The following is a 71256-nucleotide window of genomic DNA, read 5'->3' as shown; positions in this document are numbered from 1 at the left end:
GTTTTTCAGTTTTTTGGTTGTGAATATATCCTAAATGTTCCATTTCACGATTGTGTCCCAGATGTTGAATATTTTCATTTTTTAGCTCCGAGTTTGAAGCCTGAAACGTGGCAATATGACAAAAAGTTATGGGGGGGGCGAGACTTTCGCTACACTGTATATGTCAGCGAGCTGCCATCCTTCCTCCCTCTCCCTCTTTCTTCATTCTCTCTGCATGAGAAAGCCGAGAAAAAAGGCAGCGAGCGGCATTAAAAGGTAGAAAGCGAGGACGCAAATAGGCCTTCAGCTTTAGCGTTATTAATGACCCCCTCCAAAAATGGCCGACTTTTCCAATCTCCGGGAGAAGCGCATGAGGGAGTCGACGGATGACGCTGACCTTCACCATCTTCTCTGCTCTTTAGTTAAGAAATTCGGCGGCCATTACTCCGTCATTAAGGAAACAAGGATAAAATTACTCCATGCTTAATGGCCTAAAGGATCCTCCGGCAAAATTTGCTTCGGATCTCATAAAACGGAAACCGGGAAAAAGTCGGACCGGAACATTTCAGTGAATGATGAGCGGCACGTTAAAAACGCCGGGACGACTCAACTTTTTACTCGCCGGGAATTTACGGCAAGATTTTCTTGTCGTGGGGATTCTGTCATGAAACGGAACAGGATCAGGACCCAAATGCGTGACGTTTCTCACACAAGCCTTTTATTTTACGGGAAATGGGAAGAAATGCACGTTAGGCACCGGTCTGGCATGGAATGATAGGAAACCAGAGACAGACGAGATCGATACCAATTGCCCGAGGAGATATCGGACCGATGGGGTCGATACCGGACAGGAAGGGACAGACAGGATTGATATCAAAACAGTATATCAAAAATAAACAGGACAAACTAGACGGGAATGAAACTGGAAACTAATATTAAACAACAGGACTGACCAGAATGATATCTGAACAGGATATCAAAAATAAACAGGACAAACTAAACAAGAATGAAACTGGAAACCGATATTAAACAGCGGAACAGACAGGTTTGATAACAAAACAGGATATCGAAATCAAACATGACAAATTAGACAGGAACGAAACTGGAAACTGATATTAAACAACAGGACGGACAGGGTTGATATCAAAACAGGATATTGAAATTAAACAGGACAAACCAGACGGGAACGAAACTGGAAACCGATATTAAACAACGAGACAGACAGAATTGATATCTAAATAGGACATCGAAATTAAACAGGAAAAACTAGACGGAACGAAACTGGAAACCGATATTAAACAACAGGAGAGACAGGATTGATATCAAAACAGGGTATTGAAATTAAACAGGACAAACCAGACGGGAACGAAACTGGAAACTGATATTAAACAGGACAAAATAAACGGGAACAATACCGGACAGGAAATACCAACAGGAAACAGGACCGAGTCAAAACCCACATCTTGCGGGGCATAGGTTCGTTGACGAACTGACAAGGGAAGAGTGAGAGCACTGAGCTTAAATAGACGGAAAGCCAATCTATCAACAAGCTGCAGCTGGTGCCACACGGGCGGGTCCAATTGGGCGCCATGGCAACCGTTACAGATTCCACGCATCACCGTTATTTGGTCCGAATTTGGGAGAAATCTTCGTTCCTTTCCACTCGCGAGTTGGGCCACCTTTGGTAGTCAAATGTTTACAATAGTTGGATAGTCTTTTACAACGTTGTGGCCCACTCTCCTTTGCAACATGGTTTCAAATCTGCCATATTGGAGGATTTTCCCCATTCAGAGGTGGACTTGCTGGGCCACCAACAGATGGACCCGACCTTCTCCTTCAGGATCTTCCGGTAAACACCAGAATTCATGATTCCTTCAACCACACCAAGTTGTCCTGGTCCTGAGGCAGCAAATCAGCCCCAGACCGTGACATTGCCACCACCATGCTTTACAGTTAGCATCATGTTCTTTTGCCATTTTTAGGATAAATGTAACGGGCTGCACACCTTCCAAAAAGTTCCGTTTTTAAGTCAACACTCCACAGAATGTTTCTCCAAAAGTTTTGAGGATAATCAAGATCCTTTTATGGTGTTCTTTTGTGACAGCAGTGGTTTTCGTCTGGGAACTCTCCCAAGGATGCCGTTTTTGGTCAGAAACGCTAACCTTAAGTAAAGCTGCTTAATCAGCCGGCAACTGTTATCATCTGTTGGAAAAGTCGGGCCTGTTTGGGTACATTTTTGCTAGATTTGCTTTAGTAAGATAATGGATGACAGAAATACTACAAGAGACTAAATTTTAGATCATGAAAAACAATATTGTGGAGAGAAAAAAAAACACAAAATTATATTACAATAAAATGTTACATTCCTAAATCACAGTTTCATTGTGAGCCCCCAAAAAGACACCAGCCCCCCATATTGGGCACACGTTTCATCCATTAATGAACTATTTGATGCCCCTGTTTTACACGGTGCACACTGCAATTCGTTTTTTTTATTCACTTACTAGGGGGCGCTGTAAAAAATACCACCCTTCTTTACTTTTTCGTGCTTCGGTTTAATTGGATTGTGTTCATTGTCATTTATATGTAAATATCGTGTCAGGTCCAGAACGGAGACAGGACCCACTTGCGTTATGCTTCTCTCAGTTTTATTGGAAGAAAGGAAAGGATTGGACCCAGGATCCGGTGATCGCTGGTCGCGGGAAGCAGGTCGCTCTAAACGCGGAAGTGGGACTTCCGTGGCGAGCAATGGCGGGGTCGGGAACGGAAAAAGCGGGTCAATTAACCTACCGTGCATGTTTTTCGAATGTGGGAGAAACCCACGCAAGCACGAGTAGAACATGCAAACTCCACACAGGAGGTTCGATCTCATGACCTCAGAACTGCGTCGCACACGCGCTAACCACTGTGTCGCCGTGCTGCTCAAACATTCGAGACAGTTCTATTTTATTTAACACTGAGACCCGGGTCAATCCGAGGATACCCGATGCTAGCATGCAGCTAGGCAGCTGCTCTCTAAATCGCTTTCTTACAATAAAAGCAGAAGCCCTCTACTTTTATTGTACTTTTATATCACGACAATAAACTACCTGCATTTCTGTATTCTGTGTTTTTATTTGTAGATTTCTAGTTGCAGTAACTGAGGGAGGACTGTCATGCTCTTCGTATCACCGATCTAACTTTCCACGTGCAAACCAGGAAAAGCTGAATAAGGGCGGCAAAACAAACGTCACCAGGGGCTTTTTTTCAAGGCCATACTCGTTGCCCCCTCCTCAACTTATTAGCCGTTCTGCGCTAATGCAAAGATCCCGAATCCTAGTAAAGTAGGAGTGTCAAACTCATTTGAACTCGGGGGCCACACCATAGAACAAATATTCTGTCGGGGGCTGGACTAGTAGATGAGAGAGAAAGAAAAAGAGAGAGAAAGAGGGAGGGAAAAGGAGAGAGGGTGGGACAAAGAAAGAAAAAGAGAGAGAGGGAGAGAGCGTGAGGAAAAAAAAGATAAAAAGTCGTGAGAGAGGGGTGAAAGAAAGGGAGAGGAAGCAAGAAATCCAAAGAGAAATAGAAAGACAGAAAGACAGAAAGAGAGAAAAGAGAAAAGAAAGCGCAAAGGGTATGAAGAGAGAAAGAGAAAAGAGAGAAAAGGAAAAAAGGAAGTTAGAGCAAAAGAGGCTAAAAGACACAGAGAGAGAAAGAGAAAAAGAGGGACAGAGAGAGAGAGAGAGACAGGGAAAGAGACAGAGTGGGAGAAAAGAAGTGGGAGAGAGAGAGAGAGAGAGAGAGAGAGAGAGAGAGAGAGAGAGAGAGAGATGCAGAGTGACAGGGAAAGAGAGAGAGAGAGAGAGAGAGAGAGAGATGCAGAGTGACAGGGAAAGCGAGACAGACAGAGACAGGGAAAGAGAGATGCAGAGTGACAGGGAAAGAGAGACGGAAAGAGACAGGGAAAGAGAGATGCAGAGTGACAGGGAAAGAGAGACGGAAAGAGACAGAGAGACAGAGACGGAGACAGAGAAAATACATACAAGTGCGGTGTCTTTGTTGGAGGCACCTGGCTTTGGCAACATCAAGTGGACATATTACAACCTGCAGCTTGTTTTTCTCTTGCCCTTCTCTGAGTGTCGTCCCCTTAGCGGGCTGATCCGGCCCGCGAGCCGCCCGCTTGACACCCATGTCATAAAGAGTCTGGGGGACGGCGCGATGCCATCGCGCTCTAGCAAGCGCTAATGGCATTTGCTCTCTTTAAACTTTAATCTCGGCTATTAATTCGTCGCAACTGGAGAATGCAGGAGAGTTAATGCGGCGTGAACGTGTTTCTGACTCCGCAATCTCTTGGAGCTCATTACCTTCAGGTGCTAAATGCTAGCGAATGGCTAGGAGGAAAAAATGGCAACCCTGCTCCCTCGCCAAACGTTTTTTCCCCCCTTTCCGGGCACATTCGGAAGAAAGAAGCGACGTAAACAACTCTCTTCCCGGTTTTGTTTTTCCGTTTTTTCGTTTCTTTCCGTTCGGCACGCCGGTCGTAGCGGAGGTCGGTCGGAGGTGGGCAGGTGCGCCCGGCGCCATAGAACAGATGTTTGATTGGCGTGAATCATTCCAACAAGCCATTAGGAAGTTATGATGTGAAAGGATGCCCGCCACACTTTTTTTATTCTTGCGAACGGCACGCTAGTTAAACTGGCAAACTTTTGAAAAAGAAAAACTTTGACTGTGTGAAAATTCGATCCCTATAAAAAATATTCCCTGTTAAACAGTGCAGTCTCCGTAGCATTTTCTATTCCTGTGTTTAACACTACAAAGGGCGCACCGTTGGATAGGGTACGGGTGCCTTCTGCTGTGGTAACCTTATCGCAACCAGGGTTGGGTAGGGTTACTTGAACTGGATTACTTTCAATGACTTTTGGATGACTCCAATACCAAATATGCTCATAAAAGACAAAAGAAACTAAATAGGAATCAAATGACTGTATTTTGTGCAGGCTCGGGGAGTAACGGAATACACGGAACGGCAAAAATGATGTCGGCAAGCGGTTTGGATTTATTTTCATTTTGTTTCTGTGGCATTTGATGTTCGTTTTGCCGGAGATCAAAGAGATCAAAGCCAGGAGAGAAAACTTACCACGTGTTGTGAGTCATCATTTGATTCCTATTTAGTTTCTTTTGTCTTTTATGAGCATATTTGGTATTGGAGTCATCCAAAAGTCATTGAAAGTCATCACGTTAAAGTAACCCTACCCAACCCTGCATACAAATGTGCATATTTGAAAATAGAACGGAAGAAAAACTGAGTATTAAAACACACGGAAAAACTTGTCAGAGTGTCGCGAACCAGAACAAGATCAGGACCCAAACGCGTGAAAGCATATACACAATATGCCTAGGTTTTTGAATGTAAAATGGCCATTAAAAGAAAGCCGATGCTGCGATTAGCACAGATACCAATACCTGATATTGAAACTTGCCGGTGTGTATTATTCAGGGAATCCTAATGATAAAAAAAAACATAATTAAAAAAAAGTGTCACGAACCGGAATAGGAGGAGAACCCAATTGCGTGACATTTCTCACACAAGCCTTTTATTTTACAGGAAATGGGGAGTCATGCACGTTAGGCAGCGGTCTGGCGTGAAATGATAGGAAGCCGGAGGCTGACAAGATTGATACCAATTGCCTGAGTTGATATCGGATAGAAAGGGTCGATACCAAACAGGGCGGAACAGACGGGATAAATAATGAAACCGGATATTGATAATAAACGGGACAAACTAGACAGGAACGAAAACTGGAGAGGATAATAAACAGGACAGAAATAGACAGGAACAAAACTTGAAAACTGGAAACTCATTGGATCGTTGGTACAACCCTTTCTCTTTCTTCCAATAAAACTTGTCCTGTCTCCGTTCTGGTCCTGACATAGAAAATGATTATGGAAACTATTGTTCGATAGTGGAAGTATTGAAAATTTTGTATAACCAAGTAAAAGTTCATTTTACAAAAAGCTGAAGAAGTTTTCTTGGAGAGGAGTATTTTCAAGAAAAAATGAGCAATTTTCAATGATTGTTTTTGCCCTGCGATTGGCTGGCAACCAGTTCAGGGTGTCCCCTGCCCACTGCCTGATGATTGCTGGGATGGGCTCCAGCACCCCCGCGACCCTACTGAGGATAAGCGGTGCAGCTAATGAGATGAGATGAGATGATTGTTTACTAAACAATAGTAAAAACAAGTAACAATCCAAGATGGCAGTTCTAGCTTTCTCCATAGCTCCATACAATGGCAAAATGTCTCTTTCCCCATTCGAGAGAAGCGGCCGCCATTGAATGAGTTTTCAAGTTTTGGAACCCCGACCCCGCCCCCGTCGCCGTTTTTTCGTACGAGGAATGATGCATCATGGGAGGAGAGTAAAAAGGCCAGCTGGGATGGGTGGGCCACGTTGTGATCACTCACCTTCATCCCTGATTTGTTCTCATTATGGCGAGCCGCGTTTGAAGATCAAAAACAAGGACGGGGAGAGAGAGAGAATGTTTGGGGTGCAAGGGGGAGGCAGGCTCCCCTCTTTGGGCGGTTGGGGTCGCTTCGGAGGGCGGATAAGCGCCCTAAAAGCAACCAAGCCGCAAAAGCAATGAATATTAAACGGGGGGTGGGCCTAAAGAGCCGGCGCGCCACCGTATTGTCATTTGGGATTTTGTCAACAGGGCGCGTCCCGGCCGTAAAGCCGTAATCCTGTCCTAAACGTCCCGCGGCAAAATTGGAGACGTGCAAATCAAAGACTAGTTTATTGTGATAAGAAGGGCCCCTGGAAAGCCCAGAGCCGATGGTTGCGGGCCCCGCTGGAAACCGTGGAGATTTGGCCAACGAAACGTCTCTCGGGGTGGCCGGTCTGGAGCCGGCTCCCCGCTCATCGGAAGCAGGCCCGCTTCGAAAATGGGATTTGGCGTTGGCGATCGAAACGGCTCTTTGGAGTGGGCAGCGGGAGCCGGCTCCCTGCTAATCGGAAGCCGGCTCCCTTCGAAATTGTGATTTTGTGTTGGCGATCAAACCGGCTCTTTAGAGTGGTGAGCGGGAGCCGGCCACCTTCAAAATAGTGATTTGGCGTTGGTGACTGATCCGGCTCTTTAGACTAGTTTATTGTGATAAGAAGGGCCTCTGGAAAGCCCAGAGCCAATGTTTGCGGGCCCCGCTGGAAACCGTGGCGATTTGGCCAACAAAACAGCTCTTTGAAGTGAACAGCGGGAGCCGGCTCCCTGCTAATCGGAGCAGGAATTGGGATTTGGCGTCAGCAATTAAAACGGCTCTTTAGAGAAGACAATGGGAGCCGGCTAATCGCTAATCAGAAGCCGGCCCCCCTCGAAATTGTGATTTGGCGTTGGCGATCGAAACAACTCCTTGGAGTGGACGGCAGGAGCCGGCTCCCTGCCGATCAGAAGCCGGTCCTCTTCGAAATTGTGACTTGGCGTTGGCGACCGAAACGACTTTTTAGAGTGGAAAGCGGGAGTCGGCTCCTTGCTAATCAGAAGCCGGCCCCCCTCAAAATTGTGATTTGGCGTTGGCGATCGAACCGGCTCTTTAGATGGAGAGTGGGAGCCAGCTCCCCGCTAGTCCGAATCCCCCCCCCCTTCGAAATTGTGATTTGTCGTTGACGATCGAAACAACTCCTTGGAGCGGACGGCAGGAGCAGACTCCCCGCCAATCGGAAGCCGGCCCTCTTCAAAATAGTGAATTGGCGTTGGGGATAGAACTGGCTCTTTAGAGTGGACAAGCGGGAGCCAGCTCCCTGCTAATCATAAGCCGGCCCCCTTGGATATGGTGATTTGACATTGGCAATCGAAACGACTCCTTGGAGTGGAAGGCAGGAGCCGGCTCCCTGCCAATCAGGAGCCGGCCCTTTTCAAAATAGTGATTTGGCGTTGGCGAACGAAACGGCTCTTTGGAGTGGACAGCAGGAGCCGGCTCCCCTCTAGTCAGAAGCCGCCCCCCTTCGAAATTGTGATTTTGTGTTGGCGATCCAAATGACTCTATGAGACAGCTCTTTGAAATGAACGACAGGACCCAGCCCCCGGCCAATCAAAAGCCGGCTCCCTTCAACATGTTTATCTGTCATTTACGAACAAAAAGGCTCTTTGCGGCGAACGACGGGATCCGGCTCCCTGCCGATCAAAAGTCGAGTCCCTTAGAAATAGTAATTAGTGGTTCTTAAAGGAAACGGCTCTTTGGAGTGATTGACAGGAGCCGGCTCCCCACCAATCAGGAGCCAGCTCCCTTTCTCTTGTGATTGGTCAATTTGTCATTAGACCGTGTTGGTGACTTCAAATTATTCAAATTAAGTGGAATGATATATTTTCATATACAGATATTTCATTTTTTTAATCTATTTTTGTTTTCCTTTGTTTCTCCCCCCCAAAAAACCGTTTGCTTCTTTTTTCCTGTTTTTTTTTTTCACTTGTCTCTTTATTTTCCTTTTTTTCATCTTTTTTTTATTTTGTCCCAGCGTTTTCCTTCTTTATTCTTGCTTTTTTTTCTTTTCCCCCCTTTTACTTTTTCATTTTCTTTATTCGTAGTGTATATCTTTTTTCCTTCTCCTCTTTCTTCTTTTATCCCAGAGTTTTCCTTCATTCTTATTGCTCATTTTCTTCTTTTTAACCTTTTTACTTTTTCATTTTTGTATTCTTATCTTTTTTTCTTCCCCTCTTTCTTCTTTTGTTTCTTCTATCCCAGCGTTTTGTTTCTTTCTTCTTGCTTATTTTTTTTTCTTTTTTTCCTTTTTTCTTTTTCATTTTTTTTAATCTCATCTTTTTTCCTACTCTTTTTGTTTCTCTCTTTTTCCCTTTATTTTCTTCTTTTGTTTTCCCCCTAGCTTTTTATTTATTTTTTCATCCTTTTTTCTTCTCGTTTACATTTTACATTCATTTTGTGTACCCTTTGTTTCTTTATGTTCTGTTTTTTTGCTAAATAGTACCCCCTTTTTCAGTTATTTCATGCAGAACGAAATCCACAAAAACAACTCGAAGAGCCGTTCGGGAGCCGAAAGAGTCGGCTCTTTTAAGCGAGCCGAGCCGAAAGAGCCTCTAATCTCATTCCGAGTAAAGGAAGCCGGGACTCTGGCAGGGCCCCAACCCCGACTGTTTGGCTCCCTTTTTGGGGCTCTTTTAATTATCTGTTGTTGTTCTTTTTATCTACCTTCTCGGATTGTCCTCAGTGGGGGGTTAAGGGAATGGGATGTGGAAATGCCTCAGGAGTTGGGGCGGGGGGTCGGGAACAAGTTTGTCACCGACGCCGCAGCGGGGGGCCCCGCTCCTAAATGAAGCTCTTTTTCTGTTTGTAAATAAAAAAATAAAAAAGGGGGGAAGGAAAGGAGAAGATTGGCCGCGTTCCAAACGAAGTGAAAGTCTTTAACGGCTCCGCCGGGGGGGATAGCGTCTCTTTAGTTCAGCTTAGTTGAGGTCGTTTTGCCTTCATTTAAACGCTCCTGTTTGACGCTTTCCCATAAAATCCTCATTCGGAAAACGCTTTGCGCTGATTCTTTTGAAGCACGAGGTTATTTGTGACGCCCTTAATCACCAGGAGTCCCAAAAACCTATGGAGACCGGATCCCCTGACCTAAAACCTACATGAGGGCGAGGGAAAACTCAAAGAGCTCAGCAAGAAGAGAAGAAACCTTAAGAAGGGGTCGGCCAAGCATGGACAAAAAAAGGTTCATATCTTGCTGAACTAAAGAGAAGCGGAGAGAGAGAGAGAGAGAGAGGGAGAGAGAGAGAGAGAGAGAGAGAGAGGGAGAGAGAGAGAGAGAGAGAGAGAGAGAGAAAAGCAGAAAGCGAGAGAGAGAGAGAGAGAGAGAAAAGCAGAAAGCGAGAGAGAGAGAGAGAGAGAGAAAAGCGGAAAGCGAGAGAGACAGAGAGAGAAGCGGAAAGCGAGAGAGAAAGAGTGAGACTCTGACTCCTGTCAGTCCTGCTTTTTGCACCTGTTTTTCACCCGTCCGTTCCTGATTTCCCCGTTTGTCTCCGGCTGTGACCTGTTTTTTGACCCTGACCACGTTTTGCTCTCCCGTCCCAGCTTAAGACCCGTTTTTGGTCCTGACCACGTTTACTCTTCCATCCCGGCTATCGACCTGTTTTTTTCTGTCTTCGACACCGTCTCTCGCTCCGGATGATCCACTTCCACATTCGGATCACGATCCGATTCTGTGAGCGGCTCGCTTCCCGTGTCCAGCGAGCCCCGGATCGCAGCTCTGCCCTTTCTCTTGTGGTTAACGTTACGCATTTGGGTCCTGACTCCGTTCTGGTTGTGACAATGCCTATTCTCTTTGAGTACAGTGTTTCACAACATTGATGTCAATGACAATTCAGACAATTCTATTGTCACGGTTGCCATGGCGCCCAATTGGCCCCGTCCGTGCGGCGCCAGCTGCGGCTCATTGACAGATTGGCTTTTCGTCTATTCAAGCTCAGTGCTCTCACTCATGTTTTGTCAGTCTGTCAACAAACCTCTGCCCCGCAAAACGTGAGTTTTGACTAGGTCCTGTTTCCTGTTGGCATTTCCTGTCCGGTATTGTTCCCGTTTATTTTTGTCCTGTTTACTATCGGTTTCCAGTTTCGTTCCCGTCTATTATTGTCCTATTCATTATTGTCTCCAAGTTTGTCCTGTTTATTTTCGATATCCTGTTTCATTATCAATCCTGTCTGTCCCGTCCAGTCCGGTATCGCCCCCATCCGTCCAATATCAACCTGGGCAATTGGTATCGACTTCGTCAATCCACTACAGCCCGGCTTCCTAACGTGCATGACTCCCCATTTCCCATCAAATAAAAGTCTTGTGTGAGAAACGTCACACGTTTGGGTCCTGATCCTGTTCTGGTTCTTGACATCTATTCTAATCTATTTGATTCTAATAGGGAATATTTAACCCATGGGTAAGATATTTGTCATCTACGCCAATGGGTGTCAAACGGGCGGCCCGCGGGCAGGATCAGGCCCGCTAAGGGATTGAATCTGGCCTACTAGACAATGCTGAGGGAAGCGCAAGAGGAAAACGAGCTGCGGGTTGGAATATGTCCAACCGGTGTTGTCAAAGCCAGGTGACTCTCACAAACGCTTTACTTGTATTTATTTCTCTCTCTCTCTCTTTTTCCCTTTTTCTCTCACTCTCTATCTCTCTCTCTTTCACTCTGTCTCTGTTCTCTTTCTTTGTTCCTCTTTGTCTATTTCTCTCTGTGTGTCTTTTTACCTTCTTTTTCCTCTCATCCTTTTTTCATCCTCTCTCTTTCTCTCTTGATTTCCCCTTCTCTTTCTCTCCTTCTCTTTTCTCTCCTTCTCCCTTTCTATTTCTCTTTTTATCTGTTTGGTTTCTCATGTTCTCTCTGTCTTTTTTTTCTCTCTCTTTCTCCATTTCTCTCTTTCCTTCTCCCACACTCTTTCTTTTTCACTCCCTCTCTTTCTCTTATTTCTTTCTCTCTCTTTTTCTTTCTCTCGAATCGACTCGTCCGGCCCCCGAGAGAATGTTCTTTCGATCTCGTGGCCCCCGAGTTCAAATGAGTTTGACACCCCTGGTCTAAGCTGACTGAATGTTTAGATCACGTGTGTCAAACGGGTGGCTCGTGGGCCGAATCGGGCCCGCCGAGGATTTCCATCCGGCCCGCTACACAACACTGAGCGAAGTGCAAGAGAAAAATGAGCTGTAGTTTAAATAGCAAAGCGTCTGTTTTTTTGTGGAGACAGGGGTTAAAATCACAAATCTTCTTGCGCTCATTAAAATAATTCGTCTCGTTTGATCATTTCGTTATATGATCGAATATTTTGACTCCGATGCAATTTTACTATGAGAATTGAGCGTCAAATGATCTTTTTTATTGGATTTTTTTCCCAACCGGGGTGCGGCGCCGAAACGTCCGATTCCAAAAGCGGAGTCGCGGAACGGCTAAAAGACGGCAGGCCGGGCACCGGCCAACGTGTCGGGAACGGCGATAACGGCGCCGGTAATTGCGTTTCCGGGAGAGCGCCGGCAGATGAAACACGAGGCGGGGCCGATACCGCTAAGGCGCCGCGCTCCCCTCTCTCGGAAAAATCTCCTTTTTCCACCGGGAAGCCGTCGACGCTCTGAATCCGAATCCTGTTTTTTTTTCTGTTTTCCTTCCTGCGGTTTATCAGCGTGCGACCCGGCGAGCGGGGAGATGGAGCTAATTCATTCAGCTGAGACTCAGCGGCCTAATCCAATTTGCAGCCTCCCCCAGTAAGAGATAATTACAAGTATTAAAGCTGTTAGGACCAGAGGGGGGGGGGCCTTCTCTGCAGGCCTAGAAAAAGTGAAAAAAGCGGGGGAGACGCCACGCTAAGGTATTGTTCAAAACTAAGAAAGTGTGTTAAACTAATGAGGCGAAAGGGAAGCCGAGGTATTAAAGGACATCCGGTGTCCTAACAACCGGCGGGGGGGGAGTTTTTATTTGAAATTGGCTGAGGACTAGCGCTCGTTTAACGCAGGAGAAGGAGAGCGGACTTTTCGCAACGGCTGCCTTCGACGCCGCACTCGTTGTGGCAAAATTCCTTTATCTCTTTGTTTTCCTTATCCTCGCTGTAAAATGTGGACCCGGAGTGCCACGTCCAATTTCGTTGTCACAATATATCCCATGTTGTAACGATGACAATAAAGGTCTATTCTATTCTATTCTATTCTAAAATGAAGCCTTGCGTGTTGTTGGGAATGAAATATCCAAATGTAGCGTTTACCAAATTGTTCAAATGACTCCATGAACCAAACACAACCTGCATTCACCTAACAATGCATGCTCATTTCTTGATGGAAAAGATGAACAAGACATGGCATTTCCACACTGGGGCAGATTTAATTCCCCTAACAGTTTAACTAAGTGTACTCCATCGAAAACGGCCGAATTCGTGACGTCGGAGTCTTCTGAAGTCCTTTAGCTCTCTCCTTATTGGCCCACATCTCCCCGCAAGATGCTGTGCCGGCTCCTCCCATGGGCGTGTCAATGAAGCCCCTTGGGCTTTGCCATCTCGGAAAAGAGCGTCGCGATGTCTGGAATAACCAAAACAACACCGAGCGTTTCTACGTCATCGGGGCCTTTCCGCGTCTGGATGTGCTGATTATCTTATCAGCCTTACGTCCCGTTCCCACCGTTCCTGTAAACAACATTTTCTAGTTGGGTGCCCTGCCCTCGCACCACAGCCCAGCCAGTGAATATCTTTTGCATTAATTGTAATTTGTATTCAATCATATAAAATCCTTTATAGTCAAATGTATAAAATCCTTCAGTGTCAGGACCAGAACAGAGACAGAATCCACATTTCTCTCAATTTTATTGGGAAGAAGGGAAAGGATATCGCGAAGCAGGATTGGAGAAGGGAACCAATTGCGTTGGTTTTACTCAGCTTTGTTTAGAATGAGGAAAGGACTTGCACCCACGATCCGCTGATCGTCGGTCACGGGTAGCAGATCGCTGGGAACGCGGAAGTAGGCAATGTCGAGAGCGAGGAAAAAACAGGTCGATAGCTGGGACGGTGGAGCAAAAACCTAAACGGGTTCAGAAAAAAGGTCGGCAACGGGAATCAGACGGAGAACAGGGCGGGATAGAGTCAGGAGTCACAAAAGTTTGCCTAGCGTGTCGCGTAGGTTCACAAACGATCCGACAAATGTTGACAGGAAAGCGGGGGTTTCAAAAAGAGGAAGCAGCCAATCGGTGTCCGTGGCTGTTGACGCCAATGGAGCAGACTCGGGTGCCCCGCATCAGTAATCATGACAAAGGACGCAGGGAGTAGGTCGCTCTAGCCTTAACGGGAGAGCAAAAAACGTGGTCGAGATCAGAAAACGGGTCGAAGTCGGGAAACAGACAGGAGCAAAAACAGGAGTCGGTCAGGGTCGAAAAAGCTAGTGAGAAAGAAGCCTGGCCCTGCCCGAACCCCAACTCATGATTGACATTTTGGGCCTGACTTGACCAAGATGTAACCTTTAAGTCAAAATTTGACATCGTCCAGCAGAAATCTATTGAAAATGTTCAAGTTCGGACCACATTTCGGGGTCCAGCGTTGTGATTCGTGGTACTTAAGTGGCACGCCTGCTCTTGTTTGTCTATTTTTGGGTGGGGGGACCCCAGGAACCCCGGGAACCCCGGGAACTTTGACATTTTTGGCCCGGACGCTTCCTCACATCAGGACAAAGAAAGCTCTTCTGATTCCTAATCTGTTATCTCTTTGATTTGAGTGAATCGAAGAAAATTGAGTGATTGAAGAAGAAGTAAATGCGGGGGACATTTTGAATATTCAAATATAGGGGCGTCCCCCAAAACCCCGGACCCACCCCCACCCCTTCTCTCCCCCCCTTGAAAATCTAGTGACCCCAAAATAGGCCTTCTTTTGACACTTGGGGGAAGCTTAGAAGTAAGAAAAACAATTCTGGATGTTTACTATGTCAATTGAAATAAAAACATTGTAAATTTAATATAATATTATTTCTTTTTTAGAAGTTTTTTTTTTATTTAAAGGAAATCAATGTCATTTTTTCTACGTATGATAATATAATAGTCTGAACTAGTCAAAACATAGTCCATTTTGATCATGTTTTATTTATTTATTTAAAGGAAATCAGCAAAAACAATTTCAAAATATTTTCTTTTATGTTTTCATATACAATAGATCAAAAATAGCCTTCATTGTTGACATTTGATTGATTTTTTTTGGTATCATTTTATCTCTCTTTTTTATTTTATTTTTTATTTATAGGAAATTCAAAATCTTCTTGGAGATATGGAGTTTTTCTGAGTGTATATTCAAATATGATAATATAATAAATAACCTTGACATCCATTTCTTTCGATATTTGATTAAAAAATACAAATACGCGCATTTTTGGGGTCGTACTTACAGCATATGTACTCTTCTTTCTTTGAGATATATTTCTTTTTTAGGTTTTCTGTACATGTTTTCATGAATACTATATAATAAATAGCCTTGACTAGTCATATTTGATTGATTTTTGTATCATTTTATCTCCCTTTTTTATAATTATTTTTCATTTATAGGAAATCATCCAAATAATTCAGAAAACTTCTCGGAGATATGGAGTTTTTCTATGTGTATTAAAATATGATCATAAAATAAATAACCTTGACATCCATTTCTATCGATATTTGATTAAAAAAATACAAATACGGCACATTTTGGGGGTCGTACCTACAGCATATGTACTCTTCTTATTTATTTTTTTATTTTAGGGAGATCAAAAAGAAAACTTCTTTGAGAAATAATTTTCTTTTTAATTTTCTGCACATGTTTTCATAAATACTATTTAATAAATAGCCCTGACGTCCATTTCTTTCGTTTTCGATATTTGATTAAAAAAGAATACAACTACGGCACATTTTTGGGGTCATACTTACAGCATATGTACTCCTTCTTATTTATTTTTTATTTTAAGGTGATCAAAAAAAAAGTAGAAACCTTTTTTGTTTTTCTTTTTCTTTTTTGCGTTTTCTTTATTTGTTTTTGTACAATACTGTCATAAATAACCTCAACCCTAAAATATTTGATTCATCATATTTTCGTTTCTCTTTTTATCATTTTTTTCATTTTAAGGAGATAAAAAATAGATTAAAAACGTGTGATTTTTTTAAAAAACTTTTTTGTAATACAATCAATAATTGTATCAATTTATAATTGATTTTAAAAACACAGGACATGTTTTATCATCTTTGTATATTCTGTTTTTGTGTATTTTTTTATTTGAAGGACATTTATTCTACATTAGTTTTAACATATCAAAATATATTTTTATTTCACTTGGTTATTGTAATAAAATATTTATTAGTGTAATTTGTCAGGCACCCGGTTCAAAGTCGAGGCCCGCGGGCCATATCCGGCCCATTAGAAAATGTCCTTTGGCCCTGGAATTAATTTTCATTCATTTCTGTATCATGCACCGGGGAATCAATGTGTATTTATTTTTTACCGTGCATTACTTGTATTTTCTTTATTGTATTTTGATGAATGATTTTTGATATTTGTTTTTTTGCTTTGAAATCCTTTTAGGCCACAACTGCTAAAAGATCAAATACAAGCTACTCATGATGCCTGAATAATACCGTCTTCTTTCGTTCATTTTCATGCAATTGGGATTTTTGCATCTCAGAAATTTGACTTTTGTGTCATTCAAACAATAAAAGAATATCGACAGAGCCATAAGAATACATCGCTATACTTATCTGCTAATATCGGAATTTATCTGTTCGCTTTTCTGAGGGTTCAATGAGATTGTGTATGTCATTTTTATATTATTCAACGTTGGATGAGTCTAGCCATTAGTTTGCAGTTTAATTTTGAATATGGCCTCCAGTCTGTTTGATTTTGACACTCTTGGATGAAAGGAAAATAGTTTGCATTCAAAATTGGTCAAGAAGGATGAAAAAAAATGACGATACCGATAGTAAACAAATACATGAGGAAATATATATATATACATATATATACTATTCATGACGCTCTGTTATGAAAATAAAGGCATTCTATTCTTTTCTATTCTGCCCTATCTCTATTTTCAGGCCTTTTTTTGCAGTTTTTGCGAATCCAGTCAAAAAGTATTTTGTCAAGTACTTCTCAGGCAGTGCATTGAAACTTAAAGTGCTGTCTAAAAACCTTAAGTGTACAATAAGACAATAAAACAATAAAATCCCCCCTTTATCCCCACCCAACAACCCAAAAGAAACCCAACCCAATGGCACTGGCTGGTTATTTTTAGATAGATAGAGATAGATAGATAGATAGATGGATAGATTATTCATCCCCATGGGGAAATTCACACTTGTGTTGAAAAAATAAATAAATAAATAAAAGATATAGAATACAAAAATACCCAATATAACGTTTTGCCATCGAGTATTCAAATAGTGCTACGGAAAATACACACTGTCATAAAAATAGGGTCATATGCAAATGTGGGGTGGGGTTTCATGAGGGGTTTGACTCCCCCGGGTGGAGTTAAAGAGCCTCATGCCATGAGGAAGAAATGATCTCCTCAGTCTGTCCGTGGAACATATTCATAACATATAACATATAACATATTTTACTCGTTTTAAGTATTATTTTTGTTGTTTTTCTAGAAAAACTAAGACAAAAAATACAATAAAACAAATTCCATTTTTTGGTTCCACTGGTAGATGATTTTTGCTCATTTCTAGTATTATTTTCTTATTTTCCTAGAGAAATCAAACAAATAAATGTAATAAAACTTCCTTTGTTCCACGGACAGATGTTTTTTTGCTCATTGTCCAGAAAAACAACATTAAAAAATATAATAATACTAGTTAAAAATAGTTGTTCCAGTGGCAGATGGTTGTTGCTGATCATGAATATTATTTTTGTTGTTTTCCTGGAAAAACAAGAGAAAAAAATCTCATAAAACTAATTTCTAATTTTATTTCTCTCAAAATCAAGATAAAAAAAAATGTACTAAAACGTGTTTAAAAATGTTTTGTTCCACTGGCATGATTTTTGCTCATTTTATGTATCATTTTTGTTGTTTTTCGGGAAAAACAAAATGAGAAATATAATAAAACTAATCCGATTTTTTCTTTCACTGTCATTTTTGGTATCATTTTGTTATTTTCTTACAAACACAAAATAAAAAATATGATAAGACTAGTACAACCTTTTGATGTTCTACCGGCAGAGAATTTTTCAATTTTAATATTATTTTCTTACTATATTTAAAAAAAACGATAAAACTGGTTGAAATGATTGTTCCCTGGCAGATGATTTTTGCTCAATTTATGAATTATCTTTGTTATTTGTATCGTAAAACGAAATGAGAATATTTATAATAAAACTTGAAAAGGAGTATATAACTGATCACTGTTTTTTATTTTATTTTTTTATTGAATGCATTTATTTAGGGGGGGGATATTTTTGTGGGGGGAGGTCTACTAAGCCAAACTACATTATATAAATTAAATATAGGATTAATTTCTTGAATATTTGTATTATTATTTCCATCATTTTCGTGTAGAATAAATACACAATTGAGATGAAGATATATATTCTTTTAATCTCCGTGAGGTAAAATGTACTAGAACTCTACTTGTCCTTTGCTTCCCTCTAGCGGCCATAAAGGAGATTGCGAGGCCTACACTGGCCGGTGCCACGAAACCTTCTATGTCATTTTATTTTATTAATACTTTTTCAGAAAACAACGAATATATTTAATTATACAAATATTATACAAATATCATATGAAATATTCCAAGCTTAAAATAGTTTTAGGGGTCCCTTTGTTTGTTCTAATATTGCATTCAAATCATTCCCGAATATATCAAGTCAATCTTGTTGCCAGTATTCCACTTTCTACCAAAAAGTGTGATTAAATCCAGTTCTGTATTCTAAAATTGACTACATTAATTTTTGTGGAAAGGAATCACCCAGAAATAATGGTAACAGGTCGGGCAATCCCTCATTATGTCTGCCTCCCGCGTTTCCCACGCATTGTCAAAATTCGGCAAAAGCGGACGTCGTTGGATCAGTTTTTCAAGAAACTCCGGCTAAAAGGGGAAATGAATATTTGTATTATTTCCTTTATTGTTTGTTTTTTACATGATGTGACTCTCCTTTCGTCATTATTGTGCAGAAATCTAATGTTATCATGTATTTGTTTTATGTTCTAATAGTCTTATGATTTATTAAAAAAAATATATACTGTACTTTCCCCAGCCTTGGAATGGATTAGCATATTAACCTTCGAAATGTGTCTCTACTTACAAAGTGTCCAGGTAACGAAGCTACCGATTCAATTTGTAGGTAAAGGTAAAGGATATCTAACTCTATGATAGTCGCTAGTCTGAATGGTGACACGGGCCGAAAAGACGTGACGTAAACAACTCGGGGGAGGGCGGTAACGGCTTTATTTAAAGTAACGCACCGCTTCTAAACGTGAGTAACGATAAAGGCGGAAAAAGTAATGAGTTCGATGACGCCGTTATTCTCAAGACTGCCAAAAAAAGGTGAAAAATGAACTCGTGTTGCTGGAAACTCATCAAAGAGTAACATAGTGATTTTCGGGATCAATGATGCTCATTGATATCACAGACTTTTTGTGATTGCTCCAAATTGTGGGACATTGATCCCGCGGTGATCCAATGATGACGTAGGCTGGAAATATTGCAAGTCCGGTGTTTTTGACGTCTTTTGGACGTGTTTTGGACGTGAGGCCTCAAAGAGACGCGTGTCACCGCAGCGCTTGTCTCCATTTTGTACTTGCGGCGAAAAAGTAATTGCCTCATCTGCAACTGTCAACATGATAAATGCCCTCCGGAGTGGCCAACATTGACGGATAGAATGAGGGGAGGCTGTGGGGGAGTTAATGGGACAGTGTGTATTTGACCACTAGATGCCGCTGTGCTAGGTCGCGCAATGGAAAACAAAGGCCACAAAGCGCAAGTACAAACTACGGGGACTCAAAGTGTACAAACTGCATCATTTTTCTCTTATATTGCATGAAAGAGACAGTGTTTAATATATGACCATTAGATGCCACTGTGTTGTGTAGTGCAGATAAAAGAAAGTGTAAACAAGAAATGAAAAGGGAAAAACAAGAACAAGAAAGAAAGGAGAAAAAGAAAAAACACGCAAAATGTGGTAAGGAAAAGGAGGGAAATCGGGAAAAATGAATAAAAAATAGAAAAATGTAAAGGATAAATGGTAAAGAAAAAATGAAAAAAAGCAGGGGAAAATAAAATTATGAATTGATAGGAAAAAAAAATATAAAACAGGAAAGGGGAAAGAAATGAAAAAAAACATGGAAAGGGTGAGAGAAAGAACAAAGGGAAACGGAAAAAAGAAAGGGCAAAGAAAGGGAAAACGGAGGGAAAAACAAGAAAAAAGAAAATGTAAGAAAATGGTAAGAAAAGAAGAAAAAAGAGAAAATCAGGAGTAAAGGAGATAAAAGAGAAGAAGTAAGGAAAGAAAACAAATAAACGAATGAAGAAAAACAGAAAAGGGAAAGATATAAAAGAAAATGGGAATGGAAAGGAAAAAAGGGGATAAGATAAAAAAAAAGAAAAAGATCAAAGGAAGAAAAGTAAGGAAAATAAAGATGAAAGAAAAGAAAATGACCCCCAAAAAGCTGATTTGGTCACTCAGCAGCCTTCCAAGAAGGACATTCAACTCTCCTAGGACAGAACGACAAGGAACAGCAACATCATCTTTTACAGGCAGTTAAGGAGGTTACCCTAGATGTGAAAACTGCACAAAAAATAGCTGATTCACCATATTTCGATTTGCTGACTTTTCCATTAAGGCCTTCTACTCTACCAGTCCGGATCACAATTTTTCACAAGCAATCAGGCAGGTCACTCCGGAGGTGAAAACACACCCCCCCCCTCCCTGCTCCCTCAGCAGTTCTTCCAGAAAGACATTCCCCTCTTCCAGACCAGAACAACAATCCATTTCAACACGATCTTTTGCAGACAGTTAGAAAGGTTGAGCCATTCTAGTTATTCTCTCCTTTCAACACAGGAGGGCGCTAAATAGCCTTCCATCCTTTTACCCTCTTCAAACTCGTAAAATAGTTGAAAATATATCAATATATTTTTATAACAAAGCATTCAAATATGTATTTAGAATAAAACGAGAACATGCAAAAGCAATAAAGATAAATTGAAACTAAAACAAAAAAGAACCGTCTTCATTCTCATTCATAACAACGTAGTGAACATTGTTTACAAGGAGATTAGACATGGCACTCTCGGATACAAACCTCATAAAGACCTAACATATATATATATATATATATATATATATATATATTTGAATCAACTCCAAATGAGACACAATCGTCAAATGAAACTAAACGTATCCAAAATTTCGTATTGTGCTGACACACATAGATAAGAAAAAGTAGGCTTTGCAAAACGAATGCCCCCTTTGGAGGTCATACTCTGTAGAACCCCCTTTTGCTGCAATCTTTTTGGATATGTCATTAAGAGTTTTTTGCACATTTTAAAACAGGAATTTTGGCTCATTCTTCCTCATTTCACAGGCGTGGTCGCGTTTTTCTTTTATTCCTGGATGAAAATGGTGAAAGTCAGACAAGGACTGTTTGAAATACAATGCCAAACCAAAAATGATGAAAAAAGAAAAGTTTATTCGAGCGCATCTGAGACAGAACACAGAAACGGGTGCACAAAGGCTGCAATGATTATTTTAGCCAGAAGATGGCGCCAACGAGTAAAATAATCCCTTGTAGATTTTGGTCTATGTCTAGGGTCTTTGTCTTGATGGAAGGCGAACCTGCATCAAATTCCAACAGATTTTCTGCCTCTCCTCGTTGTGACTTAATCGTAAAATGTTGGAATCATTTGTCTCCACTTCACGGTGTTGTCATTATTTTGAGTTTTAAGATCGAAGCCTGAGATGTGGCAATATGACGAAAAGTTCTTAGGGAGGGGCCGATCATTTCGCTAGGCACTGTATGTCCTCTACTCCGGACACATGTGGCGATCCCTTTGAAGACTTTGGTCTCTTTAGCTTCTAATTGCGAACTGAGAAAAACAAGAGGGGACAGGGCGACAACCCCCCCCCCAAAAAATCATGGGTGTGCGTTCCTATAGCTTCCCAAATGAGGAAGGGCGAGGAAGGAGGCCTTCAAAGGCAGCCGGCGCTGCTAATCCTCATTTAATGGCCGGGACCGCAACCCGGCCCCACAAACTCATGTCCGCTGGGGGTCCCGACACCTACAAGCACACTCTTCCAATTATTTTTAGGGAGTTTGTCAGGCCTTTCATCTCCTCTCTATTCAGATGGGTATCATGCAGTGATGTGCAGCCAGGTGAGGCAAATGAAGCCAAGCCTCACTTGTCGCCTCGGAAATATACAATTAAGAATATATTTCTTCTTTCAAACGTTGATTCCATTTGAAAGGCACACCAAAACCGATCTGGCCCTATCTGAAAAATATCTTGCGATAATTGAGTCATTTACAATGTTGTGGAGGAATTTTGGCCCACTCTTCTTTGCAAAATGGTTTCAAATTTGTCATATCGGTGTCATGAAAAGGATATCTAACTCTATGATAGTCGCTAGTCAACAGCCCGGACAGCTGATTGGCTGTCACTCTCTTTTTAAACCCCCGGCCTCCTCTTGGAAGCTGTCAGATCGTTATGCGAACTGTTGCCTTCAGCTCAGTAAACCGTTTGTTGCTGACTTGTTTCCGGACCTGACTACGCCCCGTTCTGCCTGCCTGCTACCGACCTCGCTTACAAACTCGACACCGCCTTTGATCTCACGTCCCGGCCAACGACTCGCTATTCCCGCCTGTCTCCGATCCTCCTCGCCAGACACGGAAGTGCCACTTCCGCACCGCTCGCTCCTTTTGTCCGTCAGCCATCGGATCGTGGAAGTAAGCCTTACTCTCTCTCTTATTCAATAAAAACTGAGAAAACGAGCGCTATTGGGTCCTGTGTCCGTTTCTGGTCTGTGACAATTGGAGGGTTTAAGGTCACACCATATCATCTCAATTGGATTTAAATCCAGACTCTGATTGGCCACTCCAGAACCATCAATTTGTTTTTTTAGCCATTCAGAGTTCCCGGGTGAAAGTTACTGCTGTCACAAAAGAATACAAAGAGCCGTCTTACATTTGCCGAAAAGCATCTTGATTATCCTCACACCTATCGGAGAAACGTTCTGTGGACGGAGTCAAAAACAGAACCTTGGAAGGTGCACAGCCGTTACATTTACAGCATTTGCTGAAAACATCATGATGCCAATTGTAAAGCATGGTGGTGGTAGGGTATTGGTCTGGGGCTGCTTTGCTACCAGGACAACTTGCTGTGAATAATGGAATAATGCATTCTGGTTTATGGCAGCAGATCCTGAAGGACAATGTCTGGCCATCAGTTGGTGCCCTTGAATTTAAGCGTTCTTGTATCACGCAGGAGGACAACCGTCTGAAAACACAGTCCACCTCGGAATGGCTGGCAAGACCCCCAAAATGAAGGTTCTGTAGTGGCCAAGTCCAAATCCGGATTTCAATCCAATGGAGATGCTGTGGTGTGACCTAAAACTAGCATTTCATGTTAGAAAATCCTCCACTATGGCAGATTTGAAACCATTTTGCAAAGAAGAGTGGGCCTAAATTCCTCATTACCAATTATCGTAACCGTTTAATTTTGGTTATTGCTACCAAAGGAGGCCCAACTCACTGTTCTTGTGCCCTGATTAAATTAACATTTGAAAACTGCATTTTGTATTTTTGTCACGGTTGCCATGGCGCCCTCTTGGCCCCGCCCGTGTGGCACCAGCTGCGGCTCATGGACAGATTGGCTTTCTGTCTATTTAAGCTCAGTACTCTCATTTTTCCTGTGTCAGCCTGTCAACGAACTTCTGCCCCGCAAAACGTGGGTTTCGACACGGTTGGTATTTCCTGTACGGTATTGTTCGTGTTTATTTTGTCTTGGTTAATATCGGTTTCTAGTTTCGTTCACGTCTATTTTTATCCTGTTTATTATCGTCTCCAGTTTTTGTTCCCGTCTAGTTTCTCCTGTTATTTTCGATATCCTGATTCATTATCTATCCTGTCGGTCCCGTCCTGTCCGGTATCAACCCCATCTTTCTGATATCTACAGGAGGACACTTCCACATGTAACACGGAGGAGCCGGGATTCGAACTGCGATCTCTTGATCCCAAGACAAGCGCTCTACCTCCTGAGCTACTGCCGCTTAGTTTCCCTTTATTTTTATCCTGTTTATTATCGTCTCCAGTTTTCGTTCCCGTTTAGTTTCTCCTGTTATTTTCGATATCCTGATTTATTATCATTCCTGTCTGTCCCGTCCTGTCCGGTATCCACCCCATCTGTTAGATATCTACTGGAGGACACTTCCACATGTAACACGGAGGAGCCGGGATTCGAACTGCGATCCCTTGATCCCAAGACAAGCGCGCTCTACCTCCTGAGCTACTGCCGCTTAGTTTCCCTTTATTTTTATCCTGTTTATTATTGTCTCCAGTTTTTGTTCCCGTCTACTTTTTTTTCAACGTCCTGAATCATTATCTATCCAGTCGGTCCCGTCCCGTCCGGTATCCACCCCATCTGTCCGATATCAACTGGGGCAATTGGAATCGATCTCGTCGGTCTCTGGCTTCCTGTCATTCCACGCCAGACCGCTGCCTAACATGCATGGGCTTGTGTGAGATCATCACGCGTTTGGGTCCTGATCTTGTTCTGGTTCTTGACAATTTTCTCCGGTTGTCTCTCAATGACGATAAAAACCGGTTTGATGATCCGAAACGGTCCCGAGCGGTAAAACCACTGAAACGGGGACGGGAACGGAACGGTAACCCCATTTTTTTTCCCGGCTTCTTCTGGGAAGGCCGTAGAATACGTCTCCTGTACTCGGGAGCTAAGAACTGTAGCGCAGTGTGGACGTATGGACACACTGGAGCGACTCTTTGAGGCTTCTCCAGGAGAAGAAACGTTAGCTTGTGCGGGCGGGTCGGCCTTCTGCTAGCTTGCGCGGGCGGCACAGACGCGGCTTTGTGTCCCGCCGCCAAATATCAACACGTTGCGGACGGTGAACGCCGCACCTGTACGACCCCAAAATGAAGGGGACGAGTGTGAGCCAGTGAGGAAAGAGGAGAAAGACAGATTTACCGAAGGACGGGATGCTCCGGCTTCCTGGAAGTCCTTAAAGGGACGGTGTGTTTTATTTGACCACTAGATGGTGTCGTTTCTTTCTATTGTCCCCTTGTTTTCTCATCTCATCTCATCTCCTCTCATCAGCCATACCGCTTATCCTCATTAGGGTCGCGGGGGGGCTGGAGCCCATCCCAGCCATCTCCGGGCAGTGGGCAGGGGACACCCTGAACTGGTTGCCAGCCAATCGCAGGGCACACGGGGACAGACAACTCATTCACACCTAGGGACAATTTGGACCGGCCAATTCACCTGAATTGCATGTTTTTGGAACGTGGGAGGAAACCGGAGTGCCCGGAGGAAACCCACGCAAGCACGGGGAGAACATATAAACTCCGCACAGGAAGTCTGGAGCTGGATTTGAACCCACGCAGGAGGTTCCCATGACATGAACTGTGCCGCACTGCGCCGCCGTGCTGCCCCCCCTTGTTTTCTTTTTTATCTTATTGTTTTTTTTTATTTTTCCCCTTTTTCATCTTTTTTATTTTTCTCCGTTCTTTATTGTTTTCCTTTTTTCTTTTCATTTCTTGTTTATGTCAGGATCAGACTGGAGACAGGACCCATTTGCGTTGCGTTTCTCACAAATTTTTATTGGAAGAGAAGGGTTGCGCCCAAAATCCGGTGATCGCTGGACGCGGGAAGCAGGTCGCTCTGAACGATGGCGGTGTCGGGAACATAAAAACGGGTCAGTAGCCGGGACAGGAGAGTAAAAATGTGGTCGGGGTCAGAAGCGAGTCGTAAACCAGGAAAGGAGAGCAGACGTGGTCGAGGACAAAAGAGGTCGAAACCCGGGACAGGAGAGTAGACGTGGTCAGGATCCAAAAGGGGTCGAAGCCAGGGGACGGACGGCAGCAAAAACAGGTGGGAGTCAGGGTCGAAAAAGGCTTGGCTAGTGTTCACTGAGGTTCGCAGACGGACTGACAAAAGGGGACAGATAGAAGTGGGTTTAAATAGGGACAGGGAAATAAAAGACATGAAAGTACATGAAAAGAGGAGAAGGAAAAGGAGACTTGAAAGCACAGAAGCTTTGTATTTTGAATATTTCCGTTGTGTAGTTTTGGTCTCTAAAAATGACTCTTGCTATTTTCCGTGTGTTAGTCTAGCCCTGTGTCCCGACAAGGACCCACCACTAATACCATTTGTCCTGTACTCTAAATATAAAATCCTCTAAGTATACGTTTTCCATGTCCATCCGGTGACACGCTCGCAGTAACCTTTCATTAAAACTCCGTTCGAATAAACGCTGTCGCACCTCATTCGGAGGAGGGTGTGCACACTTCTGCAACACCGTGATCTCACTTGTTCACACTTTTTTTCCAGGAAGCTTTTTGACCCAAACAGCCGCAAAAGCAAAATATTGAGGGAACCGCACGATAAATTCTAGAAAACTGCTAAAAGCTTACTATCCACGTTACAGGTATGGAAAAACTTCAAAATACTTCTGCAGAAATACTGCAAAAGTACCACCACAGTCACAATACAAAATACTGCTATATAAATATTACAACAAAAATACTACAAAAATACTTCTGCAAAAAATACTATGCCTACAAAATACAACTACAGTAAAAATATTACAGATGTATTTCAAAAATATACTACGGAAATACTACAAAAATACAGCTGAAGAAATATCGCAACAGAAATATTTTAAAAATAAAACTACAGTACTCCCGTTTGTCTCCGGCTACGACCTGTTTTGATCCCGACCACGTCCGCTCTCACATCCCGCTTACGACCCATTTTGATGCTGACCACGTCTGATCTCCGCCCCGGCTTACGACCCGTTTCTGACCCTGACCACGTTTTTGCTCTCCTGTCCCGGCTATCGACCTGTTTTTCTGTCCCTGACACCGCGATCGCTCATGTAGGTTTTAGATCAGGGGATGCTGTCATAATAGTCTATAGTTTGCAATAGTCTGTGCAGCCCTTTGAGACTGTCCTTTCTCAAGGTTTCTTCATTTTCCTCATGTTGAGGTTTTTGAGTTTTTCCTTGCCCTCATGTCGGTTTTAGATCAGGGGGATGCTGTCATAATAGCCCTTCTTGCGATGAAGGGACAAACAAACAAGATTTGACTATCCATTGTCAAGATTCAAATAACATGAAATCCATTGCCCACTATATACATGCTTCAGATTGAACCTCCTGTGCAGAGTTTGCATGTTCTCCCCGTGCTTGCGTGGGTTTCCTCCAGGCACTCCGGTTTCCCATATCCCAAAAACATGCATGTCAGGTGAATTGGCCGGTCCAAATTGTCCTTGGTGAGTTGTCTGTCCCTGTGTGCCCTGCGACCAGTTGAGGGTGTCCCTTGCCCAATGTCCGAAGACAGCTGGGATGGGCTCCCGCACCCCCGCGGCCCTACTGAGGATAAGCGCTGCAGATCATGGATGGAATGGATGGATAAATGCTTCATTGAAAGGATCCAAGCACAATTCAGGAGAAATGTCCACGTTGATCCCGTCTCTAGAAGCAGAGTAGGCCCGCTATTGTCTTTTCGGGGGTCCCCCCAAGACCCCATTCGGATTGCGGCCAATAGGAGACGGCCATTCGTCGCCCCAAGTGTGTTTTTTGTTTTTTTTCCTAACTTCTTTTAGCAGCCTTCACAAAAGGACGTATTGATGCTAGCAAAGACGGAAGCTTTTTTGTCCGAGGGAAGACAAAAACGGGAGCAGGTTTTGTGGACTTATGAAGCCTCATGTGGAATTTGGATATTTGAAAGCGTTTACTCGGATTCAGAAACTTTCTTAAAGTCAGCGAAAATGAAATAAGCGAATCCCGCGGCATTCTTTTTTGGACTTGTTGCTAGGCAGAAACTCGGGGCATTGTGCCGTTTCCATGGTTACTCGGGCCTTTGCCGCCCCGCATGGCGGATAAAGGACCGGGACAACAAGTCCAACTTTAGGTCGTTTATTTTAAATCGTCCATTTTTAATCTTTTCGGAAGGAACTACTTCAAGAGGTTATTGTATTGTCTTTAGTGTCATTTATGTTAACGTAACTGTCAAGAACCAGAACAGGATCGGGACCCAAACGCGTGACGTTGTCACACAAGCCTTTCATTTTACAGGAAATGGGAAATCTTTTTGGGTTTTTTTCTTGCATTTTTCCATGTCTTCTTTCTTTTTCTATTCTCTCTTCTTTTTCTTTTTTTTCAGTTTTCTTACTGTTTTCTCTTTTTCACTTTTTCCTATTTTTTCCTTTCTGTATCTACCTTTTGATCTTATCCTTTGCTTTTCTTCTCCTTTTCCTGTATTTGCTCACGTCTTTTTACCTCCCTTTATATTCTTCCGTTTTTATCCTTTATTTTTTTCCCTTTTTCCTTCACGCTAACCCTTCAGGTTTGGGATAAGGTTAAGGGTAAGGGGGATTTTTCTTGGTGTCTTCTTTTTATTTTATTTATCTTTCTTTGCAAAGCCCCCAAAACAAGAAGAAAACGTTGTGATTGGTCACTTTGAGACTCTATTGTCTGCAATCTTCTTTGTGACATGAACCAGAAGAGGATCAGGACCCAAACGCATGACGTTTCTCACGCAAGCCTCTTATCTTACGGGAAATGGAGAGTCATGCACGTTAGGCAGCGGTCTGGCGTGAAGTAGATAGATAGATAGATACTTTATTCATTCCCCGCAGGATATTCACAATTCACAAAAGTAATAGGAAACCAGAGGCTGACAAAATCGATACCAATTGCCCGAGTAGATATCGGACAGATGGGGTCGATACCAGACAGGACAGGACCAACAGGATTGATAATGAAACAGAATATCGAAATAAAATTGGACAAACTAGACGGGAACGAAAACTGGAGAGAATAATAAACAGGACAAAACTAGACAGGAACGAAACTGGAACCTAAAATTAAATAGCACAAAAATAAACGGGAACAATACCAGATAGGAAATGCCAACCGGAAATAGGAGTCAAAACCCCCGTCTAGCGGGGCAGAAGTTTGTTGACGGACTGACAAAGGAAAAATGAGAGCGCTGAGCTTAAATAGACAAAAAAACAATCTGTTAATGAGCCATGGCAACCTGCGGTTCTCTCTCTGTGTCTTTTAACCTCTTTCGCTCTAACTTCCTTTTCTCTCTTTTCTCTTTCTCTCTTCCTACCCTTGGCGCTTTCTTTTCTCTTTTCTCTCCTTCTGTCTTTCGCTTTCTCTTTGGATTTCTTTCTTCCTCTCCCTTGCTTTTCTCCCCCTCTCTCACGACTTTTTATCTTTGGTTTCTCCCGCTCTCTCCCTCTCTCTCTTTTTCTTTCTTTGTCCCGCCCTCTCTCCTTTTCCCTCCCCCTTTCTCTTTCTCTTTATCTCTCTTTCTCTTAAATCTACTAGTCCGGCCCCTGACAGAGTGTTTGTTCTATGGTGTTGTCATGGTCGCCGTGGCGACCGGTCTGCCCCGCCCCCTGGTCACCGGCTGAAGCATGACAGGTAATTGCATGGCTGCTACTTAAGGTTGGGTTGTGGGTATTGCGGGTGTTGGCTCATTATACCTTTTCTGTTCTGTTATGCCTTGTCCTGTTTAGTTTAAGTCGGAGGAAACCTGTACCTGACCATTCTGAGTGTAAGAATGTTTTTGTTCTGTTTTGTCCCGGAGTTTTTGGACAACTTTTATTTTGGTAAATAAAAGTTTTGATCGTACGCAATTGAGTTCTTGCCTCCTGCCTCCGTTCTGGTCCGGTCACCCCTTCCGCCTCGTGACAGGTGTGGCCCCCGAGTTCAAATGACTTTGACATCCCTGACATACCTTTCCACCCTGATGACAAATTCCACTTCTCTCCTTTATGAAAGGATGGTGCCCTTTAAGGCAGAGATCGTAGACTCTTTTCAACTTATTTCCAAACACATGATCAGCAAACCAAAAATACTCGCATATAAGCCTAAACGGCACGTCATGTTTTTAAAATTGACACGCATTAAGAATTTTGGGGGAACCTAAACGTTAAAAAGATTTTTAAAAAACAATGAAAAATGCGTCATTGTGTAGATAATAAAGATGTATGCATACGAAAGGATAAGTAAAGCGTCTCGATATTATTTGGAAACAAAAGAGTTTTTCTTCAGTATCACATTGCGTTCCGTCCGGGTTGACAGAATATAACGACGACCGGATGATGAAGGTGCTGTATTTGAGTCAGCTTCGGTGTCACGGTTGCCATGGATCCCTACTGTCAGGGTACAACCGAAGGCCCCAACAGGGGTTTGAACTAGGCACAGGTACGTCAGACGATCCGGAACTCTTTCACTCGTTTCATTTCCACGACCAAGATGCCAGGTTTCTTTGTGGTTTCTTTGTTATTATTGTGTTTTTCAGTTCGAGTGTTGGGCTTTTTTTCGGTTTGGACATTTTCCTTTTCAGTGAACCCATGTTTTTTGCCATTTGTTTTTGGTACTTTGGTTCTGGTTTTGGTCATAAATACTGACCTTGTTTGGGCGGCATTAGCTCAGGAGGTAGAGCGCTCGTCTTGGGATCAAGAGGTCGCAGGTTCGATTCCCGGCTCCTCCATGTGATATGTGTGGAAGTGTCTTTGGGCAAGACACTGAATCCCTAATGCCACCAATAAGCAGGTCGGCGCCTTGCATGGCTGCATGACTGCCATTGGTGTGTGAGTGTGTATGTGAATGGGTAAGTGTGAAGCACATTGTAACACATTGTTGACTTGAAAAGCAGTCCATTTACCATTTAGCATCTTGATTATCCTCAAAACGTTTGGAGGCTGACTCCCTATCGGTGTGTGAGTGTGTGTGTGAATGGGTAAGTGTGAAGCACATTGTAACACATTGTTGACTTGAAAAGCAGTCCATTTACCATTTAGCATCTTGATTATCCTCAAAACGTTTGGAGGCTGACTCCCTGTTGGTGTGTGAGTGTGTGTGTGAATGGGTAAGCGTGAAGCACATTGTAAAGCGCTGTGGGAGCTCTTCATTGACTTGAAAAGCGCTATAGAAGTGCAGACAATTTACCATTGTTTTGAGCACTCCCGCCTCCCCCACATGGGTCCATTATCGAGAACCAAAACGTCACACCAACCCACCAGTTGAGAAACACCGCTTTACACGTGTAGCTCACCTCATTATGTTTAGTTTTTCGACTTTCTAGAAGAATAGCTTACTAGGAAGTAATAAGAAGTCAAACAATTCCTGGTTTGGGTCAAAAAATAGAAGCCTCATGTCCTGCACGGTTGTCATGGCGCCCAGCTGGCCCCGCCCCTTGACACCGGCTGACCTGCATTTCTTGATTACCCCTATGCCTTTTGGAACCGCCCTTTGCCAGATGGTTGTTTATTCTTGTTGTGCTTGTTGGACTTAGTTGCACTTGGGTGTAACATTCTGAGAGTTTCCTGCAAGTTTTGTTTAATCCCGTTAAATGCTTAGTCTGTAGTTTTGCCTGCATTTGAGCCAGCTTTGTTTTGTTTTCGGTCCGTCTGTGTGTCGGACAACTTTTCTTTCTCATTTAAAGTGACGGATGGTCTACGCAAACGAGTTCCGACTTCCTGCTTCCCGACCCGCTTCGTGACAAGATGAAGGATAAGGGAGGTAGGAAAAGCGCGCTTGCGACAGGGCGGGGTCAAAATGGCCGACACGCCCGACCGCACGATATGTAAAGTCGGGCTAATTGCAACCTTGAGGAACCGAAATAGCCGAGGCGGCGGCGCTAAACACACACCGGCCCTCCGCAGAGTTTCTTCCTTTTGCTCCCACAAAGCGGCCAGTGTGCAAAACCAGAGCCGCTTCCCTGCGACGGCCACGTTTTTTTGGGGGGGAAGGGTGAGGGGTTTCTGACCACCGTCCCCCCGCCCCCCACCCACACAGGATGCCATTTATTCCAAATGAGGCAGGGAGTTCTAATCAAACAGGACGCATTCCTGGAGAAAACGGGGATGAGGGCGTCACCCGTCCGTCCAACTTATTTCAGCTCGGAGAGAGCGAGAAAGAAAAACTAAAAAAAAGAGAGAGAGAGAGAGAGAAAGAGAGGAAAAAAGAGAAGAAGAGAGGGGGAAAGAGAATGAAATAGAGAAAAAAGAAAGGCGGAAGGAGAGAGCGAGAAAGAAAAACATAAAGAGAGAGAAAGAGAGGGGAAGAGAGAGCAAGAGTCAAAGGAAGAGATGATAAAAGAGAGAAAACAATCATAAAGAGAGACCAGAAGATAGAGATAGAAAGAGAGGGAGGGAGAGAGACACAGACAGAAGGAGAGGGTAAAAGAGAGAGCAAAATAGAGAAAAAGAGAGGAAGAAAGAGAATGAAATAGAGAAAAAGAAAGGCAGAAAGAGAGAGCGAGAAAGAGTTAAAGGAAGAGAGAGATGATAAGAGACAAAACAGTCACAAAGAGAGATCAGAAGAGAGAGATAGAAAGGGAGGGAGTGATAGAGACACAGACAGAAGGAGAGGGAGAAAGAGAGAGCAAAATAGAGAAAAGAGAGGAGGAAAGAGAGCGAGAAAGAAAAACAGAAAAAGAGAGTGAGAAATAGAGAGCAAGAGTTAAAGAGAGAGAAAACTGTTAGAAAGAGAGATAAAAAGAGAGATAGAAAGATAGGGAGGAAGAGAAACACAGACAGGAGAGGGAGAGACAGGGAGAGAAAGACAAAAAGCCAGAGAAAGACGTAAAGAGAGAGCGAGAAAGAAAAACATAAAAGAGAGAGAGAGAGAAAGAGAGAGCAAGAGTTAAAGAAAGAGGGAGATGGTAAGAGACAGAAAAAGGTCAGAAAGAGAGATCAAATTAGAGAGATAGAAAGAGAGGGAGGGAGAGAGAGAGACACAGACAGAAGGAGAGGGAGAGACAGAGAGAGAGAGACGAAAAGCCTGAGAAAGAGATAAAAAGATAAAGAAACAGAAAAAGATAGAGAAAGAAATAGAAAGAAATAGAAAGAAACAAAGTGAGAGACAGAAAAATAAAGTGAAAAAGACAGAAACAGAGAGAGATCATGTGACTAGGAGAGAAATAGAGAGAAAGAAAGAGAAAGTCAAAAAAAAGGAGACAAGGAGAGGAGAAGAAAAGAGAGAAAAAGAGAGTGAAAAAGGAAAAGACAGAAAAGTGAGAGCAAAAGACAAAGAGATGGAGGTAGGGGGAGACAGAGAAAGTAGGAAAGAAAGAGGGCAAGAAAGAGAGAGAAAGGCAGAAAAAGAAAGAGAGACATAACAAGAGAGGAGAAAAAGTGGGAGGGGTGGATGGAGACAAGAAACAGAGAATGAAAGAAAGAGTGAGATAAAAAGGGGGAGGAAGAAAGGCAGCAAAAGAAAGAGTGGGAGAAATGCAAATTGTAAGCATAGCACTTAGCATTTTAGGTTAGCATTTAGCTATTCTTTGTCTTTTTTGATGAATTATGCTTTTTTTTAACCCTTTTTTAAGCTTTATTGACATTTGCCTGATCGCCCCCTCTCTTCATCTGCTTCTCGGACCACCTTGACAAATTTCCTTTGACAGCAAACGAAAGGGGTCATAAAGCAAGGTAACGAGACGGCGCTAACCCGGCGCTCCCGACACAATAAAAGGACGCGCCGGTCGGTGTCAGAATAAGTTTATTGCGGCCCACCATAAAAGTTTCCTCAAGTTTCCCCATCTAGCGTTAAAAAAGACTGAGACTGGCAAACAAACGATCTGCAAACCAGCTGCAGGGTCCGGGATCTTTGTTTTCGGACGGAGACGTCAACATCTGAGTCCTTCCAGTCGCTCGCGAAGACTTCCGGCCATTAGCCACAAGCCGAGATGTGCAGGAACGACGTACGGAACGGCAAAATGTCTGGGAACTGATAAAAACGGCTGGTTTTTGTCCTTTGTTTTTATAAAGTGAAAGCCTGCTTTGGAGTTTCTTTGGTGGCCAACTCAGGAGCTAGTGGAGGTTCCCAGAGCTAGCTTGTTTATGTTTACTGCGCCCCATTAACTTTCAGAGAAACAAGCTCCTTCATTCATCCATTCATTGTCTTCCGCTTATCCGGAGTCAGGTCGCGGAGGCAGCAGCCTTAAAAGGGAAGCCCTGAACTCCCTACCCCAGCCACTTCATCTTGCTCGTCCGATGAGATCCCTTGGTGTGCCCAGCCCATCCCAGAGACATAGTCTCTCCGGCGTGTCCTGGGTCGCCCTCTGGGCTTCCTGCCGGTGGTACATGCCCGGAACACCTCCCGAGGGAGGCGTCCAGGAGGCATCTTTCAGATGCCTGAGCCACCTCAACTGGCTCCTCTCAATGCGGAGGAGCAGTGGCTCTTCACAGAGTCCCTCCCGGATGACTGAGCTTCTCACCTTATCTCTAAGGGAAAACCCAGACACCCTACAGAGGAAACTCATTTCGGCCACTTGTATCCGGGATCGTGTTCTTTCAGTCATAACCCAATGTTCATGACCATAGGTGAGGGTAGGAACGTAGATCGACCAGTAGATCGAGAGCTTTGCCTTTCGGCTCAGCTCCCTCTTCGCCACGACGGACCGGTACAGGGTCCGAGGACCGGTACATGGTCCGAAACAAGCTCCTCATGCTTCTAAATACAGAAGTCCAACAGGACTAAACCATCTTCCTCTGATCGTTTTAAATAAAGTAGAAGTTTAAATATCGGAATAGAAATCTGAAGCTAATAAATAGAACGTTGTGCCCATCGAGGTCTACAAAGAGTCTTCAATCAGGCTGATAGACTTGTCCGTTAGCATCTCTTCACTCGTGACGAACTTGTAGCCGAAGAGTTTCAGCGTGGGCCCGCAGACCTTCTGGACCACCTGGACTATCTTGAAGGGCAATCGAAAACGCCACTTCTCCACCTGTTCGGTGGAGTTCTTCTGCGTGGAGTAGATGCCGCCCGTCCCCTGGGAGGCCTGCGTGCTCTTTAAAATCCAGTCCTTGACCTGCGACGTGAAGGGGATCCCGGTGAACTTGTACATCTCGGCCGCTTTCTTCATGGGGAAGCGGGCCACGTCCTCGTAGCGCAGCAGCATGTAGCGGCCGCGCAGCCACGCCGGCTGCCCGAGACCCAACTCGGCCGAAATCCTGATGCTGTTGCAGTTGCTCCTCAACTTCTTCACCTCGTTGTCGTCCACGGGGACGTCCATGTTGGCGGCCCACTGCCTCCAGTTGATGTATTTGGTGGCGAAGGCAACGATGCGGGAGGCCAGCACCGCCCGGGGGTCCCGGACCAGCTGGATGAACTTCACATCCAGGCGCGGGTCTTCGGCCAGAGCGCGAAGGGTTTCCAGCTGCCGCACCCTCACCGTCTTGATGGCTCTGTGATCCTTCCCGAGACAGGACTCGGACGCCATAGTCAGGTTGAGGGGCCCGCAACGCCTGTTCTTGCAGTGGTAGCGCTCAAAGACCCCTTTGACGAAAGGGCTGCAGACCGCCTCCCCGCACAGGGAGCTGCTGGACTCCCTGCGAAAAAGCGAGGGGGTGACGTGGTCCACAGGGAGGGGGTCAATGAAACTCTCCAGCAAGGAGAAGTCGCACAAAAAGAGCTGCCGGAGCACGTCTCGGTACGCTTTGGCGGCGGTGGTGGCATTGGTGCCACCGGTCTCCAACGTCAGCATCTTTTCCACGTGCCACAGCGGCTCATAGAGGTAGAACATGTTGTCCCCCTGCTGGTTGAAAAACTCGCCCACAAAGGAAGAACCTGTTCTGGTGGTGGCCAAAAGGAGAATATATTTCCTGCGGCTGGCCGATGCCGACTGGTAGTCGCTGTAGTCCTCCAAGCGTCGGTTCATCAGCACGAAAGCTGAGCTGGAGGAGTCAGAAAGGTTTTGCTCCGACGGGGCCTCGGCAGGTTTGCTGGGCTGGATCGGAGTCTGGGGGGTCTGCTTCGAGGACAGTTTATCCGAGACCCTGAAACAATGACCGCAGAGTTTTTGTCTTAAAGATAAGTACTCTGTACTCTGTCATTTGACAGTCATTGGGCTGTTTCAGGACAGGTGACTCTGGTGTTTCCTGAACTCACCTGGAGATGATCTTGTTCTCCTTCTCGATGATAAAGAGCGCCACAAAGAAGGCAATGGGTATGCAGTATTTGATCCTCATTCTCATTGATGTAGCAGCACTCTGGTCTGCTTCCTTAGGGGTTCTTCCGACCTCCCAACCCCCCAGGGGTTGCCTTAAAGATCCTTGTTCTTGTTTGTTTTGCCCTGTCCCGCGGACTGGTTGTGAAGACGGTTCATCCTGTGAACAAAGACATTTTTGCATTTGCGTCAGAACATTGAAGAAGTTGTGGAGGCATGGTCAGAAGGTGTGATGTTGAAGGCATTAACATTTTTCCAACAGATAATCAGAGAGGAACAATCACGAGGTTTTAAGGTGCCTCTCGTGAAGTATAAACAGAAACATGAAGTGCTTCTAATTCCGACCCCTCGCTCCAGGAAGCGCCCGTTATCTCATGAACCCTGCCCATCGAAACCGTAAACACGAGTCCTCTGGCGAAGACCACGATCGGACACAAAACCCCTCTCGAGATCGTAATGGGACACCAGACGTTCCCTGGTCCAAGGTCACGGCCGTCCCGACATCCAGCTGCTGCTCCCTGTCAACACCGGCAAGAGATTGTTTCAAAACACCAGCTACTGATACTTATTTTCACCATCTGTTTGGGAGCCGATGACAAGTCTTGGTTCCGTTCAGAATCTCATCCTGGTCTTCAACAAGAAACAATGTACAAACACTTATGCGAAATACAAGGGCCACCCACGGATCTTCTGGTCTGTGACTTGTGTACTGGTTTCCTTCACCATCTGGAAGTTGAGTCCTCAAACACGGGTTTTAGTCGTTTTTTTGTTGTTGTTGTAAAATGACTGAACACAGTCTAAACTAAATTGAGCTGAGGGCCACATGCTTAAAACAAAAATCTCACGGGTGCCGGACTAGTAGGTTTAAGAAAAATAAAGAGAGAAAAGGAAAGAGAAAAGGAGGGGGAAAGAAGAGAGAAAGAGAGAGAGAGAGAACGTGGGAGACAGAAAGTGAGAAAAAAGGAGTGAGAAACACATAGAGAGAAAAAGAGAATAGAAAGAGACCGAAAAAGAAAATTAAAGAAAGAAAGTGAGAAAGAGATCAAAAGAACAAGTAAGAAAAAGAGAAAACAAGAGTGAGCATTAGAAAGAGAGTGAGGAAGAGTGAGACTAAGAGAGAAAAAAGAATGAAAGATCGAAAAAGAGAGAGAAATAGAAAAAAATGAGAAAAAGCAAGAGAGAGAGAGGGAGAGAAATACTACAACAGATGCTTTGCTATTTAAACTACAGCTCATTTTTCTCTTGCACTTCGCTCATTGTTATGTAGCGGGCCGGATTAAAATCCTCGGCAGGCCTGATTCGGCCCACGAGCCGCCTGTTTGAAACATTCAGTCAGCTTAGACCAGGGGTGTCCAACTCATTTTAACTCGGTGGCCACATGATAGAACAAACATTCTCTCAGGGGCTGGACGAGTAGATGAAAGAGAAAGAAAAAGAGAGAAATAAGAGAAAGAGGGAGGGACAAAGAAAGAAAAAGAGAGAGGGAGAGAGTGTGAGAAACAAAAGATAAAAAGTCGTGAGAGAGGGGGAAAAAGAAAGGGAGAGGAAGAAAGAAATCCAAACAGAAATAGAAAGACGGGAGGAGAGAAAAGAGAAAAGAAAGCGCGAAGCGTATGAAGAGAGAAAGAGAAAAGAGAGAAAAGAAAAAACGAAAGTTAGAGCAAAGGAAGTTAAAAAGACACTGAGAGAGAAAGAGACAAAGCAACAAAGGAAGACAAAAAGAGAGACACAGAGAGTGAAAGAGACAGGGATAGAGAGTGGGAGAAAAAGGGTGAAAAAAAAAGAGAGAGAGAGAGAGAGAGAGAGAAATACAGGTAGAGTGTCTTTGTTAGAGGCACCTGGCTTTGGCAACATCCAGTTGACATATTCCAACCTGCAGCCTGTCTTTCTCTTGCGCTTCTCTGAGTGTTGTCTGGCGGTCCGGATTCAATCCCTTAGCGGGCCTGATCTGGCCCGCGGGCCGCCCGTTTGACACCCGTGGCTTAGACACTGCTTGTGAAATTCTCTGGGAAGTTTGAAGTCATTGATGTGGAACAGTGTGTCAAACAAAATGGCCGCGCCTCTCATTTCCTTCGACACGAAACATCCTGAAAACGACAGGAACAAACAACGTAATCGTCCTGGCTGTCTGTATCCCTTGTTAGTCCAGATCTATGGCCAAAAACGGTCATTTTTGAGAAGAAGGAGAAACAGCAGTTGGAAGGGTTTGGGAGTCGGTGGGGTAAACATAGGGGGTGGGGGTGATTCTCAAGTCCACTTTGCACCCCTCTGCCGCATGCCGCCGCCACAAAAGGGTCCTTCAGGCAGGGGTGACCCCCACAAAACCAGAGACCCTGCAGGGTCATTCGCAGTCTTGGGTCACGTGACGTCCAAATGAAGGACGCTTCTTCCTTGTTTTTTAGTGAGCGTTTTGTGAAAATCCCAAATGTTTCTTCTTACGTTCATTTGGATCCTAATACATTCCCATGATTACTCCGAAACCAAGCATTTTGACTGGTCTTATTGGTGTGCTGTAAATGGGATCGGCTTGGAGCTTGCGGGTCACGCTGTAGTCATGCCGTGCTAATAAAGCAAGGGTGGGCAAACCGCGTCCCGTGGGCCACATGCAGCCCTACAGGCTTTTTCCACCGGCCCGCCAAAGGAAAATGGTCAAAATATAATGACTAGTTATATATATATATATATATATATATATAATATATATATATATATATATATATATATATATATATGAGAGAGAGAGAGACAAATAAAGATATGGAGACAGAGAGATATAGAGAGACATATATAGATATAGATATAGAGAGAGAAACATATATAGATAGAGAGAGAGAGAGAGACATATATAGATATAGAGACAGAGATAGACGGATATAAATATAGAGACAGAGAGAGAGATAGATATAGAGACAGAGAGAGAGATAGATATAGATATAGAGACAGATATAGATATAGAGATAGAGACAGATATAGATATAGAGATATAGATACAGATATCGATAGAGGGATATCGATATCAATAGAGAGATATAGATAGAAAGATAAATAGATATAGATTGAGAGATATAGATATCAATGGAGAAATATAGATATAGAGATATAGATAGATACATAGATCTTATATATGTATATATATATATATATATATATATATATATATATATATATATATATATATATGTGTATATATATACATATGTATATATGTATATATTGGGTGCCAACTTTGTCTAAAAACATACTACGATATAAATACTATAATACAAAATTACTAAAAAATGTCATATCAATTTAGTGCTATAAATAGGGACCTACATTATTTTGCTTTCGTTCCAAAAAGAAAAGAAAAATACAGTAGAAATACTACCACAGTAATTATATCATAAAAACACTACTATAGGAATATGAAAACACAATTACATGTACAAAAATACTGAAGAAATACTACAAAAATACCGCTGTTAAAATACTACAAAATCAACAGAAATATTCCAAAAATACTCTCCTAGAAATACTTAAAATATACATACTTATATATATCAAATGGACTACAGAACTACTAAAGCAAAAACCACTACAGAAATACTACAATACAAAAATAGTACTACAGAAATTTCACAACAGAAACACTTCAAAAAATATAAATACAATAAGATTACAAAAAAATACTAAAGAAATGCTACAAAAAAAATACTACAACGGAAATATGACCAAAAAATGCTACGAAAATACTACTTTGGAAATCCATCAAAACAGTTCTACAGAATTACTACGATGATATTGCAATACTGCAGTAATACTCTAATATAAAAATATAACATTGGAGAGATATTTCAACAAAATACTATTACAGATATATCATGATAGAAATACTGCAAAAAATACAACTCGAGTAATACTACAAAAATTATATTATGGAAATACTACAAAAACAATACAGAAATCCGACAAAAATACTACTTTGGAAATCAAAACAGTTCTAGAGAATTACTACAAGGATATTGCGATAGTGCAGTAATCCTATCATACAAAAATATAATATTATAGAAATATTATGACCGAAATACTACAGATATACTACCAAATTCTACTATAAAAATACTACACAAATACCACTGCAAAAATACTACAAAATAAAACTACTGTAATACGACAAAATGACAACTGAATTACTACAGAAATACAACTACAGCAATACTACAAATTAAATATGAAATTTAAGACTTAAAACGAGGTCCTATTATATTATTTTGCTTTCGTTGTGAGTGTTTCAAATCAATCCGGTGAAATTTGTCTATTTCAAATCACATATAACCAAATATAATATGTACTTAGAGAGAGCGAGAGAGAGAGAGATAGAGAGATAGAAAGATAGAGAGAGAGAGAAAGAGAGAGAGAGAGAGAAAGATAGAGAGAGATACCATAGATACAATTGATAGATAGATAGATTAGAGAGAGAGAGAGAGAGAGAGAGAGAGAGAGAGAGAGAGAGATACCATGGATACCATAGATACAATTGATAGATAGATAGATGCCATAGAAAGATTAGATAGGTAGAGAGAGAGTGAGAGAGAGAGCGAGAGAGAGAGAAAGAGAGAGAGAGAGAGAAAGATAGAGAGAGATACCATAGATACAATTGATAGATAGATAGATTAGAGAGAGAGAGAGAGAGAAAGATAGAGAGAGATACCATAGATACAATTGATAGATAGATAGATTAGAGAGAGAGAGAGAGAGAGAGAGAGATACCATGGATACCATAGATACAATTGATAGATAGATAGATGCCATAGAAAGATTAGATAGGTAGAGAGAGAGCGAGAGAGAGAGCGAGAGAGAGAGAGAGAGAGAGAGAAAGAGAGGGAGAGAGAGATAGAAAGAGAGAGAGAGAGAGAGAGAGAGAGAGAGAGAGAGAGAGAGATACCATAGATACAATTGATAGATAGATAGATTAGAGAGAGAGAGAGAGATACCGTAGATACAATTGATAGATAGATTAGAGAGAGATAGAGAGAGAGATACCATAGATGCCATTGGTAGATAGAAAGATTAGAGAGAGAGAGAAAGAGAGATGCCATAGATACCATAGATACCATTGATAGATAGAAAGATTAGAGAGTGAGAGAGAAAGAGAGAGAAATACCATAGATACCATAGATAGCTAATATAGATAGCTACCATAGATAGAGAGATAGAGAGATAGATAGAGAGATAGAGAGATGTCTAGATAGATAGATAGATGGATGGATACTTGATGGATCCCCTAAGGGAAATCCACACTTCCAGTAGTATCCTTGTGTAGAAGAATCAAATCATAAAATCATAAAAATAAATGTCCGCACGTCTATTTATAAAAAAATTGGATAGGTCTCGAAGATTGACCCCCGGGCCCCGTTTTTGGCCCCTGACTCTCAAAATGCGCCCACCCCTCTTCTAAAAGATCTGAAATGGTAAATGTCACTCCCAAGAGTATATGGGTGCAGCTCGAGTCGCGCACACCGACTCCGGATTGACTCGAGGTTCAATTGTGTACTCACCGCACGGACTTGCCCACGACGCTTAATCCGTTGAATCGAGGGCCCCCGATCCGCATTTGGAATCCCATTTTCTTCTTAATCCTAAATTAAACAGATTCGGAATCGGACAGATGTGACGGAGCGTGTATTTCCAGTCGTGCGGCTTCCAATCCGACTGAATGAACAAGTTTGGGGACCAACTATTCCACCCCCTCCGGCTGGATGACGTCACTCCAGAAGACTCCTCCCATTAACGTGAGTTTTATACTTCCAATCGAAGTTCTGTTCTTAAAATACTATCAATTATATCATATTATCAATCAATTATATTGTATTCAAATATTCTCAAATTTCCCATCGAGAGCGTCTTATACAAATGGTTTGCCGCAAATTTAGCGTCAATTGTTGACAGCAGCGGCCCGCAAGCGGCCACGTCAAAAGTGTTTGGCGCCCTCTAGTGCAGGGGTAACAAACCCATTTTAGCCGCGGGCCACATGCTGGAAGAAGAGAAAGAGAGAGGGAGAACGAGAGAGAGAGAAAAAAAGACAAAGAGAGGAGGACGGGTAGATTTAAAGAGAGAACCGGGGAGAGAGAATAAGAGAGAGAGAGAGAGAGAGAGAGAGAGAGAGAGAGAGAGAGAGAGAGAGAGAATTAGAGAAACAAAAGAGATAAAAAGAGAAATAGTGAGACAGAGAGAGAGAGAGAGAGAGAGAGAGAGAATGTGGGAAACAAAAGAGATAAAAAGAGAAATAGTGACAATGGGGAAAAAAGAGAAAGAATGAAATCCAAAGAGAAATAAAAAAAGAAAGGGAGAGAAATAGAGGGGAAAGAAGGAGAGAGGGGGAGAGAGAAAAGGAAAAAAGGAAGAGAGCAAAAAAAGGTAAAAAGACACTGAAAGAGATAGAGAAAAATAAAGAAAGAGAAAAAGAGAGACCCAGAGAGTGAGAGAGAGTCAGAGAGTGTGAGAAAAAAATGAGGAAAAGAGAGAGCGAAATAAATACAAGTACAGAGTCTGTGTGTGTGTGTGTGTGTGTGTGTGTGTGTGTGTGTGTGTGTGTGTGTGTGTGTGTGTGTGTGTGTGTGTGTGTGTGTGTGTGTGTGTGTGTGTGTGTGTGTGTGTGTGTGTGTGTGTGAGAGAGAGAGAGAGAGATACCATAGATACAATTGATAGAAAGAAAGATTAAAGAGAGAGAGAGAGAGAGAGAGAGAGAGTCAAACAAAGATAAAGAAAAGGGACAGGAGGAGAGAGCGGTCGAAAGAAGACAAAAGATAATGGAGACAGGAAATGGAGGAAAAACTGAGAGAAATAGAGAGAGCACAATAGAGAAAGCAAAGGGGGGAAAGGAGGGAGAAAGCAGAGGAAAGAGACAAAAAAAGAAAGAAAAAGAGAAGTCAAAAGAATGAGAGAAGAAAAAAAGACAGGGAGCAATAAAGAGAGAGGAAACAAGTGGGCAAGAGAAAGAGAGAGAAAGAGAGTGAGAAAAAGACAGAAAGTAAGAAAAAAAGAACAAAAAAGCAAGAGAGAGAGAAACAGAAAAACAAGAGATAATGGGAGATAAATAGAAAAAAGGGAGAGATAAATAGAAAAAAGGGAGAGAGAGAAAGAGAGTGAGAAAGAAAAAGAAAAACGAGAGTTAGAGAGAGATAAAGGGTAAAAGAGCGAGGACAATAAATAAGGAAAAATAGAAAGCGAGAGAGAGATAGAGTGAAATGTAGTAAGAGATAAATCAAAAAAAGAGAGAGAGAAAGAAATACGACTCCAGTGATGCCCTTGGCAGGCCCGATCTGGCCCACAAGCCTCCTCTTTGCACACCTACGCACTTGTGGAATAAATTGGCAACTAACGTAAGAAGAGGCAAGATGGTCTTTCTTCTAACTTGGAGTCATGTTTATTTGTTTGGCCCCTTATCACACTACAGACTGAGAATCCTACAAGCAATGGTCCTGGATTTCATATGTGCCCAGAATATTCTGTTATAATAATAAAAAAAACAAAGAAACTGCTCATTTCAGCGATAACCCTTATTTCCCATCTCGTAACTCAAATGTAAACAAACATGCAGAAGAGAAAAAAAAACGTTTTCTTCATAACAGATTTAAGCTTTCACAAGACAAAGTATTTTTTGATGTATTTATTGAAGTATTTTTACACCCTGTCTCGAAAAAAATATGTGAAGTCAGAGTTTTTCCACTACCTTTCAAATTGAAGTCATTGGCGGCCATATTGATAAGTACTCGTGCAGCCTACAAGCCATTGTCCTGGGTGTCATTTGTGTCCAGAATATTCTGTAATAATAAATCAACAAAGTTTTCACAAGAAAAGAGATTATTTTATGTATTTAAATATGATGTATTTTTATACCTGCTCTACGTCAACAAGAGGGATTATGTATTCGGTGTACACCGCGACAACGCCCCCTACTTTTAAAGATAGCGTATGTAACTTCAAAATACTCTTTTCTGAAGCCATCTTCTGGCTAAAATCATCATTGCAGCTGTAAAATTATTAGACGCACGCTTATAAACTCTTCCTTTTTCATCTTCTTTGGGTTTGTGTTTGCAAAGTCCTTTTCTTACTTTCACCATTTTCATCCTAGATGAATTTCATCCTGGCTAAAATCATCATCGCAGCTCTTTGCACGTCCAAGTGTCTGAAATTCTTAGACGCACTCGACTTTTCATTTCTCACCTTTTTTTATGGTTTGTACTGGCATTTGGACAGACACAGTCCTTTTCTTACTTTCACCATTTTCATCCTGGAATAAAATAAAACCACGACCACGCAGGTAATATCACTCTTCCCCCTCCCTCCTCCTTGTGCCTGGAACACCGATGATAAAAGTAAGATAAAAGCAGATAGGCACAGTGGAAAATGAAACATAAAGGCTCTTTGAACTCAGTTAGCCATTGTTAACACATATTTAATAGAGAAAATATTTAATTTTAAACTTTTTAAGGGACACCTCACACTTGGCACATTATGACACACTATAATATATTTACAAGTGCTTCGTTTTAACGTTTATGAAAAACAGAATCATTTCATTTAAAATAACCAACATAGAGACGAAAATTCGATTTTTTTTTCTCAATTCTCCATGACGCTTAACACCCGAACTTTTGAAGAACTACAATTCCCAAGAGCGTCGTCGCGGGGTGATGACGTCATTAGGAACCTTCCGGAACTCGCTTGCAAAACAATTGCGTCAGGAGCTCGCGCACTCACTAATTTTGTCACGTTACGTCGAGAAGGTGAACGATAACGCAGACTTCTGTTGTAAGTAACCGTCATTAAACGTATTTCATTAAAATATACGAGAAACATGTAACTTGAGGTTAACAGTGAGTTGAAGTATTCGAAGATAAAATGCCAATAGATGTTCGCCTTCATTGAAATGTTGTGCTAGCTAGAGCCGGTTACTTAAATGACGTTAAGATGGCGTTCAATGTTTTTCTTTCTTCAGATTGACGCTATAAACCGACCATGCTTGTAACAAGGCTAACATGCCTGCGGAGCCTTCCCCCCTTCGCCGCCGGACTCCGTCCCGGGCTGGCCAACGGAGCTTCTGCCCTTCGGTCATCCACGCTCACCCTTAAGCCATGCCCGACCCTCTTCACACCGCGGCAGGTGAACATGTCAAGTCATCTTTATTTGTTTGGCCCTTAATCACAAAGAGTCTCAAAGGGTTGCACAGATCAAAGACTATATCAACCTACAAACTATTATGACAGCATCCCCTGATCTAAAACCTACATGAGGCCAAATTATACATATATTACCAACACAAAATATAGATTATTCATATGCTATGTAGTAGAAGTGTGTTTTAATCTTAGATTGAAACATTTCCACTGAGGTTGCAGATCCAATCTCAGGCATTCCACAGCATCAAGGCCCACATGGAGAACTCCTCAAACCTGCGTATTTCTTCTTGGCTCTTGGGATCACGAGTAGACCAGTGTTTTCAGAGCGAAGGCTCCGGACCGGAGCATAGGGGGAAATGAAATCTGAAAGATATGAGGGAGCAAGTCCATGCATGATTTTGTTTACTAGCAACAGAACCTCCAAATCACATCTTAAGCTAACAGGGAGCCAATGCAGGTTAGCTCAAATCAGGTTCATGTGATCACACGCTAACGTGTTCTCCTTCGAATAGGAATCTGAAGGTCAAGTGTCGGTCATCATTTTTGATCATTCTTATATCCTCTTGTTAGGGCTTTTCCTCCAAGGCCAGATTCGGTTTTCGCAGGGCAAAGACGACCAGAGACCAGCTCAAGGAGGCAGCTTTTGAGCCTTCTATGGGCACAGCATTGAAAAGTAAGTCCACCATTTGGCTTTGTGAAAGATAAATGAAATGAAAACAAAAAAAGATTGTTGTCCAAACAGTTTTTGAGATTTCTTTTTCTTTTTTTCAGTCGACGGCATGGGACGAATGATTCTTGCAGGAGGTGCTGCAGTGGGGCTGGGCGCCTTGTGCTACTATGGCATGGGGATGTCGAATGAGATCGGTGCCATCGAGAAAGCAGTGTGAGTGTTGCATTGCGCGTTGTAAGGTTTTAACATTTCTTAAACTGAAATCTGACTCCAAACCCTTACAGTTGGAATATACCCAAAAGTCGGAGAAGTTATTGAGCCGAGTATAGTCCACATATTAATTAATTAGCAGAATCAGAGTTAAATACATCGGATCTTTCTTACTTTCCAATTACAATCGTGTGTAGAAAGAGAGTGACAGGTGCTTCCGGGTGGCCCACTTTTGTGACACATGGTGATGAACTGTTCACACCCCATGACCAAGCCTTTGGCTGATTGGTCTGTGCCGTCGTCGATGCAAATTTCCCAACTATGGTTGAAGAATGGGAGGAGGGGTGATAGGATGTGCCAGGCATATCCCCCCACTCAAGGCTAGGTGGTAAATCATTGTTATCTGCACAGAATGGAAGAAAGGGCACATTCCAAGGCAAAGTGCAGTTCACAACAAAGTCAGATTTTAGGATATGTATATTTGACTTTACATAAGATAAAACTGTGTATAAAATAGTATATAACTTCAGCGTACACAGTCAAAGTAGCAGTATCATTTAACTACTTTCCTTATGTGCAGGATCTGGCCACAGTACGTAAAGGACCGGATCCACTCTACTTACATGTACTTTGCGGGAAGCGTGGGACTCACGGCTCTGTCGGCGGTCGCCGTGAGTCGGACCCCGGCACTTATGGGACTCATGATGAGAGGATCCTGGATGGTGAGGATTATTGTGTGAAAAGTTGGAATTTACATAACATCAGCCACACCTGGAGGGTGGTGATGTAAATGACAACAATTTGGCAAAAGGCTGGGCGAAAAAAATGAAAAAATTCTCCGTAGCACTCGTTTTTGGTTAAACGACAGACGACTACTTCTGATGGTCAATAATACACACCGTCCATTTAACTTTCCTAATGAGGCAGGGGCTTCAAACCTTTATCCTGAGGGCCACTTATGGCCCAGAGACTGCAAGTCTGAAACACCTGCACTACTAAAGATCAACCCATATGGGTTTTTCAGGGCCGATACGATTAATAGTATTAAGAGAAGGCCGACAACCTATATTTGCAGCCAAGATACATTAATTGTGAAAGCTTAAACATTGGCCTTTAAGAATGTCAAGTCATGTTTATTTGTGACGCCCTTAATCACAAAGAGTCTCAAAGGGCTGCACAGACTACAGATTATTGCAAACTATTATTACAGACCATTAACCTACATGAGGGCAAATGATACATATTATACTTGCGAATAATATCACCTCATGGAAGCATGTAAATGCTGAAAAGAAGGGGGCCAAGTACTGAACCCTGCGGAACACCACAGGTCACACTAAAGGCCTCAGACGTCATTTCACCATATTTTCCATAGTGCGTCCTATCTGAGAGGTAGGATCTGAACCGTAAGAGGACGGTTCCTGAGAGACCAATCTATTTTTCCAACCGCACATGGCTAATATAGTACTCTATATAGAGTCTACTTGTGTACTATTCGTCGTGGTTGTGAAGCACCCCCAAAAATGAAAGAATTTTAAAATCTTAATCTGATAATAAGCCAACGTTAATGCACTGAACAATACAGCGACATATAGTGCTCAAATTAAATTTTTAGGGGTCATAATAGACAATAAATTAAGCTGGAAAACACACAGACACATACAAACTAAAGTATCTAAAAGCATTTCAATAATGAATAAAGCCAAATTCATTTTAAACTATAATGCATTGTATTTATGATATTGTTCTCTCGTTCTGCCACACTTAACATAATCTGCAGAAGTCTGGGGCAATAATGACAAAAGTTGACTCCAGACCCTTTTTATCCTCCAAAAACGTGCAATTAGAACCATACACAGGGTAGGATATCCAGATCATACTTTTATTTTATTCCTGCGGTCCAAATGATTACAATTGGATGATTTAGTAAAATTTTTCACTGCACAACTACTATTTAAGGTCATCAAAAACATAGTGCCAGAAAACACCCATAAATGATTCATTTGGAAAGAGGGAAATTATAACTTAAGGGGCTGTCGTAAATTCCTAATCCCAAAGGTGAGAACCACCAGGAAAAGTATGTGTGTGTCTGTGTGCGGAGTCAAACTTTGGAACTATTTACAAGACGGGATCAAACAATGTCAACTATTTACTTGTTAACTTATATTTTTTTTGTATTTAAACTTGTTCATTCATTCAAATATTACATGTTGTCCCTTTAACCATTGTAAAGTTGGCTGTTTTTGGTTGTGTATTTCTCAAGACTTCCATGCTATGAAATTAACTTGTTCAACCTATTTTTATATTGCTAATATAAAAATAATCATCACACACACACATTCACGTTAAAAAGATCAGTCTATTTTCTATACGTTTTTCTAATTTCATTTCCTGTTTATGTGTGACGTCAATAATCCACGCCTACTGACCGGATTTTTTTCAGTTCGCCCGGAGCAGTCGACCAAGATGGCTGTGCGGGGTGGGCTGAGGCATCCATGATGTAGATTAAAAAACTCAATAAATGTTTTTATCTGAATAATTCTACCAACAGAGTTTATATCTTGAATATCTCTCACAAGCATCAATAGCGTAATGGAGCTTTCACCTTTGAATTCAGGCTATCGGCGCCACGTTCGCTGCCATGATCGGCGCCGGCATGCTAGTCCGCTCCATCTCCTACGAGCACAGCCCGGTACCCAAACACATGGCTTGGATGCTGCATGCCGGTATGTGCGCGTGAATATAATTTCCCTTTTTTTTTTTTTACTTAAAAACGCGTCACCGTATGAACTTCTCTGCACAGGTGTGATGGGTGCCGTGGTGGCCCCCCTAACCCTCCTGGGCGGACCCCTGATGATGAGGGCGGCCTGGTACACGGCGGGTATTGTGGGCGGACTGTCCACAGTGGCCATGTGTGCGCCCAGTGAGAAGTTCCTCAACATGGGCGGCCCCCTGGCCGTCGGTTTCGGGTTGGTCTTTGCTTCTTCTATCGGTGAGCGGTCAAAACATACTCGAATGCTCAAGACCAATGTTCCCTCTAAGCCGCGTGTGTGCGCAATTGCGCACTGCCCTGAGCTTTTCCGCCCACAAGAAAATTTTGCCAGCTCACAAAAATCAGGGATCGAAATTCCTAATTAAAAGCGAATGAATTCAAAGTTACAGTGCATGACGGTGAAAATACACTGGTTCCCCTGACGCTGTGTTCTAAATGCAGTATTTTGAAGTCAAGGTCGAAGTAGAACGAAGTTGAGTAAAGTCAGTAGAGTTTTCAGAGAACCGGCTTCTTCGGCCCGGCTCACTAAAAAGAACCGGCTCTTTCAGGTCCCAAACGGCTCTTTAGGTTGTTTTTGCATCTTTAATCCCTACATGACCAAATATGATGTAAAATTGTGCACACAATGACTTAAAGGAAGGGGGGTGGAAATAGAACAAAAAAGAAAAAAATACCAAAATGAAAAAGTAGTGAAAAGCTGAGGAAAAAAACAAAAGGAGAGAAAAAGAGAAGACAAAAATTAGAAAAAAGCCAGAAAAAAAGAAAAGAAAGAAACAAAGGAAAAAAGTAAATGGAACAAAAAAAGTAACAGCTAGGAAAGAAATAAAAACAATGAGATTTTTTTTAATGAATTTTTTAAAAAGTAGAAAAAAAACAGGGAACAAGAAGAAAAAGTTTGTGTTGCATTCAAATAATTTCCAATAACATCAAGTGAATCTTGTTCCAAACATTGTACTTCCACTAAACACAATGAGATTTTTTTTTTAATGATTTTTTTTTTTTAAAGTAGAAAAAAACAGGGAAAAAGAAGAAAAAGTTTGTGTTGCATTCAAATAATTTCCAATTACATCAAGTAAATCTTGTTGCCAACACTGTACTTCCACTAAAAATCTGACTAGGTACAGTTCTGTATTTTGCAACCGACTCAATAAACCCCCCAAAATGTTAGTATTATGCGACAAAAGATACCGGGGGAAAAAAAATGGAAATCTTGTGAAAGAATTGTAAAAACAAATGACGTTTGTAGGCAGTACAACCATTGCAATCGTACAAGAGTCAATTCATTTAAAAGTGATAATTTTTTTTTTTTTTGCATTGCCGGAAACTCAGTAAAATGTAAGGTGATGTCAAGTTTTGGACATGTTTTGATAATGACTTAGTTGCCATCCTCGGGATTGCTGTTGCTCATTGTTGTTTCAAGCGCTGCTCACCGACTTTGTGTGAACACTCTGACCCCTGCAAAATTAGAGGGAACATTCCTCAAGACGGTCGTTTAGAGTCCGGAGAAATAACGCAGTTAATCTCACGAGCAGGGTCCATGTTCCTGCCGCCCACCTCGGCATTCGGGGCCGGCCTCTACTCTGTTGCGATCTACGGCGGCCTGGTCCTCTTCAGCATGTTCTTGCTCTACGACACGCAGAAAGTGGTCAAGAGGGCCGAGATGACGCCGCTCTACGGGATGCAAAGATATGACCCCATCAATGCGTACGTACCGCACACAAACGGCACCGTTTTATGATTAAACGCGAGGGCTGCACGATTTAGGAAAATAGTCTATCCATCTACCTTGGTCATATCCCTCAAGAGGGGTGACTGACAGCAAGACAAACACATACAATAACAAAGGAAATAAAAAAAAAGGGGGGGGGGATGGCAAAAAAAACACAAGAAGATAGCTGGGATGGGCTCCGGGACCACCGCATCCCTACTGAGGATATTCAACAGAGAAAATGGATGAATACACTACATTCATTCATTCATAAATTATCCGGCCATGTCACTTGGGTCAGGGTGACACAACACACTCTTTTGTTCAGCAGCAGGGCTCGACAGCTTTCGCTGGTTTACCCCTGCCGCATCATACGGGTGCCCTGCCATCCCTTAGAACGTGCCCAAACATCCCACTCACCTTTTAAAACACCTCTCCACTAATTCTTATCACTAACAAGAGCTCCAGCTTCCACTAGATTTCGACCTTTTTCCTGCAGTGCACTCTTAACACCATCCATCCATGTCAATGGCAGCCTTCCTCTTGGTGTCTCCTTGCATTGACTTCTGCTCTGTAGATCCTCTTCAACATTCGTTCCTCATCCATCCTCTCCGTGTGTCCAAACCAACCGAGTACTCTTATCCACACGCTTGCGCCGTTCCACTACTACTCTGTCTCTCACAATTTCATTTCTCAATCTATCCAATCTTGTCACTCCTAACATACTCCTCAAACACTTCATCTCAAAAACATTGAATTTCCTTCTCAAATCTGCGTTCAGGCTCCGAGTCTCTGCACCGTACAACACAGTCGGCACAATCACACTCTCATACAGTCCCCTCTTGACATCCATACTCATACTCTTGTTGCTCATCTCTCTCCTCAGAGCACCCCAAACCTTGCTTTTTAGGAAAAAAGTCAATAGCGTATTTTCCGGACTATTAAGTTGCACCGGCCGAAAAATGCAAGAAGGAAAAACGATGTTGCACTCTGAGTACAAGTCACATTTTTAAGGGAAATTTATTCGATTAAAGACACCAAAAACATACACGTCATCTTGAAAGGCAATTTGAAATAAAACGGGACACTATACAACAGGGGTGGCGAACAAGTTTGACACAAAAAGCCGAAATTTTTAACTGTGAGAGTCAAAGAGCCACACCACGCCCTTGTGACTGTCTTTTTACCTGTTTTTTTAAGGTGCTCAATGTTTTCCTGCATAGTTCAGTATTTTTGGGGAGTTCGGTGTCAATATTGACATGGGCTGTGCTAAAATGACGCTGATGATTTGAAGTCTCGAAATGGGATGTCGTGGTGAGTGATTTGCCATTCGGTTCAACAAAAAAGTGAGCATCTTCCCATTCTTCCCAAGTTAAAAATGTTATTTATTGTCATTACAGAAGAGTGACAAAATGGGGGGCTTCTCCTTTCAGAGTAAAAGAGTGATTTAGAAAGCGTCTGGCACGCTAGAATCCTACACCGCCGTGATTAAAATACAAGAGTCACAAATGGTGCAGTTTCCCACGAATAGTAGCTCCAGGTCATCAGTTTCACGGGTAATGGATCTGGCGTCGGTGACTAGCCATGCTCGGCAGCGGTGGCTCGTGGGAGTTGTTAGCCTAGCTTTAGCAGTAAGCCAGACTTGCAGCCTTGCTATTGCCTTTGCTTCTGACTCTGCCTCAGTCTTTTCCTGTACGCTACAACATTCCACGAAGGCCACCGCTGATGATTACCATTTTTTATGCCCTTCTGATTTTCCTGGGAGTCCGATTTAATCACAGTCACTCTCGCACACACCGTGCGATCTTTGCCTCACCTTTCTTGGCCAGTGGCGTGAAAACTTGCTTCTGATTGGCCGGCGCTGTTAAAATTCTATACTGTGGCGATTGTGGTTTTCCAAAAACACCAAAACTATAAATCCTTGAAAAAAAACGCAGTGTCTTGCGATTACAGTGTCGCATCGCCTCGCAATATCGATTCGTTTTCGGTAAATCGTGCAGTCTTACGAAACACCAAATAATGCTCACCCAATGTTAACTTTTTTTAGGTGCATGGGGATTTATATGGACACACTGAACATCTTCACCAGGCTGGTGATGATCCTGGCAAACGGCGGTGGCAGAAGGAAGTGAACAATCAGACTCCATTTTTTTTTTTTTACCACAGTTGAAAGGTGACATAAGTTAGCCAAAATCAAGGTATCACTACTCCTTATCTTTAACATAAATGATCATGTTCTTTAAGGCGGAGGCTTCACTCATGAAAGAAATGTTTATTTTCAGCCTGTCATCCATTTTTCTGATATAGTTTGTATTTATTGTCGAATATAGATCTTGTTGGCCTATGTAAGGGATCAGTGTTCTATTATCAACAGAAGCACTCAATAAAACTTTCAAATTGATAACGTTTTTGCCTGAATGAAATGTTATTATTCCCAACATATTAACGGGAATCAATCACGCTATTGTTAAACTATATTAAAGGGACAGTGTGTATTTGATGTTGATGTATTGTGTTGTCAAACTGAAAACAAATTCACTAAAGCACATGGAAGAACACAAACTACAAGGACTCCAGTGTCTAAACTGCATTATCCTTCTTCCAAGCTTGTTGCTTTTTTCTGTAGCAACAAGATGGCGGACAAATATGTCAGCTCCCTGTAGGTAAGACTCATTATATGTAAAATAAAAGGAAATAACTCATTCTATGTTTATGTAAAGGTGGTGTATGTAACTTCAAAATATTATACTTGTAGACGACATCTGCTGGCTGACATCATCGTTGCGGTTCCTTTTTTTGCGCGTGCAAGTGTGTGAAAATCTTGGATGCGCTTGAATACATTCTTCCTTTTTCATCTTTTTTTTTGGGGGGGGGGGGGGGGTATTTTGGCATTTGGACTGTATTCAAAACAGTATTTCTAACTTTCACCATTTTCATCCTACAATTAAATTCACAACCTCGCATGTGATATCGTCCCCCACCTCCTTCCCTTTAACGTAATGCGCTTTGTGGCGGGAACACCGATGATAAAGGTAAGATAAAAGAAGATGGGTGAGGTGGAAAAAAATAAAGGCTCTTTGAACCCAGTCAGGCATTACTAACATGTACTTCATTGAGAAAATATTCAATAACTCTTCAAACTACGCACCCTACCTTAAAATGATGTGTTCATATGATGGTACATGCCTTTTGAATCGTATTAAAATTAATATCAATATTTCTTTGTTGTATTTTAACGATTACATTTATTTTTTTTACCTCTGGAAGCACTAAAAACCTGTCCTTTTCAGTACCCCGCCTTGCGAAGGTGCATAACCGGCATCGAGAGAAGACGGGCATTGCAAAGCAACACTGCCACTTAGTGGTGAACAAGGTGAACAGCATTGTTTTTGTAACTAGAGAACACATCGTTCCATTGCTACCATGTGAAAAAAATATTCTGTTTTGTTTCCCAAAGTTGAGTCATGCTTTATGAAATATTGAAGCAGTGAGAACCCAAAGACGCGACACACACACAGTGTGCAGTGTCACAAAAGGTTGACAAAGGCTTAGAGCGCACACTAATCCTCTTGTCCACCATCTGGTTGCTGAGCTCAAATGAAATCTCCCTCCCGGGCAGGGAAAACAAGCCAGGACTCCAAGCGGCGGATGAAAACCACTGGAACTGAATGTCGCAGCGATTCCCGACGGCCTGCTCGTGGATGATGATGCAAGGTTGGACATCAACTTCTGACAATTATGTCCACTATGCACTCATTGTGACCATTACTACCTCTACTTGTAAAGATTGAATCTTACTAAAGGACAAAAGGGAACAACAACATTTTGCACCAAAAACAGCTGAACAATACAATAATGCTAACCATGTGCCCAAAGCTTTGAAGTACCCACCCCTGTTCCATTGTTTTCCTTGCAGAGAAAACTTAATAACAATAAGGAAATGGAACTTTACCCCACAAAAGAAAATTGAAAACAAGGAAATGACATTTCAAACTTTTCAATCATGAATGAATGAAAACTTTATTCGAACATTAAAATAAAAAAACAGAACAGAGACAATAACTCGACAACAAAATAGTGTGACATAGTATGTTCGAAAAGGGCTAGTAAGAAGCAAATGCTTATATTCCCTAACCCCTTCATCTTCCTTATTAGATACACCGATGATATAACAACAATAGTAATAATATTAATAACAGTAATGATATAAGAATAGCAACAATAACACAAACTTAACCATAGTTCTAGACACTTCCCAATCTCTCGTATCACTCATACCCCATTTTCTTCATCTCTGTATTTAAATTTGAAGAAGTGAATAGTTGGACATTGTTTGATCTCGTCTTGTAAATAGTTCCAAAGTTTGACTCCACACACACATACTTTTCCTGGTAGTTTTCACCTTTGGGATTATGAATTCACGACAGCCCCTTAAGTTATAATTTCCCTCTTTCCGAATGAATCATTTATGGATGTTATCCGGCATTACGTTTTTGTTGACCTTAAAGATATCATATCGCTAGTGACTCATATAACATAAAATACGCAAAGAAAATCTTAATGTATTAATATTCTGTATATTTATACAAAATATGTAGTGTATTCATCCATTTTCTCTGCCGGATATCCTCAGTAGGGTCGCGGGGTCCCGGAGCCCATCCCAGTTATCTTTGGGCAGGGGACACCCTGAACTGGTAGCCACCCAGTCGAAGGGCACACTGAGACAGGCAACTCAATCGCTCATACATACCTAGGGACAATTCGGTTAGACTAATAAACCTGACATGCATGTTTTCGTACAGGGAGAACAGCAAACTCTGCACAGGTAGGCTGCGATAGCTGGAATTGAACCCTGGTCCGCCGCATTATGATGTAAATCCAGGACATTTCCATGGTCATTATCTAAATTGTTCGATTCATGAATAGCTTTTGAGGTAGCACAATGGCTTCTCAAAGTTGTGCAAGAATATTACCGTAAATTCCAGACTAAAGAGCGCACCTGAATATAAGCCGCACCCACCACATTTTGAGAGGAAAACCGATTTTGTACTTACACAAGCCCCACCTATATATAAGCCGCATGAGCCCACATTGAAAAAATGTAACACAAAATTAACCCAAACCCGACTTTAAGTCTCGCGATTGAAACTGAATGTCCTTCTTTAAAGTACACAGTCAAAAAATCCCATCCGGCAAAATGAAGGGAAAATGATACCGGTACTTAAGGTTTGATGCAGACCTGCAGAGTCCGGGTCCAGTTGAAAGTAATCCAAGGAAAAAAGTTCCAAAGGTAAGGGTGGGAAAAATATACATCCACTATTGTCCGCCGCGTCCACAAACATGTCTCACCTTTACTCCACTTCCCGTCAGCCCGCGTTTGTTGTGCCCCTTCTTTCTCATTCGCCCGTGCAAAACATATCAGAATAAGTGTCTCAAATAAATACATTACAAAAATATACAGTTGCAAATACATATTATACATGGGTTACACATATTTACAAAGAAAGACGGTACACCGAGAGAGTTTTCAAAGCTTTAATAATAATAGCATAACTTTCATCCCAAACGGTGCCTGTGACAGGGCAGTTAATGGTAGCAACACGCTCGCAACACAGTAAACAGGTCTGTTAAAAAAAACACACCGTCACCGTACTTGTAAAAATCACGTTAAACCGTCCTCATCTTCCTCCTTAGAACTGAAGCCATCAAAGTCGTCTTCCTCAGTGTCGAAAAGAAACTTAAGTTCCTAATATATCCTTGAAGTTGAACAGGTTCGATTTTAGATAGCTGAAGATAGCTTAGTTTTTTTTTTAATGGACAATCCTGATAGCGTTCTTCTATGATCAAACAAGTGATTTTATATTGTATTTCCCTAAATCTCTTCAATAACTTAAGGGGAAATGAATGAACCGTACATTATTTGAAGGTCTTGTCAAATATATGATTGCATCTACTCATTACTGCAATGTTATTTGCTCATTTGGAACGTATGCTATTTATACGGGGTCTCCAGCTAATATCATGGCTAAAAATCATTCCGGTAAACGTAAAACTTGTCAACGTCCTTTTTGGATTTCCCAAATACCATAACCTTTGTTTTTTAATACATCTTATTATAATTGGTAGTATTAGTACCTGAAAAAAAAAAAAGCTTGTAAAAATATAAGAAGAAAAATGTTGCAGTTTGGTCACTCTGAGTCTCCATAGTTTGTATTATTCCTTATACTTTTTAGCACTTGTTCTGGGTTTGCGCTACAGATTAGCAGTCAAATAATCCACTCTGTCTCATTCAAAATAATTAAATGATCTTCCCGCAGAACATTTTTCTCTCAACATATTTACTTCATAACAGTGTAAAATAATAAGTGCTGTTTCTACCCAATCCCGACTGATCCCGCGTTCTGATTGGCCGAGGTCAAAGAGCGTCAAAAGCTATTTTTATTCGGCGCCGGCAAGCTGTCGAGCCTTATTGACACCGACGGAACCCGTTAAAATTGTGCAGGGGTGTCAAAACTGCACGTGCAACCGATAAATGAAGAAACGCGTTCAATTGGACTTATATTTGACATTTTTTTCCGTCAGCGGGACTGGAATCGGTCCTAAAGTCAAAACCGGAAAGTTTTCCTTCTGAAGGCGGCAAGTAAGCCCTAGATGTCAGATCACTGTGAATAAGCATGATTGGAGAGCAGCCAACAGAGCAGCGTGAGGCTTAAAGGTCAATGCAGGGTCCTGACCACAACTGATGCCTTGGATAAAGGGACAGTGCTTAGTATTTGACCATGAAATGTTGCTGCATCGTGTGGTGCGTCTTGTAAGGTTTGAACATTTTCTAAACTGCAATCTGACTCCAGGTCCAAACCCTTACAGTTTGAGCACGTCCAGAAGCCGGAGAAGTTATTGAGGCGAGTATAGTCCACATATCAATTTATTTAGCCGAATCACATAGTTGAATAAATCGGGTCTCTGTCTGTGCCAATTACAATCGTGTGCAGGAGACGAGGGGGGCTTCCGGGTTGCCCCTTTTATGCCACATGGGATGGATTGTCCACACCCCAATCAAGCCTCTGGCTGATTGGTCCGCGCCGTGTTGATGCAATTTTAAGCATTGGGAGACGGGTGATAGGTCATCGCCCTTGCCCCGAGGCGAGGTGATTAAATCATTGTTATCTGCACAGACTGAAAACAAAGAAAACATTCCAAAGCACAGGCGTTTAAAAAGTTCCACTCAAGGCTGAGGTGACACAAAGGATACGTATTTTTGAGTATAAGTAGAATAAAACAGCGTATAAAATAGGATATAACTTCAGTCAGAAGACAATTACAGAGACCCCTTGCTACTTTACTCTTCAGTTTGCATTCTTGAATTGTATTATTTTGTCATTGATATCAACGTAGCGTGCATTGTGTTCTGAGCAGACAGCAAATGCTATCACCTGGGCAGGTCTGTGTGAGTGGTGTGCGTGACTGATAGGCTGGTGTATGCTGTCAGTCAAACAGCAGGGCGAGCATACGAGTCACTGAAACAAAACGAACTGCGGAGCATGGCGACTGCTTCTATTTTGTCGGCTCGTGACATTGATTCAATGGAACTCCGAGGAAGAGCGCAGAGAAATGGTAGGCACCAGCGGGTGCTCCGTGGATTGTTATCGGGTGCGGGAAACAGTGAATGCGGCATCAGGACATCAAGCAATAGTGAGGCTGCAGGTCTGGCATACTGCTACGGCTCAGCTAACGAGTCTCTTAAGCCACCCCTGCCGAGCCTGAATCGCACCAACGCTGGATCCATTTCCCATGAAATGAACGACATGGAAAAAAACCACCAGAGAAGGGAAACACAAACGGTGCGAAAGTAGTAGTTTCTAGTCAGAAATCGCCACATCCGGGACGGTTGTGTTTTAATCATCTCGAAGACCGGGCTCAAACCTAGGATACCCGATGCTAGCGTGCTCCTGGACGGCCGCTCTCTAAATCGCTTTCTTGCCCTCCAATTTTGTTTTATATTTGTATGATAATAATTCTGTGTTTTTGTTTTTTTTTTTCATTTGCAGATCTCTAGTTGTCATTTTGGTTGAAAACATTTAAGTTTTACGGAATGAAATTGTCAGCAAGCCTTCAAAAATGCTTTTCCCCTTTGAGAGAAACGGCGTACTGGAAATTCACTAAACGTACTCTTATTGATTACTCTTTCGTGCATTGTGCGATGCTACTTGCATTAATCAAGTTTAAAATGACTTAGGCTGTGTTTTGATGTAAATGTTTTGTATGAATTAAATTATTCAATATAGTCCAAGATATAGTAATGGATTCTCCTTTTTTTCTCTAATATCAAGCACATGCAAAAGACGGATTTAATTCCCAATTAAAGTGAATGGAGGAAGAACTTCAGGCAAATTATATGTTTATATGTTTTTTTAGCGCTTCTCTCAGAATTTTCTAGCCAGATATCAACACATTCGGGACGGTTGTGTTTTAATTATCTGGAAGACCTGGCTCAATCCTAGTATACCTGATGCTAGCGTGCTCCTGGCCGGCCGCTCTCTAAATTGCTTTCTTACACTGAAAGAAAGAAGCCCTGCAATTTTGTTTTATATTTGTATAATAGTTATTCCGATTCTAGCGTGCTCCTGGCCGGCTGCCCTCTAAATCGCTTTCTTACGCTGAAAGAAAAAAGCCCTACCTTTTTGTTTAATATTTGTATAATAGTTTTTCCAATTCTAGCGTGCTCCTGGCTGGCCGCTTTCTAAATTGCTTTCTTACGCTGAAAGAAAAAGCCCTACAATTTTGTTTAATATTTGTATAATAGTTTTTCCAATTCTAGCGTGCTCCTGGCCGGCCACTCTCTAAATCGCTTTCTTACACTGAAAGAAAGAAGCCCTACAATTTTGTTTTATATTTGTATAATAATAATTCTGTGTTTTTTGTTTTCATTTGTAGATCTCTAGTTGTCATTTTACCGAATGAAATTGTCCGCAGGGCTTCAAAAATGAGTCGAAATAGCAAAAAGTGACCGTCGTCGGCTTTTCCCCCTTTGACAGAAACGTCCGCCATGGAAGGAGTCAAGCCAGGGCCTCAAACGGCCCCCGGACCGTGAGGTGAAGACCCCTACTCTAAACACCGGAGAGCCTAGAAGAAGCCTCACCCGTTTTCTCCTCCCTCACTTTTGGAAGGTGCGAGGCGAAGGCGAGCAGCGCATCCAGGAGATGAAGGCGAAGGGAAGGGGATGAGTCATTGGATTAAGCGTCTCAGGAGCCTCGCAAGGACCGTCGCGGCGTTCGATTCCCGAAGCGGCCCCCCGAAAACAGCTCCCCACATGAGCCAGCCGGGCTCGGTCGCCCCACCAGGATGAAGAGAGAGAACGGGCAAAGGGGACTCCTCAGCTTTTTACTCTTCCTGCACTTCAGCTCGGGTAAGGTTTGTTTTCTTGGGATAAGGCTTCTTAGGCGCTTAATCCCTCCGGGGACGCCGCTCTCGGTGATTGAAATGAGGGCTGCGACAAAACATTTTTCCAATGCGCCGACTATTGAAACACTTAGATTGAACGTGAAGTTGGTTTATGTGTAATAAACAAGAGAAAACACCCTATGAAAAAAAAGCCCCAATTAAGCCCAGTGCTTGGTTGTCAATTTTGAGGGACAGGCAAATATATTACGAATCCAAATCTTTGTATGTCGTTATTTCCCATCTATTCATTTAGATCACAGGTGTCAAACAGGCGGCCCGCGGGCCAGATCAGGCCCGATAAGGGATTTAATTCGGCCCGCGAGACAACTCAGAGAAGCGCAAGAGAAAAACAAGCTGCGGGTTGAAATAGGTCCACTTGATGTTGCCAAAGAAAGGTGCCTCGGACAAAGACACTGTACTTGTATTTATTTCACTCTCTCTTTTCCACCCCTTTTCTCCCACTCTGTCTCTTTCACTCTCTGTGTCTCTCTTTTTCTCTTCCTTTGTTACTCTTTGTCTCTTTCTCTCTCTGTCTTTTTAACTTATTTTGCTCTAACTTCCTTTTTTCCTTTTCTTCCTACCCTTCGCGCTTTTTCTCTTTTCTCTTCTTCTGTCTTTCTATTTCTCTTTGGATTTCTTTCTTCCGCTCCCTTTCTTTCCCCCTCTCACGACCTCTCTTTTTATCTCTTTTGTTTCTCATGCTCTCTCCCGCTCTCTTTTTCTTTCTTCTTCCTGCCCTCTCTCCTTTTCCCTCCCTCTTCCTCTTATTTCTTTCTCTTGAATCTACTCGTCCGGCCCCTGACAGAATGTTTGTTCTATGGTGTGGCCCCCGAGTTCAAATGACTTTGACACCCCTGATTTACATATTTATCCATGCATTTCTAATGAAACAAAATGGTTGATTCTTGTATTGTAACGGGACTATTTTATTGGATATTTATGTATTCATCCACCTCATTTCAAATCATTAGTTTTCGAAGAAACCGATTCATTTTGTTATCTATCGAGTTATTCATTTCTTTAAATAGTTTGTTGTGATTTATCCATCCGTCCATCCATTATCTGCACCGCTTATCCTCAGTAGGGTCGCGGGGGTGCTGGAGCCCATTCCAGCTATCTTTTGTGCACCATGTGCCCAAAGCTGTTAAGTACCCACCCCTGTTCCATTTTTTTCCTTGCAGAGAAAACTTATAAAAATAAGGAAACGGAACCTTTTACCCCACAAAGGAAAATTGAAAACAAGGAAATGACATTTCAAACTTTTGAATAATATCGCTAGTGACTCATATAACATAAAAATACGCAACGAAAATCGTAATATATTAATATCTCCTACATTTATACAAAATATGTTGTGTATTCATCCACTTTTCTCTGCTGGATATCCTCATTAGGGTCGCAGGGTGCTGGAGCCCATCCCAACTATCTTCAGGCAGGGGACACAGGGACAGACAATTCATTCGCTCCTTCACACCTAGGGACAATTTGGACCGGCCAATTCACCTGACATGCTTGTTTTTAGAATGTGGGAGGAAACCGAAGTGCAAAACCCACGCAAGCACGGGGAGAACATGCAAACTCCACACACGAGGATCAGTCCCATGACCTCAGAACTGTGCCGCACACGCGCTAACCACTGCGCTGCGGTGCTGCCTCTTGTCATTCAGTTGTTCTGAATATGCATCACAATCGGCGCAAGGCTTCCTGATCATTGTCAAAAAAATCTCTAGGAAATGAAAACGTAAAAATAGAAAAAGACAAACGAGGAAGCCACATAAACCACAAAAGCAATAGAAAACAAAAGACATATTTAGAAAGGAGTGAGGAGAAGCATCGTTTCTTAGATCTTACCCCTTTACAAAAACAACTATAAATATATTTACATATATACACCGACATACATGCATATTGTCATTTACAATCCTACATGTATATCAACTCAATAACATATGTATACTTTCACATGGATAAATGTATATATGCATACACATACACTTTTAAATATACATACAAAAGTCATTTATGGCACAGAGTCTTTTTAAATGTCACAAAAGCAAAGTATTGTCATCACTGCTGTCAGCTCAGAACACAACGGACGTTACCTTGATATCAATGACAATAAAGACAATTCAAAATGTCGAAAACCAAAAAGCAAGTTTGCGTTTCAAAAAAAAATATGAAAGCCACAAGTGATGCAACCATATACTGTATTGATCCTCTTAATTTCAGAACTAAGTCGTCTTCCCCCAGTTATTTAGGATCTCGTACGAGTATTGTCGCACATCTCCGCCCTTCAATGCCGAGATCCGGCTCATTTTTGGAGAACGGCATGACGCTTTACACTGACCAAATGATGAAGGTGCTGTATCCAAGTCAGATCAGGAGATCAGGTCACCATAGAAGCTAGTACTGTTTCATGTTGGGGAGGAAACCCCCACCCCCAAAAATGGACCGGAAAGGATAAGGAACCGTGGAGGTGAGACACGTCTCACTCTGTTAGAAAAAAGGACTATAGTTGAGGAGATCATTTCTCCCTCGTGCCATGAGGCTCTTTAACTCCACCCGGGGAAGTAAAAGCCCACATGAAACCCCAACCCCACATTTGCATATTACCCTATATTATTACAGTATGTATTTTTCGTAACACTATTTAAATGCTCTTTATTAACACGCTATAATGGGTATTTTTGTATTCTATATCTTTTATTTTTAAATACAAGGACACTGCTGGAAGTGTGAATTTCCCTAAGTCTATTTATCTCTATCTCTATCTAGATCTTTATCTCTGTCTATATCTATCTATATCTCTATCAATATCTCTATATCTCTATCTATCCAGACATCTATCTAGACATCTATCTATCTAGACATCTATCTATCTAGACATCTATCTCTATATCTCTATCTCTATCTATCTCTATCTATCTTCCAACCACTACTATGATGAATTTTAATCGCCAATGCCGATTGGTTGTTGCAGCCCTAATCAAAATCAATTTTTTTTCTCGTATTTCGATCATTCAAAAAAAGCAGCTTTATTTCACAACGCTTATTCATGTTTATCCCACCAATGCTTTCGTCCCCTGCCTGTTTTTCCAGCAAGTAAGTTTAAATTCAACCGCAAATATGACGGGCTCTGCGTTTCTTACTCATTTTATACCCGTTTGTCTTTTTTTCCCCGTCAAGGACAATCGGACTACGCTCCATATTTCTACGACAACGGACGCGGCAGCACCAACGGGAATATGGATTTGTTCAGCATCTCCGAGGACACGCCGGTCGGTAGGTGCTCGGTTCTTTCTCCTCTTTTCAATTCTTTTCATGTGTAATCAGTATAGTTTAATATTAAGCTTTTGAATGAATATTTTTTTTTTATAAAGCATGTGTTAAAGCCCTAGTGTGTAATATTTGACCACAAGATGGCACCGTTGTCAAGTCAAAGTCAAAGTCAAGTCAAGTCAAATTTATTTCTGACGCCCTTAATCACAAAAATGTCTCAAAGGACTGTACAGGATTACAGTTACAAAATGACACAATGACCTGATCTTAAACCAGCATGCGGGCAAGGAAAACTCAAAAACCTCAGTGTGAGGAGAAAAGAGAAACCTTGAGAAAGGACCTCACATGTGGTAATCCCCCTTCCAGGATTGACCAGGTTGAATTACAATTAGCATTACTGTACACATAATAGTAAACATAAGGTAAGATGTTGAAAATGTTGTGTGATGTGAACGTAAGCCAGTGCCTGTGAGAAACGAGAGAGAGGGAAAAACAAGAGATAAAAAAATAGTGAGAAGAAGAGAGCAAAAAAAGATAAAAAGAGAAATAGAGAGGAGTGAGAGAATGTGAGAAACAAGAGATAGAGAAGGAGAGAGAGAATGTGAGAAACACAAGAGATAAAAAGAGAAATAGAGGGAACGAGAGAGAGAATGTGAGAAACAAAACAGATAAAAAGAGAAATAGAGAGGAGGGAGAGAGTGAGGAGAGAGAGAGAGAAAGAATGTGAGAAAAAAAGATAAAAAGAGAAATAGAGAGGAGAGAGAGTGAGAAACAAAAGAGACAAAAAGAGAAATAGAGAGAAGGAGGAAAAGAATGTGAGAAACACAAGAGATAAAAAGAGAAATAGAGAGAATGTGAGAAACAAGAGATAAAAAGAGAAATAGAGAGAAGGAGAGAGATAATGTGACAAACAAAAGAGATAAAAAGAGAAATAGTGAGGAGAGAGAGAATGTGACAAACAAAAGAGACAGGGAAATAGAGAGGAGAGAGCGAATCTGAGAAACAAGAGAGACTAAAAGACACAGAGAGTGAGAGAAATAGGGAGGAATAGAGAGAGAGAGAGAGAGAGGAATACAAGTACAGCGTCTTTGTGAGAGGCACCTGGCTTTGATAGCATCAACCTGCAGCTTGTATTTCTCTTGCGCTTCTCTGTGCGTCGTGTCGCAGGCCAGATTCAATCCCTTAGCGGGCCCGATCCGGCCCACCGGTTGCCTGTTTGACACCTCCGCTCCGAACGATTCAGGAACATCATTCAATTGACTTTGGCTACGTCTCGGCAGGGGATTATTGGCCAATTGTTCGGGGTTTAAGCTAATAAGGACCACCCCCCTCGAAAGGAATGCCGGATATGATCTTCTTCTCACCCATCTCCATCCAGGAACGCAGATCTACGTCCTCAACGGCACGGATCCCGAGGGCGACCCCATACGATACGGCCTGACGTTCCAAATGGGGTCCAAAGAGTATTTCAAGGTCGATCCCAAGTCGGGAAACGTCAGCCTCGTTCAGGAGTTGGACCGAGAGGTGAGCTCTTCGGCGACAGAGTCGTCTCTCGGGGACTTTGGCGACTCTCTGGCTTCTTTTTGCAGAAACAAGCGGAGATCTCGGCGTCGGTTAGCATCACGGACGGCCGTAATAAAGTGAGTGAGCGGGGGCGGGTGAGGAGACCCTCGACGAGTTTGCTCAATCGTCTCTCTGTTTTGTTTACAGGTGGTCGAAAACGTCAGAGTCTTCGTAACCGACGCCAACGACGAACCGCCAGAGTTTCAAAACGTGCCTTTTATCGTCCATGTCCCCGAGGTAGGGCTAGATTGAAACCAGGCATTTTGCTTAAGGGTCTTGGTGAACTAAATCAATATAGTTGATTTATAGTAGTATACCCAATTACTGGGGACCAGACACCTTCACGAAAGACTCCAACAGGCAAACTTACCTTGATACCGACTGAGAGTATAGGACTGTGACAAAATAACAACTGGAGATCTACAAATAATAAGCAGTTGAATGAATGATTTTTATCGTCATTAAACAAAATTGGAGGGTCTCTCCCTTCAGTGCAAAAAAAAAAGCAAAGGGTTAAACTTACCTCGAGATGACGTCATTACCGACTGAGAGTTTATGACTGTTACAAAATAACCATTCTAGCTCTACGAATCATAACGCACAAAACAAATTTCCAGTTGAATGTTTTTGATTGTCATCATACAAAAGTAAAGCAACTTTGAGAGCGGCCGGCGAGCAACATGCTAGAATCGAGTATCCTTGGAATGAGCCGGGTCTCCGCCATAATTAGAATACAACTGTTCCGAATGTAGCGGTTTCCAATGAGAAACTGATCAGCCCGTGCCGCTACTTTCGCACCATTTTTGTTTCCCTTCTTTGGTGATTTTCTTCTTGGTGAATCCTTCTCATGGGAAGTGTAGCAGTAAGCTAGACCTATAGCCTCACTGTTGCTTTTGTCCTGACACCGGTTCAGTCGTTTCCCGGACCTGATAACAATCCACAGAGCACCTACTGGTGCCCACCATTTCTTTGGGCTCTCCTGACTTTCTTTAGAGTCCCATTCAATCGATTAATTTATTTTAAACGTGCCAAGCTGCTAAAAGCTAGCAGTCCCCAGTTTTTTTTTCCGACGACATTGACTTGTGTGCACTCCCCCGCAGTTTGATTGACAGCAGACCCCAGCCTATCACAGTCACGCCCTTTCTTACCTGCCCCTGTGATAGCGTTTCGTTCGGAATGGGATTTAGAGAGCAGTGAGCTAGCTGTATGCTAGCATCGGTTAACCTCGAGTTGAGCCCAGGATTTCAATACAATCGTCCCAAACCTAGCAGTTTCCCACACGTTGTAGCTCCAGGTCATCCGTTTCATGGGTCATGAATCTGGCATTGGTGAGATTCAGGCTCGGGGTCCTATTCAATTTGTGCATTGGCTGTTCGACAGAAAGCTTCCACCAAATGTTTTCAGCTTTTTTGTTGGACGATTTGTCTGAAAGAGATTGAACATATTAGCATTCTTATCTCTTCATCTTTAAAGGGACAGTGTGTCATATTTAGTGCCTCCTAGTGGTACCAAAAACTTTCAATCGGTTCAAGAAAACAGAACGGATACTAGGCAAAAAAATATACGAAGTATCACACCAATATTCATTTTGATAAAAAAAAAAATCAGGTCCAGAAATTTATTTTGCCTAGTGGATTCCTTACCTCGTAGTCGACGCCGTGTTTGTCTGGCATCTTGCTGCTACGCTAAACTCTGTGGCACTGGTTTTGTTTGCACGTTACTTTAAAAAGTAATTAGTTATAGTTTCTTCCTCATTATTCAAAAAGAGTTAGTAATTGAATTACTGTATACAAGGGAAAGTCATTATTTCCGTTACTTCAAAAAGTTTTATGCCAAATCATTTGAAATTTTCTGAGCAGTATTACTCAGTTGAATAGAGAACAGGTATTTGAGTTAAAGAACCTTGTATTATTTATTGCGCCACGCAAACAGAAGAAGTATGACAAAAATAAACCGTAAACAATATAATAACTATCCGCAGTAAACGATATAAAGTGTGTCTAATACATGTAACTCTCACAACCTGTGACAACCGGTCAAGTAGACATATACTACTGTACTTCACAAGAAAAGTCCTCAGTAAAACAATTCAATCTATTCTTCCTTCTATATCCCAACATTTCTCACTGCATATTTGTTTTGTCAAACGACCTTCATCCATTCTTTCCATATGTCCAAACCATCTCAGAACATTTTCATCAACTCATATCACCGTCACACACACAGAGCCCTCCCTAACCTGCCCCTGTGTTAGCATTGGCTGTGTTGTCCGCTTCAGAACACAATGCACGATACATTGATATCAATGACAATAAAGACTATTTTATTCAAAATCCGTGTAGCGGTGAACCGGCGATAACCGAAGCAGCACAGGGTCTCTGCAGTCCCCACATCCCGATCAGCAGACCGAAGCAATTGAGCTTAAATGATTTCTTCTTCTGACAGAAACAAAAACAAAACAATAACAAAAGCATTCTTTGATGTCTTGTTCCGTTCCCCAGGATGTCCTGGCCGGAAGCAGCATTTACAGAATCCAGGCTCGGGATAAAGATATGGGTTCAGGAGGGAGCGTCTCCTACTCCCTGCAGGTAAAGCGTCGCTGTTATGACAATGATCCCCTGCTGGAGAGTCTTTGCGTTTAAGCCTCTTCAGTTGATATTAAATGTGACAAGGGATTTATTTTGAATTTCAACTGGTAGAAATCCAAAGCTGCTCTGTTTGACAGGGGCAGACGGGAGCAAAATAGGGAAGATCTTTTTTCTATGCACAATCCGTAAAACGACACAGGACTGTGGACAAGGCTAGGATGTACTTTGATTCCCGATACAGGGGCAGTATTATCGTTTGGTCTTTTTCTGTACTATACCAATAAGAAGACTTGGAACTGTGGACAAGGCTAGGTCGTAAGGGACTCTAGTGACCTTGGATTTACTCTGATTCCAGATACAGGGGAAGATCTTATTCTGTACGAAACCAATGAAAAGACTTGGAACTGTGGACAAGGCTAGGTCGTAAGGGACTCTAGTCACCTAGGATTTACTCCGATTCCAGATACAGGGGCAGTAGTACCGTTAGGTCTTTTTCTGTACAAAACCAATAAGAAGACTTGGAACTGTGGACAAGGCTAGGTCTTAAGGGACTCTAGTCACCTATGATGTACTCTGATTCCCGATACAGGAGCAGATATTTTTCTGTACGCAACCAATGAAAAGACTTAGAACTGTGGACAAGGCTAGGTCATAAGGGACTACTCACTTTAGTTGTAGTCAAGTCAAGTCAAGTCATTTTTATTTGTGACGCCCTAAATCACGAAGAGTCTCAAAGGGCTTCACAGATTGTTACACTATATTACACAAACTATTTTCAACCGACAAGAGGAGTAGGTTATTCGTATGCAATGGAGTAGAAGTGAGTTTTAAGTTTAGATTTAAACATTTCCACTGAGGTTGCAGATCGAATCTCAGGGGGAAGAGCATTCCACAGCACCGGTGCCCGGATGGAGAACGCTCTCGAACCAGCAGAAGACTTCTTTGCTCTCGGGATCATCAGAAGACCAGCACTCTCAGATCGTAGGCTTCGGCCCGGGACATAGTGGCAGATCAGATCTGAAAGATAAGAGGGAGCAAGTCCATGTATGATTTTGTACAATACTAAGAGAACTTTGAAGTCACATCTTTGGCTAACTGGGAGCCAATGCAGGTTAGCCAAAATCGGTGTTATGTGATCGTACTTTTTTGTCCTGGTTAAGAGCCTCGCTGCGGCATTTTGTACTAGCTGAAGAGACTTGATTCTGGACTTCGGGAGACCGGAGAGTAGTGCATTGCAGTAATCGAGACGGGAGGTAACAAATGCATGAATTAATTTACTTCCAATTCCAGAAACAGGGGTGACCACTACTGATATAAGCCACTAATCAATGTTCTATCCATCTAGATACAAGTCTCATTGTTCATTGTTCTAAGTCAAGGGTGGGCAAAACCGGTCTAAAACAGAAAGAGGATTTGAGCTAACTCGTCAAGGAACCCCCCCCCCCCCTGCTAACTCACTTTATTACGGCCGGCCGTGATGCTACCAACGCAGAGATCTCCGCTTGTTTCTGCAAAAAAAGAAGCCAGAAAGTCGCCAAAGTCCCTGAGAGACGTCACCAAAGCGCTGGCCTTTTGGTCCAACTCCTGAAAGAGGCTCACGTTTCCCGACCTGGGATCAACCCTGAAATACTCTTGAGAGTTACGGTTATAAATAGTGACAAATGTGTCCTCAACTACTAAGTTGACTTACCTTAGAACCCATGCAGACATCCTATTTACCTTTATCCACGTTGAGTTGGTGCCATACTGTGATTGGCTCCTCGTGTTCAAGGGCGGGGCTTAGCCATAGTTCAATCGGGCGAGGGAATAAAAACAAATTGACGGTTGTAGCGTGCGCGGGCGAAAAATGAATCCGATGGTCTGGAAACGTGCGACTTGAATGGATTAAATTTGAATTCTATTTGGAGCAAGGCGCGAGGAGATTAATACGGGTTTATCTTCCGGCAGGCCGGCAAGGGCGGTGCCCAGTGGTTTTAAAGCTATATATTTATAATCACTATCGCCCTCTGCCACGAGGCAAGGGAATTGCCTGCCTCGCTCTGCATCAACAGAATTCGAAGCAAAGCCAATTCAATCGTTTCTATCCGCAGCCCAAGACTTTGTCCAAGTTCACGATTGACGCCCACAGCGGGATTCTCAGAGTGAAAGCGGGGGAGGGGTTGGACTACGAGACCACGCCCACTCATTTTGCCACCGTCATCGCCAAGGTGAGAGATCCCGCTGTTCGAAAATAGCATTCTCCTGTGATTTCATTCAATCGATCATCTGAATTGAATGTAACGTACATCTCATCTCACCTAATCTGATCAATCTAAATTTCTTAAAAAATCTAAACTACTATTCTAATCTGAATCTACCAGGTAATCTGAATTGAATCTATTAAATCTAAATCAAATGTATTTTATCACGTTGTATTTCCTCATGCCATGAGGCTCTTTAATTCCACCCGGGGGTGTAAAAGCCCACATGAAACCCCACCACCACATTTGCATGTGACCCTATTTTTATGACAGTGTGTATTTTCTGTACCACTATTTAAATACTCTATAGCAAAACGTTATATTGGGTATTTCTGTATTCTATATCTTTTATTTTTTTATTTTATTTTCAAAACAAGGATACTGCTGGAAGTTTGAATTTCCCTACAGGGATGAATAAAGTATCCATCTACCTATCTATCTCTCTCTATATCTCTTTCTATATCTATCTCTATCTATATATCTCTCTCTATCTATATCTATCGATCTATATCTATATCTATCTCTTGAGCACACAGGTGGTAGAGGCACCATTTCTTGTGGTGTGTCTTAGGCAAGTTCCACCCAGTCTCGAACCGAGGACCCTTCGCGTGTTACGCAAAACATGCTACCCAATGCACAACGGAAAGATAAATCTATCTAAACTTCTAAATCTAATCTGTTTATCCATCTGATGTATATCAAATCCATCTCTCTAATCTAAATCGAAATGTATTCATAAATCTCGTTCGTGTCCGTGTGTGTGCGCATTCGTATGTGACTTATAAACTCCGAAATGGCCGAACCGATTTTTGTGAAAATTTGCACAGTGCTACTTTAGTCCTCCAAGAGTGTCTTTGGCAAGGTTTCATGTCAAGGAACCGCCGACAAAATCGATAAAATCTGCTTTCATGTACAAGCGGCATTAGAGCTGCATGGTGTCATGTGGCCCTTTGGCACACCCTAGTGGCGAATCTTCAACAAACCAACGACCTCACCCAAGTAGAATGCCCGGCACCTCCAAGCTATTATGCTAGAAAATTAGACCAATCATGTCTGGGGTCTTTTATCAGAACATTGAGCCTTGGGATACTCTTTCAGTGTAATTCGTCGAACAGCTGAGGAATTCATTTTGTCCTTTACTACCGCCATCTCTTTCTAATTGTCCAGTTCTACTAATTAATTGGCAAAATATACAGTATTAAAAACTGATAAATGGAAAAATATGAAGTATTTATCTCTTATATAAAGTATTTACATCTCAAATAAAAATTATACTCAACAGGATATTGCGCTTGAAGCCAGGATATTGCACTTAAAACGGGGAAATTGCACTTGAAACCTGGATATTGCACTTGAAACGGGGATACTGCACTTGAAACGGGGATACTGCACTTGAAACCTGGATATTGCACTTGGAACAGCTATATTTCACTTTGGCCTTGTGGGACCTGAACCATAAGCCAGATGGTAACAGATGGTAACAGTTCCAAAAGGTATTTTCTGGGGTGTCATGAGTCTTTCGGGAAGCGTTTAGCTCTGCTAAGCTAGCATGAGCTGTCAATATCCTCTAGGTGGGCAGGCAAGAGCCGCTGATCTTTCGGGCCGTGTTTATAACCCTTGTTTTCCTCAGGACGGCGGTGGAAAATATAAGGGCAAACAGCAGGTTTTGACGTCAACCGCCACCATAACCATCCATGTCCTGGACACCCAAGACACACCTCCGTCTTTTATAGGAACGCCTTATTTCGGTTACGTCTACGAAGTCTCAATCCCTGTAAGTCCCACGCCGACCCGGGATGAGACGTGTACCGGTTTCATTGGGTTTTCTTCACTCAGGGCTCGGAAATATTCACCGTTTCCGCCAGAGATGGCGATCGAGGCAATCCCAACCCCATTTATTATTCCATCGTGGACGGTAAGACGGTACAATAGCTAGAATGACGTAGTGTCCGGTCCCGATAACACAGAGTTTCTCTTACAGGGAGCGAAGGGGTCTTCGATATTAACA

The 71256-nt window shown here is 42.3% G+C and overlaps 3 protein-coding genes across 3 annotated transcripts in view; 2 read left to right on the top strand and 1 right to left on the bottom strand.

Annotated features, from left to right (window-relative positions):
* Nucleotides 1-33149: 33149 nt before the first annotated feature.
* On the bottom strand, nucleotides 33150-41310 carry LOC148347882 (carbohydrate sulfotransferase 3-like). The gene is made up of 3 exons (XM_088323644.1): nucleotides 41153-41310; nucleotides 35558-35775; nucleotides 33150-35445 (listed from the first exon to the last, which is right to left on the bottom strand). The coding sequence occupies exons 2-3, from the start codon at nucleotides 35641-35643 to the stop codon at nucleotides 34242-34244; spliced, it is 1290 nt and encodes a 429-aa protein (XP_088179770.1). The 5' UTR covers nucleotides 35644-35775; nucleotides 41153-41310; the 3' UTR covers nucleotides 33150-34241.
* Nucleotides 41311-44276: 2966 nt separating this feature from the next.
* On the top strand, nucleotides 44277-52541 carry ghitm (growth hormone inducible transmembrane protein). The gene is made up of 9 exons (XM_088324038.1): nucleotides 44277-44408; nucleotides 44596-44759; nucleotides 45347-45449; nucleotides 45548-45659; nucleotides 46237-46378; nucleotides 48274-48382; nucleotides 48460-48648; nucleotides 49962-50133; nucleotides 52185-52541. The coding sequence occupies exons 2-9, from the start codon at nucleotides 44616-44618 to the stop codon at nucleotides 52267-52269; spliced, it is 1056 nt and encodes a 351-aa protein (XP_088180164.1). The 5' UTR covers nucleotides 44277-44408; nucleotides 44596-44615; the 3' UTR covers nucleotides 52270-52541.
* Nucleotides 52542-53716: 1175 nt separating this feature from the next.
* LOC148347880 (cadherin-related family member 1a-like) overlaps nucleotides 53717-71256 on the top strand; it is a 27300-nt gene continuing 9760 nt past the window's right edge. The window contains exons 1-12 of the mRNA XM_088323884.1: nucleotides 53717-53851; nucleotides 59173-59229; nucleotides 59305-59543; nucleotides 62765-62860; nucleotides 64236-64381; nucleotides 64447-64497; nucleotides 64568-64657; nucleotides 66922-67008; nucleotides 69099-69215; nucleotides 70879-71022; nucleotides 71085-71163; nucleotides 71230-71256. The exon at nucleotides 71230-71256 is cut by the window's right edge and continues 74 nt beyond it. Coding sequence (XP_088180010.1) covers nucleotides 59480-59543; nucleotides 62765-62860; nucleotides 64236-64381; nucleotides 64447-64497; nucleotides 64568-64657; nucleotides 66922-67008; nucleotides 69099-69215; nucleotides 70879-71022; nucleotides 71085-71163; nucleotides 71230-71256 — 901 coding nt within the window. The 5' untranslated portion in view covers nucleotides 53717-53851; nucleotides 59173-59229; nucleotides 59305-59479. The remainder of the gene's footprint in view (nucleotides 53852-59172; nucleotides 59230-59304; nucleotides 59544-62764; nucleotides 62861-64235; nucleotides 64382-64446; nucleotides 64498-64567; nucleotides 64658-66921; nucleotides 67009-69098; nucleotides 69216-70878; nucleotides 71023-71084; nucleotides 71164-71229) is intronic.

The sequence above is a fragment of the Urocampus carinirostris genome, chromosome 19, assembly GCF_059441175.1.
Source record: "Urocampus carinirostris isolate Australia breed hairy pipefish chromosome 19, RoL_Ucar_1.0, whole genome shotgun sequence".
NCBI lineage: Eukaryota > Metazoa > Chordata > Actinopteri > Syngnathiformes > Syngnathidae > Urocampus > Urocampus carinirostris.
Note: the sequence above shows the minus strand (reverse complement) of the source record. Positions and strands in the feature narration are given on the sequence as shown.

Excerpts from the sequence above, each read along its gene's own strand:
- LOC148347882 (XM_088323644.1), bottom strand. The coding sequence starts at position 35,643 with ATGAGAATGAGGATCAAATACTGCATACCCATTGCCTTCTTTGTGGCG. Across the intron at positions 35,446-35,557 it reads GAGAACAAGATCATCTCCAG|GGTCTCGGATAAACTGTCCT; the intron begins GTGAGTTCAGGA and ends TCATTGTTTCAG.
- ghitm (XM_088324038.1), top strand. The coding sequence starts at position 44,616 with ATGCTTGTAACAAGGCTAACATGCCTGCGGAGCCTTCCCCCCTTCGCC. Across the intron at positions 45,450-45,547 it reads TATGGGCACAGCATTGAAAA|TCGACGGCATGGGACGAATG; the intron begins GTAAGTCCACCA and ends TCTTTTTTTCAG. Across the intron at positions 46,379-48,273 it reads TGATGAGAGGATCCTGGATG|GCTATCGGCGCCACGTTCGC; the intron begins GTGAGGATTATT and ends CTTTGAATTCAG.